Here is a 72,089-nt window from a genome sequence, read left to right as displayed (position 1 = left end):
TGGAAAATATTTCGAGTAGATTTCCCCACCATGTTATAGTTCTGGGTGGAGATTTTAATTTACCGGATATAGACTGGGAGACTCAGACGTTCATAACGGGTGGCAGGGACAAAGAATCCAGTGAAATTTTTTTAAGTGCTTTATCTGAAAACTACCTTGAGCAGTTAAACAGAGAACCGACTCGTGGCGATAACATATTAGACCTTCTGGTGACAAACAGACCCGAACTATTTGAAAAAGTTAACGCAGAACAGGGAATCAGTGATCATAAAGCGGTTACGGCATCGATGATTTCAGCCGTAAATAGGAATATTAAAAAGGGTAGGAAGATTTTTCTGTTTAGAAAAAGTGACAAAAAGCAGATTTCAGAGTACCTGTTGGCTCAACACAAAAGTTTTGTCTCAAGTACTGATAGTGTTGAGGATCAGTGGACAAAGTTCAAAACCATCGTACAATATGCGTTAGATGAGTATGGGCCAAGCAAGATCGTAAGAGATGGAAAAGAGCCACCGTGGTTCAACAACCGAGTTAGAAAACTGCTGCGGAAGCAAAGGGAACTTCACAGCAAACATAAACATAGCCAAAGCCTTGCAGACAAACAAAAATTACGCGAAGCGAAATGTAGTGTGAAGAGAGCTATGCGAGAGGCGTTCAATGAATTCGAAAGTAAAATTCTATGTACTGACTTGGCAGAAAATCCTAAGAAATTTTGGTCTTATGTCAAAGCGGTAGGTGGATCAAAACAAAATGTCCAGACACTCTGTGACCAAAATGGTACTGAAACAGAGGATGACAGACTAAAGGCCGAGATACTAAATGTCTTTTTCCAAAGTTGTTTCACAGAGGAAGATTGCACTGTAATTCCTTCTCTAGATTGTCGCACAGATGACAAAATGGAAGATATCGAAATAGACGACAGAGGGATAGAGAAACAATTAAAATCGCTCAAAAGAGGAAAGGCCTCTGGACCTGATGGGATACCAGTTCAATTTTACACAGAGTACGCGAAGGAACTTGCCCCCCTTCTTGCAGCGGTGTACCGTAGGTCTCTAGAAGAGCGTAGCGTTCCAAAGGATTGGAAAAGGGCACAGGTCATCCCCGTTTTCAAGAAGGGACGTCGAACAGATGTGCAGAACTATAGACCTATATCTCTAATGTCGATTAGTTGTAGAATTTTGGAACACGTATTGTGTTCGAGTATAATGACTTTTCTGGAGACTAGAAATCTACTCTGTAGGAATCAGCATGGGTTTCGAAAAAGACGGTCATGTGAAACCCAGCTCGCGCTATTCGTCCACGAGACTCAGAGGGCCATAGACACGGGTTCACAGGTAGATGCCGTGTTTCTTGACTTCCGCAAGGCGTTCGATACAGTTCCCCACAGTCGTTTATTGAACAAAGTAAGAGCATATGGACTATCAGACCAATTGTTTGATTGGATTGAGGAGTTCCTAGATAACAGGACGCAGCATGTTATTCTCAATGGAGAGAAGTCTTCCGAAGTAAGAGTAATTTCAGGTGTGCCGCAGGGGAGTGTCATAGGACCGTTGCTATTCACAATATACATAAATGACCTGGTGGATGACATCGGAAGTTCACTGAGGCTTTTTGCAGATGATGCTGTGGTGTATCGAGAGGTTGTAACAATGGAAAATTGTACTGAAATGCAGGAGGATCTGCAGCGAATTGACGCATGGTGCAGGGAATGGCAACTGAATCTCAATGTAGACAAGTGTAATGTGCTGCGAATACACAGAAAATAGATCCTTTATCATTTAGCTACAAAATAGCAGGTCAGCAACTGGAAGCAGTTAATACCATAAATTATCTGGGAGTACGCATTAGGAGTGATTTAAAATGGAATGATCATATAATGTTGATTGTCGGTAAAGCAGATGCCAGACTGAGATTCATTGGAAGAATCCTAAGGAAATGCAATCCGAAAACAAAGGAAGTAGGTTACAGTACGCTTGTTCGCCCACTGCTTGAATACTGCTCAGCAGTGTGGGATCCGTACCAGATAGGGTTGATACAAGACATAGAGAAGATCCAACGGAGAGCAGCGCGCTTCGTTACAGGATCATTTAGTAATCGCGAAAGCGTTACGGAGATGATAGATAAACTCCAGTGGAAGACTCTGCAGGAGAGACGCTCAGTAGCTCGGTACGGGCTTCTGTCAAAGTTTCGAGAACATACCTTCACCGAAGAGTCAAGCAGTATATTGCTCCCTCCTACGTATATCTCGCGAAGAGACCATGAGGATAAAATCAGAGAGATTAGAGCCCACAGTTTCATACGGACAATCCTTCTTTCCACGAACAACACGAGACTGGAATAGAAGGGAGAACCGATAGAGGTACTGAAGGTACCCTCCGCCACACACCGTCAGGTGGCTTGCGGAGTATGGATGTAGATGTAGATGCAGATGTAGATTCAATGCTTTCGTTATTTTCTTGAAAGCCAACATTTTAAGAATCGTAACCGTAGTAATATAAAGTTTATAGTTTAAACAGCATACAACCAAAAGTGTGGATTAATTCTGCCGTTCTGTTCGGGTTTCTATGACCAGAAATGGTTATAAATTTCGTTCCTTATTATTTAAATATCAAAATAACTTTATGAAATTTCGTGACTTTCTCTGAAAATGCAAGGGCAGTATATGTTTAAAAATGTGTTAATATACTTTAAGTAATCTGTCATAACCCATAAGAGTTGCATATGTACTGTTCGGGTCAATGTCATTAATATGGTTATTCTAGAGTCAAATACTTTCTTGCTGTCTCATATTTCGTAGTAGTAATGACTTTCATTGTTCATAGTTACTCTCAACATTCAACAAGTCAATATACTGCGATTACAATAATGGACTTGTTATTACGACTTGTCAACTGGTTGGATTATCTATTGTTTCTGCTTAGTTTGGGTTCTCTATCGTTCGTGATGAGTCTGAATTGTGAAATCACGGTGATTACATGCTCAACAGACGATGGATCTCTTTCCGAGTTTGAAGATGATGTCGGTAATGCGTCTGAAAGCGAGAGTTCTGGCGACACTGACGACAATTCACAGCCTGTTCAAAATAGTGTACAGACTTCTATTTCTAAAACGGAAACAGAATGGCAGTTGGAGCCACCAACACAACACGGCCGCCTACCTGCTTCGAACGTCATCAGGAGTACCCCAGGTGTGCAAGAACCAGAATAAGTGACATAGAACGTTCATTCGAAGTACTGTAGGGGTGTTCTGCAGCACTCCTAAATGAAATAATAGAAATGTCAAATATTGAGGGGCAACGACTTTATGGTAAACAATGGACAAACATTGATTATTCTCTTTTTCATGTATACTTAAGACACATTCCTAGCTGGTGTATATTGCTCATATGGGGAAACTACGAAAAGTTTAGGGAATAAGGATAATGGGCGGAAAGCATTTCGAGCAACCATGTCCCAAGAAACATTCTGTAAAAATTGCGCTTCTTGCGATTTGATAGGAATATAAGAGAAGAACGATGACTTACTGATGAACTCAGCGCAAATCGCAGTATCTAAAAGAAGTGGTTAAAAGTCCTTCCAAATCTGTATAATCCAGGGGAAAATGTGACCGTCGACGAGCAACTGGTGAAATTTAGAGGCCGCTGGCCATTCAAGTAGTATATCCCAAGCAAACCGGCAAATTTTGGGATCAAGATATGGACTCTTTTTGACAGACAATCTTCATATGTACTAAAATCTCAAATTTATTCTGAAAAGGAGGGTGGCTCGCCACCAGAAAAAAATCAGAAAATGAGAGTAGTGGCTGATCTTACCTCTGATTTGCGAGATCAGAATGTACCATGTGACAATTTTTTTTACATCATACAATTTGGGACAGTTGTTCCTGAAAAGGAAACTGGCAATGTAAGGAACCATACGTAAAAATAAGCCAAAGACTCCACGAATATGATCAACGAGGAGGTTCATAGCTATTAATTTTACTTCACATACGAACAGTGGTCAGTTCCACTCCTAAGAGAAATAATAATGTTGTAATAACGAGCACTCTCCGCCAAGGTGGGAGAATGAGTGACAGGACTGATAAGGAGCCAAAAAAGATTTTAGATTATAATCCAACCGAAGGGGCTGTAGACACATTCGATCACCTAACAGGTATGTACACATGCAAACAGAAAACCAATAGATGGTCCATGATAATTTCTACAATATTCTTCATGTTGCTGCTTATAATGAATATGTCTTGTGGACTTCGATTGAGCCTAACTGCAACGAAAGAAAATTGACAAAAAGAAGAATATTTTTGGAGGAACTAGGAAAGTCACTGGTTGCAGGGCACATAGGATCAACGAAATATTTACCAAGAACAGAAGATTCTTTGAGAAGGGTCAGCAGCATATGAGACACTGAAAGTGTAGCAGGTGTGGTTAAATCAGTAACAACAAGAAACTCTACTAAACGTCAAGCTGTAAGTTCTGTCCTTCTCGCACTGACAATAAAGCAAACATGTTGTGTGGAAAGTCTAATAAACATTTATGGGAAACATATGTCACCGACTTGTGTCCAGACCACAGTGAGTAAGAAGGGAAGAAAGAGATATGGGCAGACAGATGGTTGTTGAGAATGACTTTTTCGTGAAAATGTCTGTTGTTCGAAATATACCCTTCATGAATATTACAATAATAAATTTTCTTTAGTGAAGTTTTGTGTATTATTATTAATATTATTACTTTTATTATTATCACTATGATCATTAACGATATACTACGATATAAGAACAATGTCGGTGAATTAAAACTGTACGAAAAATACATGTGACTAGAATTTTTTTTCAGCATTTTATATTTCTGGTCATGTTGAACTGAACAGTACATTTGTTTAGTAAAAGGGAACAGAAAAGCAACGTTAAGTAGGTTAACCTGAATTAAACAATGACTTGTTTCGGATTTCTTATAAATCTATCATCACGATGTTACAGATCTCCTTGCTATCTTTCTGAGGCCTCGTTTTGTATTCGTTATTTGTTTGATGCACTAGAATAGAGAGGAAGGTTTTTGTTCACAATTTGATAAAATTTACGAGTTTTAGTTCTTTTGACATCTATCACAACATACGTGAATTAGATTTTAAAATTAGTATTATGAGAAATGTGGTGAAAACTTACGTGGTGTATAATTCCTTGTAGCACAATTGCCCTATGTTCCTGTTACAAATTTTAAACTTTACACTTTTTTGGACTAGCACTATTGAGCACTGCTCAGTTAATTGGAAAACGGCTTAAACCACACCATACTATGTTTAATGGCTGCACATTCGCCAACATTTACAAAGCTTGACGCAGCTTCACATGATTAACACAAACAATTCTGTCAATGCCGTTATAGTGGTGCTCTGTCGGGCAAAAGCAGCATCCATCTCAACACCGGGACACAGCACGACTTTCCCATACCAAGAACGAAAAAATGATTCAAATGGCTCTGAGCATTATGGGACTTAACATCTGAGGTCACCAGTCCCCTAGAACTTAGAACTACGGGAGCCGTGCATGGCTCGTGTTCCCGCCATCATGTATTTTACACCCTGTTTTTAACGTACTTCCACCTCACTACGTTAATTTAAATTACTTCTGTCACTGAGATGGTGCTTTGCCCAACCGTGAGCGGTATTATCAGCGCGTATCGATATATCCCCTGTCGGAGTATCTTTGCTCGACTGCTATTACTTCCCGGTCGTTGTCTGTCGGAAACCAGTTCGTCTTCGGAGTTCGGATCGCGAGCTGGTCGCAGTTCGGATAGCGAGTTCGGGTCTGGAGCGCAGTCCGTACCTGCTAGTCAGGCAGTTGCAATGCGGCACTAGTGCGGTCGGGTTGGAGCAGCAGTGAGGTCTGAGTGGACATGGCTCGCCCGACCGTTGCCGCGACGCATCACTTGAGTCGGGCCACGATGTTGGTGGATAGTCGGTCGGTCGCCCTACCGGACGAAGCGTTTTGGCTCGCCGATCGTTCATGAGTCAGCTGTGTGTGTATGCATCGACTCCCGATTTGTCTTCGTGCTTGCTTAATGACTTGGGTATCGTTCAGGTCTTCGTGCAAGTGTTTGTCAGGTTGTGTGTGTAGTTGTCGTTATTTCCTCTGACAAGTTATTTTAAAAGTTGTCGGCCTGCTGCCTCTGAGAGGTCGGTCGTCTCAAAGGATGACACGTAGCTGGTTCTCCGCTCGCCTCTGGGCCCCATCAGTTACCATCTCGCGGAACTTGGGCCGGTCCTTTCCCTGTGCAGTGATGTTGTTTAGCCAGTGGGCGTGTTTCGTCTGCATGTTTGGGTCCGATCAAGTATTTCCACCGTCTTGTGCCTGGAAGTGAGTCGGAGACGCACCAGCAGTGCAGTCACGACAGAGCAGCATTCGCGACGGACCAACAGGCGGTCGGTCGGTTTGGTGCAGACCAGGGAGGACATCTCCGTGTGGGGCAGTCGCCTGGGTCTGCTGCCGGGCCCTGCGCAGTGTCGCAGGGCGTGTGGAACTGTCCGATCGCTACGAGCTTCGTGATTCACCGCTCCACGACGTCGAAGTTGAGTGTAGTTTGACTGCTAACACATACTCCATTGTGGATTATCACATTTGCCACCTTTCCGGTTTGCGTTCTCATGTACTGATTGACGGGAAGCAAGTCGTTGTATCGGTCGGTCCGTGGCTGTCCCCTGGTTGGGCTGGCTCTGAGCACTATGGGACTCAACTGCTGAGGTCATTAGTCCCCTAGAACTTAGAACTAGTTAAACCTAACTAACCTAAGGACATCACAAACATCCATGCCCGAGGCAGGATTCGAACCTGCGACCGTAGCGGTCTTGCGGTTCCAGACTGCAGCGCCTTTAACCGCACGGCCACTTCGGCCGGCCCCCCTGGTTGGGTTCCGACGGATCAAATATAGTTAGGCTCACCACCTGTCTCGCCTAAGTGAACGAGGGCAGACGGACCTCCCTGAAGGCGTTCTGAGTGCCACCGGTGTTTAATTATCTGTTGTCAGCTATTTTAAATGTTAAGCCTTCTCCTTTTAAAGATTATGGTAACATATTTTAAAATTTGGGATTTTAATTGTGGCCCTCAGCCATTTGTGTTGCACCTTACATATGTTGCTTTTTGGGGTTTTCAATTATTTTATTGCTATCCTAATTGAATTTTCGATTTTTAAAGTTCTTGATGGCCTTCTGCCTATAAAAGTCTACGGTAATATATGCTGAAATTTTGGAAATTAATCGTGGCCCACAGCCATTTGTATTGCACTTTGCGTATGTTGTTTTCTGAATTATTTTATTGCTATCTAATTGTTTTTTATCTTGTTAAGATTTCTTGTTGGAGGCCTTCAGCCGTGAAAGAGTTGCTAAATTACAATAAATGACTGTTAGAAGCAGAAACTGACTTCAACCCTTGGCCCTTTCCACAATCCTATTACCTGTTCTACCCAGGAGGTTCAGTGGGCGTTTCACTACTTAAACCTAACTAACCTAAGGATATCACACACATCCATGCCCGAGGCAGGATTCTAACCTGTGACCGTAGCGGTCGCGTTGTTCCAGAATGAAGCGCCTGGAACAGCTCGATCACACCGGCCGGCCCAAGTACGAACAAGTGAACTAAACAACGGAGTGCGTCTTTCAAACGGGAAGGACAACGTGTCTCAACACCAGAGCAAACTGAACCACCAAAGGCTTACGTTAGTCACAGTGACCGAACAAAGAGCTTGCTAAACAGACCGTATCAATAGATCGGAAATGTTCAGAGCAAGTCCTCGCAGACTACAGAAAAGGTAAGCATTGCTCTTCACGAAGAGGGAAAATATACTGCCAGGAAATGAAAATGTTGAGTAATCAGGCGCCTCTCAACGTTTTAAAACAAATATATGACCACTTGCTTAACAGCTTTCTTGTCCGCCTTTGGAAGGAAATACGTCACTGATTCCGACAGTTTGTTGGTAGATTTCGGGAGATATGTAGCACTACATGTCTACGCATAGATCACGCAATACGCGTAAATAACGTGCCGCTGATTTGCGCACGCGGTGACGGCTGTCAGATGTGCGCCACAGGATCTACATCAGGTGAATTTGGTCGCAGAGACATCAAAGTGAGTTGACTATAATGCCCCTCAAACCACTGTAGATCGGTTCTCGCTCCGAGACGCGGACAGTTATTCTGCTGAAAGATGACATCATCATACCGAAAGACACCAAAAAAAAAAAAAAAAAAAAAAGCCAGCCGCGGTGGTCTAGCGGTTCTGGCGCTGCAGTCCGGAACCGCAGGACTGCTACGGTCGCAGGTTCGAACCCTGCCTCTGGCATGGGTGTGTGATGTCCTTAGGTTAGTTAGGTTTAAGTAGTTCTAAGTTCTAGGGGACTTATGACGGAAGCTGTTAGTCCCATAGTGCTCAGAGCCATTTGAACCATTTTTGAACAAAAAAAAAAGGCTCACATGGCTATGAGCACTATGGGACTTAACTACTGAGGTCATCAGTCCCCTAGAACTTAGAACTACTTAAACCTAACTAACGTAAGGATACCACACACATCCATGCCCGGGAAGGATTCGAACCTACGACCGTAGCGGTCACGCGATTCCAGACTGTAGAGCCTATAACCGCTCGGCCACCCTGGCCGGCAATCGCATCTGTCAGCGTGTCTTCAATTACTACCATAGGTCCCATGCAAGCGCTGGTGGTTGTCTCCCATAGCATAATATTGCTCCCAAAAGCCTGCGTGGGTGGCGCGCTGCACGTTGCGAGCCACGTTCATCTCCATGACGGAGTTCGTGGAGACGACAATCGATCTAGTGTAGCAAAGATGTGATTCTCCCGAAGAGCCGATGGCGGGGATGCCGCAGATCACTGTCTGTCCTACTTTACAGAGGGGACAGGTCTCCGAACCCCAGGTTCTGTGAAGAGTCATGGACGTCCAACCATTAAAGCCTAGTAGTAGTTTCAATGTCCTCCTATCACGACACTAACATAGGAACATCCTGCCAACTTCGCCGTTTTCGAGATACTGGTTCGCCGACCCTTTGCCAAAGTTGCTTGCCTCGATGGATTTCCCCCTTTTCTGCCCATATCTTCGCTAGGATGAGCTGCTCCGCTTACATACTTTTGTTAACGCGTCACGTGCGCACGACGCCACCAGACGCCATCCGGCATCATGGTGGGCAGTGGTGGTAATGTTTTGGCTTATCAGTGTAAGTTTGCCTTGCTGCGTATGAACTTGCAAGCTCTTCCTACTGCAGGTAACGTGAGATCTTAATCATGATTCATTTTATGGTCTGGTGAAGAGAAGAAGGTACCGGAATAGTTCGTTCTTAGTAGGTGTGCCAATGAAGAACGGCGAACCCTGCATTCCGACGCCGGGCACATGGAGAGAGGCTATGGCGCAGTAGCCCAGACGCCGCGGCGGGGCATCTCTCGCGCCTCTTGCTTCACTTGTTCCTTGCGTCAGCGGCGCCGCCTTGAGCCGCTGTGTACTCAGCCGCTGTAATCCTCAGCCCGGCCTTCCTGCTTGGGCGTACCCGGCAAGTGTCCGAGTTTACCGAGAGGCCCGTGTAAACAGCGGCGCCGGGGCGTGCTCTCGGGTGTTTGCAGGTCGGCCGCGGCGAGCAGTAAACACGGAAGACGCCGCAACGCGCTATGCGTGCTTCCGAGGGGCGCCGGAGGGACGGCAGGCAGCGGCGCGCGCGCGCGGTAAACTCGCCGCCGACTCCGCCCGCGTCTGCTCATCTCGCAAAAAGCCGCCACCCCTCTAATCAAATGGAGCCGCCGCCGATGGATGTTATATCGCGCGCCGCGAGCGTATATATGCCTTGTCAGAAGTGGCGGAGCTGTGCGCCCTAGGAGCGGTTACTCTGCGTCTGAGTGGCACGTCTGAACTCCCGCGTCTTCTGCACGAGGTCCACTTAGCAGTGTCTGCAGTCAGTTACATTCGCTACTATTGGCGAAGTGAAAGTGTTTCCTAACGGTACTGCTTGCTGTAAAGCCTCAGGTATTTTCTTACCAGTCGTGACTTCACTTCTTTCGCAAAGTGTCTCGTTTGTTGTGATGACCGTGTGTAATAGTAGCTATAAGGAGAAAAGGATACCAAAACTAATATGTAGCTTAATGCTTTCGAAATGGGAAGATCATACACTACTGGGCATTAAAATTGTACACCACGATGATGACGTGCTACAGACGCGAAATTTAATCGACAGGAAGAAGAAGCTGTGATATGCAAATGATTAGCTTTTCAGAGCAATAACACAAGTTTTGGCGCCGGTGGAGACACCTACAAGGTGCTGACATGAGGAAAGTTTCCAACCGATTTCTCAACACAAATAGTGTTGACTGGCGTTGCTTGGTGAAACGTTGTTGTGATGCCTCGTGTAAGGAGGATAAATGCGTACCATCACGTTTGCGACTTTGATAAAGATCGGATTGTAGCCTATCGCGATTGCGGTTTATCGTATCGCGACATTGCTGCCTGCGTTGGTCGAGATACAATGACTGTTAGCAGAATATGGAATTGGTGGGTTCAGGTGGGTAATACAGAACGCCGTACTGGATCCCAACGGCCTCGTATCACTACCAGTCGAGATGACAGGCATCTTATCGGCATGACTGTAACGGATCGTGCAGCCACGTATCGATCCCCGAGTCAATAGATGGGGACGTTTGCAAGACAACAACCATCTGCACGAACAGTTCGACGACGTTTGCAGCAGCATGGACTATCAGCTCGGAGACCATTGCTGCGTTTACCCTTGACGCTGCATCACAGACGGAGGCGCCTGCGATGGTGTACTCAACGACGAACCTGGGTGCACGAAGGGCAAAACTTCATCTTTTCGGATGAATCACGGTTCTGTTTACAGCATCATGATGGTCGCATCCGTGTTTGGCGACATCGCGGAGAACGCACATGGAATCGTGTACTCGTCATCGCCATACTGGCGTATCACCCGGCGTGATGGTATGGGATGCCACTAGTTACATGTCTCGGTCACCTCTTGTTCGCATTGACGGCACTTTGAACAGTGGATGTTATATTTCAAATGTGTTACGAACCGTGGCTCTTACCCTTCATTCGATCCCTGCGAAACCCTACATATCAGCAGGATAATGCACGACCGCAAGTTGCAGGTCCTGTACAGGCCTTTCTGGATACAGAAAATGTTCGACTGCTGCCCTGGCTACCATATTCTCCGGATCTCTCACCAATTGAAAACGTCTGGTTAATGGTTGGCTGAACAACTGCCTCGTCACAATACGCCAGCCACTACTCTTGATCAACTGTGGCATCGTGTTGAAGCTGCATGGACAGCTGTACCTGTACACGCCATGCAAGCTCTGTTTGACTCAATGCCTAGGCGTATCAACGCCGTTATTACGGCCAGAGGTGGTTGTTATGGGCACTGATTTCTCAGGAGCTACTGCACCCAAATTGCGTGAAAATGTAATCACAAGTCAGTTATAGTATATTATATTTGTCCAATGAATACCCGTTACCATCTGCATTTCTTCTTGGTGTAGCAATTTTAATGGCCAGTAGTGTAGTTCGGAAGTACAATTTTGTTGTAAGTCTTAGGTGGACAGCTATTTAATATAGATGGAGATTTATTACGCCCCCTCACGATGGCAGTTCATTTGGTGATGGAATTATTAGACTATACTGAGGTGACAAAAGTCATGGGATAGCAATGTGCAAGTTACAAATGGCGGTAGCATCTCGTATACAAAATATAACATCGGCGAAGGTGTTATTTGTAGTTAGGTGAATGACGTGGAAAGGTTTCCGTCTTGACTATGGCCACACGACGTGCATTAATAGACTCTGAATTCAATATTCCGAGATACAGTGACAAGAGTGTGCCGAGGATACAAGATTTCAGGCACTACTTCTCAGCACTGAAAATGCAGTGTCTGACTGCCTTCACTTAACGACCCAGAGGAGGGACGTTCGCATGGAGTGTCAATGCTTACAGACAAGCAAAACGGTGTGAAATATCCACAGAAATCAGTATGGGATGTTAGACAAACGTTTCCGTTAGGACAGTGCGGCGAAATCTGGTGTTAATGGGCTATGGCAACAGACGACCGACGCGAGTGCCTTTGCTGAAAGGATGACATCGTCTGCAGCGCCTCTCCTGGGATCGTGACTATAGTGATTGGACCCCAGACCACTAGAAGAATGAGACCAGATTTCATTTCATAAGAGCTGATGACAGGGTTGTAGTGTGGACAAATTGTGAACAAGGCGCTGTGCGAGCTGGTGGTGGATCCATGGGATGGATTTGTACCTGGTTATATTTTGCTACTTGGAGACATTTGGCAGCCATTCATGGACTTCGTATTCCTAAACAACGATGGAGTTTTTACGGATGACAACGTGTCATGTCACAAGACCGCTACTGTTCGCATTTGGTTTGAAGAACATTTTGGACAACTCGAGCGAATGACCTGGTTACCCAGATCGCCCGACATGAATCCCACTGAACGTTTATGGGACACAGTCGAGTGGTCATTTCGTACAACATTTTCGTAGTTATGGACGGCTACAGAGGCAGCACGGCTAAGAATTTCCGCACAGACCTCCAACGATTTGCTGAGCCACGTCGACTTGACTGTGCAAAAGGAGGTCCAACACTATTAGAAGGTACCTCTTGATTTTGGCACCTCAGCGTATTCCGAGTACATTTATTAGGTAAAAGATGAACTTGGACGAAGCATCTGAAGTCAGTAGAAAAAGAAGAAAGATCAAGTGTGGCAGCAGGAGGCCTTTAGTTACATATTGTTGTCTGTCGAGGCGCACTGCTAGACATAGTGTTCATATTACTTAGAAAATTTATTCTTAAGCATGAAATGCCTTTACACGACGTGGAAAGGCCGAACAGGGACCCGCCGAACGCCATCCTCAGCCAGAGGCGTCACCTGCTTGCGGTATGGACGACTGTGGGTTCAGCCTGCCTCTCTCCCTGTCTGTCGGCTTTTACTGACTTTGGTGCACAATTTCTGACTCAAGTAGCTCCTCAGTTGGCATCAAGAGACTGAGTTGATCCCGTTCTAGTCCTTACACTAAAGGAAAATCCCTAGCAGAGCTTGGAACTGAAGGCGGGTCCTCTGCATGATAACTGTGTTAACCGCACAGCTGTGGAGGTGAACCTTGCAGCAGATAATTAGACAGCGAAGAAAATAGCACTAAGGCTTCTCCCGTGCGGGGTAACTTACCTGGGTGATAGTCGACACTTTCAGACAAATGATAAACTGACAGGGGGACGTTCAGTGCGTTTCAGTAAAAGACGACCAAACACCTTAGCAACTTTTCAGCAGGAAATAAGTGCCTTCTAACGCCAGTGTCTGTCCAGTTAGAAGACACGCAAGTCCTGAGAACTTTTGTTTCTAAAACTATTCCGGTAAAATTCTTAGTTTGGTCGTTGTCTACAATCTTCATGTCGTGTTGCATACTAATTATTTTTTACTTATTCACACTTATTCTTTGAACATTATTGGTGACTTTGCAGTTGGCACCACTGAGGGGGCTCTGTTTTTCGTAGGCGTGCCGTTGGTGCATCATTCAGCGAGTTGCTTCCTCCCGCACTGGCAAGCAACTGAGTTCCTCTTGCACAGATGTACCAGAACCTTGACTTCTAGTAGATTTCTAAATCATTATAGACAAGACGCTTGTTAAAGAATACATTGTTTATACCTATCAATTGTTTCATATACAGTGAGAATTCTGTGAAATTTAGATCTTGGGGCATAACACGTCTGATATTCACCGAATTAGTTAATAAAAAGACGGCAATTCACCCACACAACCCATTGCCTCCCTGAAACTAATAACAACACTGCATAGTGACACGTAACCTCCAGGTCGGAAACTGTCCCCCCCACCCAGGCAAGCAGGACGTACGCAACGTGTCGTGTAATACTGTATACACGCTGCTCTCCACGATTCTACGTGAAGCAGTTGTGAGCCAAGTAATCATCAACCTAAGCGAGTTGCTCTAAGATACACGGGAAAATTACGATTTTTTGTATCCCTTCCCTTTGTAAATTAAAGTTGTTTATATACGACATAGCTTATGCAACTCGCGTTTAATTACTATTAACTTCAACAACAGTGCATTCAACGGTGTGTCACTCAGCTAACAAACGGCGAAGACTAGAGTTTCTTAATCTTTTGGTTTAATACCGGAATTTCGAATCAGCCATTTAAAAATGTAATAGTGAAAAATGGACAAGGAAAGGTCAGTATTAGCAGAAGAGTTATGCGTGATTTCTTAGATTATCATCCACAGAAGTAACTGTCTTCACTTCCAGAATAATCAGATATATGAAATGAAAAGACCAGCAAGAGATGAGACAAGCATTATAGACCAAGCGTACTTCTTAGCGAGTTCGAAACATACAGCGATCGATACTCGGGTGATTACAGAAATAAATATACCACAAACAAAAAACACGAACTGGAATTCTTATCTATCGTGACAGTAAGACAAGGCCGAAGCGATCGCCGCGCCAAACGAAAGGCATTATATTGTGAACAGCGTTATAAGCAAATAAATCCAAGTTATATGTAAATTGGAGGTGATCATTGCTATCAGTTGCAGAGGGACATTATGGGAAATCAGCAGGGATTAGCGAAAATGTGAACCTGACCGGGATTCGAACCCGGTATATCCCGATTTCCAGACAGGTGCGTTAACCACTGCGCCACTCAGCACTAAGCCTTACCCCACCTGCAAGCACTCTCTCCGCACGCCTCACTGCCGATCCACGTTCCCACTGAGCGCCACCTGTCCATCTACAGACCCGTTCGCTACTCTGAGACTCCCCCTCGAGGTCGGCCGTGTTGTCCATCTGCACTGAAGAAGGTGGATCCACTGCCCAGCTAGGCGTATCACTTATATGAATATGTGGTGTCCGTTCTTCTGGACATATCCGAAAGAACAGACACCACGCATTCACATAATTCGTATAATTAAATCCATGTTACGAAGTAATTGCCGAAGCCACGTTATATCCCCCTGCACACGGCTCTGCAATAATAAATATGGGTTTAGCAGAATCGCAGACAATCATTACTACAAACACCAATGATATTGCAGTTTTTAAAGAGTTTAGACTCCCAATTTCCTGGAGGGTTCCTCTCTTGTCTCCCCACTCCCACCACCATCTGTCGAATTCTATTCGCTGGCAGTTACTGAACAAGACTCCCGCAGGGAGAATGATATCCATTTGCAGAGAAGCGCGTGCGGCAATGTCATACCCTAAATACGTTTCAGCTTTCGCTAGATGTCAGCGACTCTGTGTGTCGAGCCCTGATATTTGATTCGCAGGTTGCCCTTCTGTCAGATTCCTCGTCCTACAAGTTTCCTCAAGTGGTACGAGGCGAAGAAAACCTCCAGCATATTAGTTAAGACGTCATTCAAGAACATAAGCGAGATAAAGGACGGAGTACTAATTTTTGTACAGTCGGCTAGAGGTATTCTCTGAATCATGAGTTACTTTATTGTCCTGCCTGGTTTCCCACTGCTACATATATGAGTAAAAAGATTTTGGCAAGTTGAAAAAATTTTTGACAGCAAAAATAATTCCCAATAAAATCGAGGTTGAGGCTCGCCAGGTATTTTATCTGGAGTGTAACATTATACAGCTGTGAGTCGCGGGAAATAAGAATAAAGATAGGAAATGCTTGGATGGTTTTGAAAAGTAGCAGTGGAGAAAATGCAAAACTCTGAAAGGATTGACAGATCAGCGAATGAAGATGTGCTAAGAATATGAGGGGATCGTTAAGTAATATAAATTATGAGAATGAGGAAAACATGTTGACTGCGGCTCATACTAGCCAGAAATTGCCTACAATGAGCAGTCGAAAAAGAAAGAAGTATGACGTAGACACAGAGAGGAACAATAAGACTTGAAATTGTAAGGGATCCATGGTCCCACCAACATAGATGCTAGTATCCGACACCCAGGTCGATAACAAACAGGAATCGATTGTCGAGCGCTGCAGGAAGCAGTGAGACGAGTGTTGAGTGAGTACTGGAGAGACAGGCAAGAATGGTGGTCGAGTGAGTAGTAAACTGTAAATTCACCGGAGTGTGACAAGTGAGCGCATCCCCCTGATCGTAGTGGGGTGTCCCCTCATCGATACCGATTCGCGAGTGATATGAAACCAAAAGTGACAAGTGCCGAGTTACGTGTCACGCGTCAACCGCGTCGGCCACCAACAACCATGGATTACAGTGAGGATTGTTGTGAATGTTAACCATCATCATTGTGTGTGATAAAGTACTTAAAATCAGCAACCAATAAAAGATATAGCCCTAATTAAACGTTTAAGGCGAAGGAAGCAACTGTCTCAGATTTTGTGTGTTAGTGGAAATACATATCAGTTTGTACATCGAAAACTTTATGGTCTTTAATAATAGACAAACTTTCAATCATTAATTATTTCGTCTGAGAACAGCCGCACTCGGTTGAAATACCCCCGAAACCGTAGCAGAAAAACCGATAGCCTTTTATCCATTAAGCACAGGGTCATATAATCATAATAATTAACTTTTAGCGGCTTCGGTAAATCACACAAACCCAATAAAGGAATTTAAACGGGGTGTTTCAAAATGATGGATGAAATTATAAAGGACGAACTTAGCAGCTGATGAAAGGAGGACAGAGGAAATTAGAGAGCACCCTGGCAGTATTCAGCATAAGAAGGATATTTTAGAGAAAATGCCACACAGTCGAAACTCGCTTTGGTGTCTACAAACTCCTCTAACAAAGGGCATCACACTCATTCAGACGCGCCAATTTCGCCAGCGTTGTCTGGCTTCTAGGAAACCGGTCGAGTGCGTGAACCTCTCTTTGGAACAGCGACCATTTCGGCAGCGAGCTCTTTGACGGTAACAGAGCATGATGAAACATTGGCACGGTGAACAAACCGTTCCTCTGACCACAGACGACGATGAGTCGCCGCGTTGGCCAAGGCGAACTGTGCACGAGAGATTCGTGGAAACTGATTGTAACGTTTCATTATGGAATACCAGGAAGGTCCACAGCTTTCCACGTGGTGGGATCCCTTAAAGTGAAATGGTGAAAAATGACTTTGCAGGCAAATATTAGAACTTTCGGTGCCATCTCGGTAAAGTTTCCTATCTAAGACAAGTACTGCGAAATATGGGAGTAGTTCGACAGCAGACGTTGTAGCTATATTTATTCTGTAATTCAATGAATGGCTTCTAAGTCCTGGGGAAACACTGAATGATAAATATAAAAAAAAAAAAACATTCCCTTTACAGTGAGAAGAATGTTTTGTTAAACTGCCATAATTAATATGACCATTTCCTCATAACAGGTGTGAAATAATAAAAAAGCAAAACAGAACTAAAAACTTATGAACAAATCTATCTACAAATATCTACGATCAATCAGGGTCGTTAATGCACATCAGGTTTTCAGAACTTGGAAAGTATATGGAATAATCAGCTAACCATTACGTATCATACTTAAGATCAGTTATTTCGTAAAATAATCGTTTAGTGTAGCTAAAAATACCTATTTGCAATCCAATGGTTACCTTGTCTCAAGCTATACTCTCATCGCATACTGCCGATTATATTGCGCTTGTAAAGATCGATGTAGACCTGTGGTAAAAATACTAGACTCTTAATAAATATAACAAAATCATGCTAGACTGTTGTAAGTCAGATTATTCATTGTTTCCATTCAATGAATCAAGTGCTTATACGGCAAATAGAAATATCTTGCATATTCTTATATACATTTCTACACTGATACTGGTGGGTTAGTACAAAAACGCTTCTTTCAATGTTCGAGGCAAGCTATTTTATTTTACTGACAAATGTGTAGACTATTTGATTACAATTGTACTGTACGTTACCGAACTGTCTTAAGCGATGGTGGCTGGTTTATGAAGTTATTTCGACAGACTACTCTCATATCCAACACTTATATTTATTGGATTAACACACACTGCTGAGTCACGACTAAACGTCGATTACCTGTCTTTCGCACACGTTGGCCTTCCAATTGAGCCCCCAGAGTAATCATGCAAAAACCGTGTCAAACGGACATTGTATCACGATTAATTAGTTATAACTTTCCGAATACCATCAGACCACTTATCACTCGGCCCAGAGTAAAATAATTATATCCAAGTTGCTATGTTACTATGAGATTTATAAATCGCATCGACAACAGGAAAGAACAATTTTCATGTGTTACTTCCTTGTTCCAGTAGCATCAAAGACATTTTTAACTTTCGGTTAGAGTGGAAAAACTATGACCGACATTCCACTGAAGCAATACTTTTTAAAGTATCGCTGAAATATGAGGCCCTAAAATGTCCTTCAGTCCTTTTTCAGGATAGGAATCATACAGACAACCTGTTGCAAATAATTGTTAGATATATTCACCCAGGTTTCGACTCATCTAAGGATGCCTTCCTCAGAATGAAATTTTGAGAAACTGTAAAATAACATTGCAAGAAGGTAATGGTCAGAGTTAAGAGCAGGTATGCTCAAGTCAAAAAGACCGCATCTGCTCTTAATTCTAATGTATGATCAAGTCAAAAAGAGCACATTTGCTCTTAACTCTGACCATTGCCTTCTTGCAGCGTAATTTGACGTTTCTCAAACTTTCATTCTGATGAAGGCATCCTTAGAGCTGTCTAAAGCTAACTCAATGTGCCAAACAGTTGTTTGCAAACGGCTGGCTACGTAATTCCTATGTTGCAACGTATACACGGTTGCTGAGAATCAGCCATGTTTAAAACTGTCAATCCTTTTTGTTCACAACACGCATCTTGGTATAGTGACTCTTTTCAGATTTAAATGTTTAAGAACTGGACGATCCGAAGTGGATCTGGATACTTTATTTGGATTCTTCAGAAATAAATCCTGCAAAGGATGAAACCATTTCGTCTTTCAAGTAGCCTGCTTTATTCTTGAGTGTCTATTGTTCCGGTACAACTAGCTACTTTCGGCTGTTTTTAAATTTTCACGTGTGACGCGTATGATTGGTTTCTATAGCTAACCAAACCATCTTCGATTTTTGAGAAATACGCCTTTGTGAAACGAGTCCTTTGCACAGACGATGAGGTGTCTGATGAGGGAATCCCAGTAGGTGGAGGCTGGTGGGGAGATCTTGTATTTTCCATAGTTCATGCTCCTGTATGAAGACAGCGGGAAGCAATGGAAGATTATTTGGCTAACCTAGTCTGGTAGGAAGCCTATATTCATCGCTTCTGTCTTCAGAGAGCGATATATTGCTGTGGTCAGACACTTGTCTTGCCTCCCGTAATTAGATTTTCTGTGACTTCCTAAAATCACTTAAGGCAAATTCCGGATTTGCTCTTTGAAAGGGTACGGCTGACTTCCTTCCTTATCCTTCCCTTAAACATGCACCGAGCTTTTGCTTCTTCTCTAACATCCCCCCTCCTCCCTTCCCAGTCGACAGTTAAATAAACACAAATTCCGCTTCCAACAACTATTTTTAACAGTGCGACACGTCTAGCCAATGTATGACATACCACCCTGATACAGGATCTTGTATGTTCTTGATCTAATGAGACTCAGGTCGTCTTTTTCTAACATACCATTGTACCTGCAACGATGTCATAGCACCTCCCTCTTGTGTCAGCGCTCTTCTAGCGAATCGGTGTATGAGCCACTACATCTCCTAAAAGTCGTACCTTAAGATGACGAGAAACTGCCTCGTTGAAATATCGTGCAGTTTTCACAGCAGCATCCGACGCAACGTTCGAGAATCTCCCAAGTAGCTATTAAGTCGGGAAAGTCTCAAAGACCACAACTGTAGAACCTATAAGGTATCAGATTAAAATTCCTAGGGTAAGATCACAAAAATATCTTTAACTGGTAACTGGTTTCAGCACATTGAGGAGCTATCTTCAAGTAGGTGAACAACAACAAAGTACAATTAATAACTGAACCTCCGTCATACGACACATGACAATATAAATTTATTATTTTCTTCAATGTGTGTCGGACACCAGGCATTACACAGCGTCATACTCTGTTGAGCTGAATCGCTCTTATTAACTTGACGGATCATAAACGTATGTAATGGAAAATATATCGCGACATAAATAAATAAATAAAAAGCGGTATCACGTTATGAGCTTACCTTAAGTAAAAAAGTAGTCATTGGTTACAAAACAAAATCGATAGGTTCACCATTTAACATACATAGATCCAGTGTTGATACTGCTACACTTGTGTGTTAATATAAAGCGACTGAGAGCGGTACCAGGTGTATAGTCAACATGTAGTTGTAAGCAAGATGTATCACTGACAACGCTAGTTACAAGAACATGAAGTATCTGTACTGCGGGTGTCAGAGAACTTGCCAATAAGTAGTGTTTTTTATCTTTATTTCATACCCCACGCCCCATATGGGTGGGTTGGGGGGGGGGGGGGAGGGGGTCTGTCAGCTGTACAAACTCCGCTCTTCAGCAAAGAGTGTCCATAAAAAGATAACAAAGGTGATAAATAAAATATGAGGATGGTTTATGTTTTAAGTTAAAAAGATTAATGAAAGGCAGCTAAAGGGACGAAGAATGTATACAATTGGCCGGTCGGGGTGGCCGAGCGGTTCTAGGTGCTACAGTCTGAAACCGCGCGACCACTACGGTCGCAAGTTCGAATCCTGCCTCTGGCATGGATGTGTGTGATGTCCTATGGTTAGTTAGGTTTAAGTAGTTCTAAGTTCTAGGGGACTGATGACCTCAGAAGTTAAGTCCCATAGTGCTCAGAGCCATTTGAACCATTTTTTGAATGTATACAATTTAAAAACAACAGTTGCGATGAGGTAAAATTCTTCTATGAAAAAACAAGGTTCACTGCATTTTCACTTAACACCTGAAGGACATGCACTGGGTGAAAAAGAATCTGGGAGAAGAGAATATGTTCCATAGAAGTTCGGAGGGTGTGGGTAAGGAGATAGTGGTTTGTTAGGTGGGGAAACTTTGGAGGTAACAGGTAATAAGGTCAAGTATATAATGGGAATAGTGACAGTGGGAAGCACAGAGGGCGAGGAGGAGTAACAGTATGTGGGGAGGGTAGTGACACGAGAAGAAAGGGATAGTGGTTAGTGTAGAGGGAAAAATGAGAAAAGATCTCTGGTGTGGAGTGGGATAGGTGGGGAAGGATTAGAGTTGGTAGGAGGAATAAATATCGGAGCAGATCTGATTTTCTGGGCTAGGTAGTTGGTTTAGGTTGCGTTGAGATGGGATATAGAGTGTTTGTAGGTGTACATATACCAAACATTGCCTGTTCGTTAAGTAATAAAAAACAAGGAAAACAGTTCAAAACCACAGTTGAAACAGTACAATATTTTAAGACAGAGACAAGTATGACAATATCAATGATCAAGAAACTTATCCACGGTATTGAATACTACAGCGAAGGTCTAGGTGCCAAATACAGCTAGCGTTACATGTGGCTATGATAAAAGCCCGTAAAGAAAGGATAAAACCTAAAGTCTTACAACTGAGCTATCAGATGTTACATTAATGGTGGTTACGAAAATCTAAATTCAAGAATACAGTCATAGTACCTTGTGTCTTATTGTTTTCTGTAGGATGAAGCACCAGCTGATGATGCAAACGATAACAAGCCAGGCTATAAGTTAACTGATGACCAAAAGCTAGTTAAGCAATCTTTTTTCATTCCGACATAATCGTCGTAAGGAGTGTGACTAAATACAAGTTGAATGTTTGTTTGAGACTGCAATAATGAATCCATAGTCACAGTAAACAAAACAAAAATTATTTTAGAAAAAGGGTTACGTTACTGGTTTCAGCGAACTATGTCGTCATTTTCAAATATAAAACATCAGTTGTAGGATATATAAAGGAAATTATGACGATATATCTCGTCATTGTTGAAACCAGTAACGTAATACCTCTTCATAAAGGAAAAATTTCTATGTACTGTGACTATTGTAGTGTCAATTAAACATTTAAATTAAGCAATCGTTTTGTTTATTTGTAATCGAAGATCGTTAGTCAATCGCATATGTAGATATTGTCAAATAATAACAAAATGAAAAGTAAAGTCTGAAAAGTGCGGAACAAGATGAGCGGTAAACCGGTTCGACCTACGGTGCGTACAGCTGTGACGCACTTTCCTTTCAGCCTCTCAGATGGTAGGTCAGACGGAGCGGTCTATCAGAAACGCGTGCTGAGTCGTTCTACACTGACGGCCTGTGGCAGGCGCAACGCGGCAGCCCCGCCACACGGCAGCGCCGCGTGCGGCCCGTGCGTCTGCTGGCGCCGTTTCTAATAAAGCCGTTCAGACGAGACGTCTGTGGCAGGACGTATTGTGGCGCTGTGGCGCACGTTTACGACTCGTCCTCCTGCGCACGCGCTGTGTTTACTGGCGTCCTTCTTCTGTGATGGCATCGTAAAGTAGCTTTCGTTAGTGGACGTCTGCCAACTGCTTTATCGAGTTAGAGCGTCTCGTCCTGAGCACCTTTGTGAGTTCCTTGAGGAATATCGTAACAGCAGAAAGAGCTCACACACATAAATACTAGAAAGGTTTCTCTACAAACAACCAGCTACCAAGTCGTTCGTCCTAACCCAACATTGTGGCCATACAGACAGTGAAACCTGTCCACTGTTTTAGCATTCTCCAACTCGTTCAGCATCTCGCATTATGGACGTTTATGATTAACTGTACCTTAACAAACTGACATTTGAAAGTGATAGAGGAGATGTATGCCTGTACAGTGTTAGTTATCCATCTTCCTTGCAAAAAATTAAGCACATAAGTCAGCATAAAGAGAATAAATACTGTGCATCTTCACATTTTCGCGGCGCAAATACTTATACATAAAATTTCGGGCGTGCAGCCGCGTAAATTTGACTTCTTCTTCTAATATTTCCGCTGAATACCATCCAGCCATCTTCAGAGTGAGCCAAGGTAACTGACGCTCCAGTTTATTTTTCTTTATTGTGATTTTCTTCCCCTGCCCCATATGGGCAGGGAAAGGCTGTTAGTGGCACAATCCACCACTCTTCAGCCAAGTGACAAGACAACTAATGCAAGAACAAAATGTTGCATATAAGGCGATAAAGAAAGGAGGACATAAAACAGAGTAAGGGGAGATAATGGGGGTAAAAATACACTGACATGGAGACGATTATGGGGGGACAATTAAAGAAGTCGACATAAATTTAAAAAACACAGTTGGCGATTCTTAAAACAAAAAGAAGACACTGAATAGCAGCACACTTTAAACCCACTTGGAGCACACACGACGAAGACGAAAACTGCCGAGGGAGAGGGCAGAGAGGATGGAAAAGGAGGGGAGAGCAAGGGGAAGCAGGGGAGGCTGCGGGATGAAGGGAATAGGAGCTGCTAGATAACCGAACCGATGGTAGGGAATAGGAGCGTCGGTGGGAACACCAAGAGGCAGGAGACTGGTAGGGCTGGAGAGGAAGAGGGAAGAGAGGGCAGGAGGGAGTGCAGAGACACTGAAAGGGAGTACAAGAGAGAGAGGAAGAGTAGAAGGGGGAAGCCGCTGAAGAGAAGGGATGGGGAGGAGAGGGAGCCCTGAGGAGGAGGCAGGAGGAAGATGGGGTTAGAGTTGGTAGGAAGGGTAGATGTCAGGGCGAAGCTCATCATCCGGGAGCGGTAGATGGTGGAAGTTGCTTTGGGAAAGGAAGCAGAGGATGGGGAGATGGAGAGAGAGTGGGAAGCAACGGCAAAGGCGCGGCAGCGGGCTGGGGGTCGAGAGGAAGGGAGACACCAGGGGGTGAGGGGGATCAATGCAGTGGATGATATGTAGTGTGCAGATGTGTTCAAGGAAAACGAGAAGGTGGGGGAAGGAGATGTGGTTTTAGCGGATGCGCGTGGGGGACGGGAGGTGGATGCGGAAGGCGAGGCGCAGCGCATGGCTTTCGAGGATTTGGAGGGATTTATAGAACCTGGGAGGGGCGGAAATCCAAACCACGCTGGCGTGACAAAGGATGAGGCGGATCAAGGATTTGTAGGTGAAAGATGGTGGTACGATGCAGACCCCCATGTCCGGCTGGACAGGAGTTTCAGGAGGCGGAGTCTGTTGTGAGCTTTGTGTTGAATGGTAAGGAGATGGGGAGTCCAGGTGAGGTGGCGGTCGAGGGTGAGGCCAAGGTATTTGAGGGTAGGAGTGAGGTGGATAGGACAGTCATAGATGGTGAGGTAGAAATCATGGAGGCGGAACGCTCCAACACTTGATCCATCATTTTAAAGCCGTGGACAGCACCACTGTGCATGCGGCCACAGATACGCAAGGCGCTAGAGACATTAACCGACGGTGAAGACGTATGGCATATTTATGGAAATAGATATATGCTGCGCAGTCAATCCACACGGTGATATCGATGTATCACTGCGAGCTGCACCGTCGCGACGTCTTTGTGATTTAATTCAGAAATTGCCGGATTCCAAGATTTGTCCAAGCTGAAGCCTCTATCTCTATTAATTAAATTCGTCGCCAAGCGAATTTCAATTGCTTGCTGCACTCCTGAGTCCCAGAAGGATGACGTCATGGCTAAAAATTTCGAAGTTGTCGTGCGCCATAGAGTGCCCAGTGTGAATACAGTGCTCGGCCACCGCAGGTTTATTAGGTTGTAGGAGCCGGACGTACCTGAGGTGGTCTGTGCATCTCTCCTGGATAGTACGTGTCGTCTGTCCGATGTATAAGGGCTGCACTCACAGGGGATGTTGTAAACCCCAGGCTTCCGAAGCACCAAATCATCCTGAACGGAACCCAGGAGTATCAAATTTATGCGACTGCACGCCCGAAATTTTAGGGATCAGAATGAAACCTGTTTACAAAGAATTGAGAAAACTACATGCAAGTTGTAATCTCGTTCTGAGTTGAATAGTTGAGTGAGACCTTCTAAAACGTGTCTGATGAAATTAAACTCACAGTAATTTAACGGCACTTGCAGCACGAGAGGGCGCAAAGCTATTCGTTTCACGTGATGAACTACATAGGCAAAGAGGCACGTTTTAGAAATTTAATTTCTGAAACTGACTCTACGGCATCTACTAGATATCTGCTGTTTTAGATCTATAGGTAACCGTAATATTCTTCTCGGGTGCGCAGCCGGGTCATAACGTTATCTTGACACAATATTTCCGCGGTCCAACTGGCCGCCATCTCCAGGTAAGAGTGCTGGTACAAGATCTCGCCGGAACTGACTTCTCAGCGCAAGCGGCGGCCCCTATATAGGCCGTAGAAGGCCCAAAACGCGTGCGCGAGAAGGTGCCGTAACTGCCTTCTAGCGCAAGTAAACATACTGCGCCCCCAGTGGTGGAAACAGGCGAAATCGAGATATCGCTATCAAAAATTAAAAATTATTCCGACGATCGAAACACTGACCGTTGTTTTATATGTCTGATAACAACGGGTTCCAAGTCTTACTTAAAAGATAACCCTTGTCTCTATTAATAAGATTATCAGATAAACCAATCTCTATGGATACTTTTAAAACACAGTCCCAATAGCGAGATGCAGGGGCAACCATTTGTGTCTCGTCATACAACATTCTATGTCCCTCGGTGAGACAGTGCTCCGCCACTGCAGATTTCTCAGGCTGAAGCAACCGTGTGTCCCGCTGGTGCTCAACACATCGGTCCTGAATGGTCCGGTTTGTCTAACTAATATAAGACTTCCCACAGTGGCAAGGGATCTTGTACACACCGGGCTTCCTCAAACCCAAATCATCCTTAACAGAGCCAAGAAGCGCTCTAATCATGGCTGGCGGACGAAAAATACTTTTTATATGGTATCTTCTTAGAACTCTTCCTATCTTCGAGGAAATGCTCCCAGCAAAGACAGAAAAGCCACCGATTTGCAGGTATCTTCTGGTGGTTCAGGTGAAGATCCAAGCTGGAAAGCACGACGAATCTGTTTACCTGTGTAACAAAAAATGGTTCAAATGGCTCTGAGCACTATGGGACTTAACTACTGTAGTCATCAGTCCCCTAGAACTTAGAACTACTTAAACCTAACTAACCTAAGGACATCACACACATCCATGTCCGAGGCAGGATTCGAACCTGCGACCGTAGCGGTCACGCGTTTCCAGACTGTAGCGCCTATAACCGCACGGCCACTCCGGCCGGCATCTGTGTAGCCATTCTGCTCAAACACAAACTTAAGATGGCCCAATTCTTATGTCAAGCTTTCTCCATCTGAAATGGCATAAGCTCTTCTCGCCGACGTCCGCAGGGCCCCCGTACGCTGGAACAATGCATGACAGCTAGAAGCATGCAGGTAACGGTCCGTGTGCGTAGGCTTTCATAAACACTGTGTCCCAGTGTCCCATCATCCTTTCTGCACGCCAGAACATCCAGAAACTGAAGCTTTCCATCACTTTCCACCTCCATGGTAAGCTTGATGCTAGGATACAGGGAATTAAAATGATCTAGGAGGCCGTCAGGAGCTTCTCTCCCATGAGGGTACACCAATGGCGCATCATCGACGTACCTCCAGAAACAGGTTGGTTCTATAGACGCCGTCTTCAGTGCCATGTCCTCAAAATCCTCCATAAAAAGATTGGCGACTATTGGGGACAATGGGCTCCCCATAGCCAATCCGTCAGTCTGCTCAAAATATTTGTCATTGAATAAAAAGTACTTCGACGTCAGCACATGTCGAAAAAGCTTGGTTGTTTCCTCATCCAGTTTCTCACCAATTAATTGCAAGGATTCTTCCAGAGGAACCCGGGTAAAAAGCGACACGACATCAAAACTCACAAGCAAATCCCAGGGACAGGGAACAATTTTTAATTTTTGATAGCGATATCTCGATTTCGCCTTTTTCCACCACTGGCGGCGCAGTATGTTTACTCGCGCTAGGGGCAGTACGTTACCTTCTCGCGCACGCGTTGTGGGCCTTCTGCGGCCTATATAGGGGCCGCCGCTTGTGCTGAGAAGCAAGTTCCCGCGAGATCGTGTACCAGCGCTCTCACCTGCAGATGGCGACCAGTTGGATCGCGGAAATATTGTGTCAAGATGACGTTAAGATCCGGTTGCACACCCGAGAAGAATATTATCAATTATTACTCCGGGAAAGCCTTCGTAATCATATAGGTAACCAAGCTGGACTAAGTTAATTAAAATCTCAGCTGAATGTACACTCCTGGAAATTGAAATAAGAACACCGTGAATTCATTGTCCCAGGAAGGGGAAACTTTATTGACACATTCCTGGGGTCAGATACATCACATGATCACACTGACAGAACCACAGGCACATAGACACAGGCAACAGAGCCTGCACAATGTCGGCACTAGTACAGTGTATATCCACCTTTCGCAGCAATGCAGGCTGCTATTCTCCCATGGAGACGATCGTAGAGATGCTGGATGTAGTCCTGTGGAACGGCTTGCCATGCCATTTCCACCTGGCGCCTCAGTTGGACCAGCGTTCGTGCTGGACGTGCAGACCGCGTGAGACGACGCTTCATCCAGTCCCAAACATGCTCAATGGGGGACAGATCCGGAGATCTTGCTGGCCAGGGTAGTTGACTTACACCTTCTACAGCACGTTGGGTGGCACGGGATACATGCGGACGTGCATTGTCCTGTTGGAACAGCAAGTTCCCTTGCCGGTCTAGGAATGGTAGAACGATGGGTTCGATGACGGTTTGGATGTACAGTGCACTATTCAGTGTCCCCTCGACGATCACCAGTGGTGTACGGCCAGTGTAGGAGATCGCTCCCCACACCATGATGCCGGGTGTTGGCCCTGTGTGCCTCGGTCGTATGCAGTCCTGATTGTGGCGCTCACCTGCACGGCGCCAAACACGCATACGACCATCATTGGCAGCAAGGCAGAAGCGACTCTCATCGCTGAAGACGACACGTCTCCATTCGTCCCTCCATTCACGCCTGTCGCGACACCACTGGAGGCGGGCTGCACGATGTTGGGGCGTGAGCGGAAGACGGCCTAACGGTGTGCGGGACCGTAGCCCAGCTTCATGGAGACGGTTGCGAATGGTCCTCGCCGATACCCCAGGAGCAACAGTGTCCCTAATTTGTTGGGAAGTGTCGGTGCGGTCCCCTACGGCACTGCGTAGGATCCTACGGTCTTGGCGTGCATCCGTGCGTCGCTGCGGTCCGGTCCCAGGTCGACGGGCACGTGCACCTTCCGCCGACCACTGGCGACAACATCGATGTACTGTGAGACCTCACGCCCCACGTGTTGAGCAATTCGGCGGTACGTCCACCCGGCCTCCCGCATGCCCACTATACGCCCTCGCTCAAAGTCCGTCAAATGCACATACGGTTCACGTCCACGCTGTCGCGGCATGCTACCAGTGTTAAAGACTGTGATGGAGCTCCGTATGCCACGCAAACTGGCTGACACTGACGGCGGCGGTGCACAAATGCTGCGCAGCTAGCGCCATTCGACGGCCAACACCGCGGTTCCTGGTGTGTCCGCTGTGCCGTGCGTGTGATCATTGCTTGTACAGCCCTCTCGCAGTGTCCGGAGCAAGTATGGTGGGTCTGACACACCGGTGTCAATGTGTTCTTTTTTCTATTTCCAGGAGTGTATTTATGTAAGTACGTAAACTAAAACAGTATATAAAGGATGTCTCTCCTATTAGTCATGAGGCGTGTTTTCTTTGATGATTTGTCACATATTAACAATTTCGTTTTTGCAATTTGTAGCTGTAGTCGTCCCAAAGAAGTATTGCTCACCACTTTTTTCTTGTAGGCCCACTGCCAACGAAAAGCGTCGAATTCTTTCCACTTCCAAACAAAATTATTTTTAAAACGGAATAGTATGCATCCATTCGATAGTGCAGTGCCGGACTGCTCTAGAGCGATATTCGTTTTTTCGACATGTTTCGACAGGGACAGTAAAACTCGAACAATAATCGTACTTCAGCAGCGACTGAGTAGCTCTGAGGTTGCTTACACACTGCAGCGTGTAAACTAAATAACGCCAGTGACTAACGGGCACGGCAACTGTACAAAAATAGAAAATGGACTACATTAGTTATGTAGCGACTTTTAACCGCTACGGGTTTGGGTGGCAATATTAAAAGTGATACTCCGCAATGCTTGTGGCATTTTCAGTGAGTATAGGTACGCGTCCGGCTTACTATACAGGAATAAATTCATAGCGTAGAAGACATAATTAGCCCTGTTATGAGTGAGTGTGAAGGCGTGACATGAGCGACATGCGGAATCTGTATACTGTATTTATGTTTTAAATATTTCTAAAGAGGCTAAATAGTATTTTATATTACAGACAGATTTCATTTCTTTTCTCTGTAAAATAGAAGGCCAGGATAAATAAATAACCAATATGAGGTAAACAATTAGTCATATTGCAAATCAGTGTTCAACATCTAGGATAAATAAGCACCTGGTGACACCGGATAATCAGCTAGTCAGTTTATAAATTTTAATGTCTGAGGAAATAAACATACTAACAACGTCTGTAAGATTAATATTGCATCACACACTGGGACAAACTCATTGCTTTATACAACAATATCTGTACCAACGTAAGTAAGCAGAGTGTCACGGCGATGACAAAAAATAAAAAGTTTTAAGGGTTTCCAGAGGCATCAAGTGATTAAAATGCAATTTTACCCATCTGACACTTCTGGAAACCCGGATAATTTTTATTCAATAACTGTGCTACGTTAAGTACGTTTCGCCAGCTTGATGTTGCAGTGCTGTTATGTACATCTTTCCCTTTTACTCATCCCATGAACCTAAATTCTTCTGCTTCTTCTTCTTATTATTATTATTATTATTACTATTATTAGTGATTTATTGTTTGTCAAGTTGTGTATGATATTTGACGCTATATACAATTTCAGAACAACAATCAGATTGGGAACAGAAGAGTACAGAATCAAATATGAAATAAGTACGTGAATACAAGGAATAGCGCTTGTTGTCACGTCATTACTGATCCTGCTGTGGATTAACTTCTCCAGAGTATAGTTTTCATTTTTTAAAATTTGAAGTACCGCCAGAAACAGCCATCATGGCTAAGTTACTACGCCATGGGAAAAATATTAAAATGGATAGCTGAAGTAGTGTGAGTGTGATGTAGTATATGAAAGTAACTGTTCAAAAATGTTCAATGTGTGAAATCTTATGGGACTAAATTATCCTAGGGACAAACACACAGATCCATGCCCGAGGGAGGACTCGAACCTCCGCCGGGACCAGCCGCACAGTCCATCACTGCAGCGCCTTAGACTGTGAAAGTAACTATTCTTATGGATGTAGCTATATATGTTTTATTTACGATAAGTGTTTTTCATAGTGCTTATACTCCTTTAAAAAATAGCTGTCTGTTGCTGTATTTATTTATTGTTACAGTGAGTGCATGGTTTTTTATTCTAGAAAGTATTTGTTTTCCCATACTGTTCACCAATCCCATCACAGAATAAGAAATACATTAACATTAAAGGATAGGAGAGCGTGGGATCCACCATTAACATATAGTACAGTATATTTCTGAAATCCGTTGATGATGTGACTAAGCGTTGAAACTATGCTGTAAGTTAAGAATAACTTTCCTAGAGAAAGCATTAAATCTCGATTTTTTTGTTTTTGGAACATCTATCTCGCACGTTCGATACCACAAGAGGACGTCTATAGTACATGACGGTGTAAATATCGAGCATTTCGCGGAAGTTACATTTCTGGAAGTAGCTGTATCTCTGTGTTAGAAATAAAACTTTCTCACCGCCCACCAGTTCCTCAGTAAAGGTGATTTATAGAGTAGGGAAGTAATTTTACATTATAAATTTTGTAATTTAGGATTACAGCAAGTTAAATCACATAAAATAATAATTACTTACCAAATACAGTATGTCTAAATTTTACGGAACCCTAACGAAACTGTTTTTAAAACACCTAGCGTCTACCACAAAACCTGGAACACGGGGGGGATGGGTAGGGGGTCGGGGTAGCGAAGGAGTCGCGACAGAAAGAGCATTCATTGCCAAATCCGAAGTCAGCATGACAGTCAAGTGAAGGTCTGAGAAAAAGGTCAGGAAAATGAAGAACAGCAAAGATGATCTGTTGACTACAACTCTTGATGTACACTGATCTTACGTGAAAGAAAAACAGAGACAAACTTGTGTACGACAAAAAAGTAGCTGTTGTTCAATACTTCTTCTGCTTGCTTCTCGCACTGACACTGGTGTCATCATTTCTCATGAGTTTCTTCCGTGTGCCGGCCGAAGTGGCCGGGCGGTTATAGACACTAGTCAGGAACCGCGCGACCGCTACTGTCGCAGGTTCGAATCCTGCCTCCGGCATGGATGTGTGTGATGTCCTTAGGTTAGTTAGGTTTAAGTAGTTCTAAGTTCTAGGGGACTGATGACCTCAGATGTTAAGTCCCATAGTGCTCAGAGCCATTTTTGTTACTGATTCATTTGTTAGGGTCATTGGCGATGAGATAGCGCTCAGGAAACGTGCCTTTGCGCCCTCTGTTTTAATTCTAGGTGCAGTAGCTGTGCCAGCTATAGATCTGAACCGTGTTCGCAACATTTATTCTAGGGTACAACCGCTCCCCACCGAAGACTATACGCACTGCTGTTGAACAGCTTGAACCATTTGAACATGGTCGCACCGTGAGCTCGCAAGAAGATGGATGAACATATCGACGGACTGCTGCAGATGTTGGGCACCATGCATGGGTAGTGCCTCGCTGCTTTCAAAAGCGGCTGTGGACCATTCCCAAACCTGTAGACCAGGTTGTAGACGTTTGCGTAGTATAAACGCACGTCACGATCGATGCGCTGTGCGAGCAGCGGTTATCGACTGAATATCGCCCAGGGACGAAATCTGGAAACGTGTTGCACCGGCTTTGTCATCAAGGGACGAAATCTGAGCATATGTAGCACCTGTTGTTCATCAGGAACATGCTGAGCCATCAAGATTAATATCATGAGTATCTCTGGAGAGACTACCTCTGACATCACTACACCACTACGCATAGCTGCTCCTGTGAAAGACTTGACTACAGACTGGAATGACTGTGTCGTCTGCAGTGTTGAGAGTGGGTTCTGTCCGTATGCGAATGACAACGTCGACCTGGTTAGCTGCCTACTCCAGAGTGCATTCACCCACGACAACACAGGTTTATGATGGGGAAGGGCCATCAGTTTCAATTCTCGCTCACATTTGGACTTCCTGAGGGGTAAAGTAGCCAGGGCCCGCTACACTGCGCAGTTTGTTATCCAGCGCTGCTACCGTTTCGTCGACAGGAAAGTGATGTGCTTTTTCAGCGAAACATTGCACGTCTACATACGGCTGCTGCAAAGAAGCGTGCTCTTTGTCGTGTACAGCAACTGCCGTGGCCAGAAGATCACCAGTCCCTGGCCAGTTTTACACCTATGGCACATGATGAAGCGGAAACTTACTTGTTCTCCACGGCCCACAAGAACCATTACTGATTTGCAACAAAAGGTACAAGATGCCTGGGAGTATCTATCGCACGACGCCATTTCTCACCTTTAAAATCGTTTGCCTGTGTGATTACACCACTGCATTGCCTACAGAGGGGGTGTACTGTGTACTGCTTCAGAACCTCATACCGTGACATGTATGTTTCATTTTCTCTGAATTTGTTATCATGTACTACAAAGAATGCCTGTCAACTCACTCGTCAGTAAAATTATTACGTCCTTCAGGGTGTTGCATTTATCCGGCAGTATAGCAAAATGTATATGTCACGAAACTCAACTGGTTTACCACGTCTTGGAATATTAAAAACATGAATTAAGTAGATCACATTTCCTGAGTTATCCGTGAAGCAAATGGAAGCCAATACTTTACTGGTGGGTTGCTGATAAGATTTTTTCTCTTGCGAAAGAGGGCGATTGTAGATCAGACCGGTAGATTGCTGAAGTGTTTGGGGGTACATGGCTTACCTGACTGAAGCGACCTTCTGACATGAGCGCTTAAAAATCTCAACGGCCAGGCTCCCGAAGAGGGCCGCCTTATATCTCTCGCACACCTGTACAGATAACCAAAGGGAAACTATCGGGCACTATGAATGTTCTTCATCGTCATACGAAGAGACTTTGAAGATAGACAGTTCATACAAAAGTGTACAAGCAATTGTTTATTTCACGCTCAGTCCGTAAGTGCAACGGGAATGAATCTCAATATACAGGGTGTTTCAAAAATGACCGGTATATTTGAAACGGCAATACAAACTAAACGAGCAGCGATAGAAATGCACCGTTTGTTGCAACATGCTTGGGACAACAGTACATTTCCAGGCAGACAAACTTTCGAAATTACAGTAGTTACAATTTTCAACAACAGATGGCGCTGCGGTCTGGGAAACTCTATAGTACGATATTTTCCACATATCCACCATGCGTAGCAATAATATGGCGTAGTCTCTGAATGAAATTACCCGAAACCTTTGACAACGTGTCTGGCGGAATGGCTTCACATGCAGATGAGATGTACTGCTTCAGCTGTTCAATTGTTTCTGGATTCTGGCGGTACACCTGGTCTTTCAAGTGTCCCCACAGAAAGAAGTCACAGGGGTTCATGTCTGGCGAATAGGGAGGCCAATCCACGCCGCCTCCTGTATGTTTCGGATAGCCCAAAGCAATCACACGATCATCGAAATATTCATTCAGGAAATTAGAAATTAAAGACGTCGGCCGTGCGATGTGGCCGGGCACCATCTTGCATAAACTACGAGGTGTTCGCAGTGTCGTCTAAGGCAGTTTGTACCGCCACAAATTCACGAAGAATGTCCAGATAGCGTGATGCAGTAATCGTTTCGGATCTGAAAAATGGGCCAATGATTCCTTTGGAAGAAATGGCGGCCCAGACCAGTACTTTTTGAGGATGCAGGGACGATGGGACTGCAACATGGGGCTTTTCGTCCCTTATATGCGCCAGTTCTGTTTATTGACGAAGCCGTCCAGGTAAAAATAAGCTTCGTCAGTAAACCAAATGCTGCCCACATGCATATCGCCGTCATCAATCCTGTGCACTATATCGTTAGCGAATGTCTCTCGTGGAGCAATGGTAGCGGCGCTGAGGGGTTGCCGCGTTTGAATTTTGTATGGATAGAGGTGTAAACTCTGGCGCATGAGACGATACGTGGACGTTGGCGTCATTTGGACCGCAGCTGCAACACGGCGAACGGAAACCCGAGGCCGCTGTTGGATCACCTGCTGCACTAGCTGCGCGTTGCCCTCTGTGGTTGCCGTACGCGGTCGCCCTACCTTTCAAGCACGTTCATCCGTCACGTCCCCAGTCCGTTGAAATTTTTCAAACAGATCCTTTATTGTATCGCTTTTCGGTCCTTTGGTTACATTAAACCTCCACTGAAAACTTCGTCTTGTTGCAACAACACTGTGTTCTAGGCGGTGGAATTCCAACACCAGAAAAATCCTGTTCTAAGGAATAAACCATGTTGTCTACAGCACACTTGCACGTTGTGAACAGCACACGCTTACAGCAGAAAGACGACGTACAGAATGGCGCACCCACTGACTGCGTTGTCTTCTATATCTTTCACATCACTTGCAGCGCCATCTGTTGTTGAAAATTGTAACTACTGTAATATCGAAAGTTCGTCCGCCTGAAAATGTACTGTTGTCCCAAGCATATTGCAACAAACGGAGTATTTCTATCGCTGCTCGTTTAGTTTTTATTGCCGTTTCAAATATACCGGTCATTTTTGAAACACCCTGTATGATACAATTATAAATATGTATGGCCGCATACTTTGTAGTGATTCACGGACTATAGATGTGTATTTAAAATGCGGATCGGCTGGTATCTTTCTCAGCGGAATGCGTCATATTTTAATTACGAGGAGAGCTTTCTTATTCTACCCCGTCTCGTTCGATGTAAGAGAAACCCATAGTTCCAAGAGAATAGTGTTGTAGTGTCGTCAAAAAGTACATTAGTGGTGTTAATACTACAGATTGTAACACTAACAACTGTTTTGCCTTTACATAAGGGAGAGACACGCAGCGTCAAACGTGTTGTATGACATACACTGTGCAGTCACACCCGTGAGACTACGTTTCAAAAGCCTGAGTAACCGTATGTTGCAGCGCGGACCGCTGCGAGACGCACAGGAAGAGCGTGAATGAGGTTCCAGGTGGTACCAATGGGGATTTGGAGCCATGCCGACTCCAGTGCCGTGGAAATATTCGTAAGGTTTCTCCGTTTAGGACCCAGGGCGCAAATAGCACCATCGAGCTGGTCCCACAGATTTTTCCGATTGGGTTTAAATCCGGGGAGTTTGGTGGCCAAGTGAGTACGGTGAAGTCATACCGGTGCTCTTCGAACTAGAAACGTACATGGCGAGTTGTGTTGTATTCTCCTGCTGGTAGATGACATCGTGCAGAGGAGAAATAAACGCCATGTAAGGGGTGCAGATGCTTCCCGAGGATAGTTGTGTACTTCTGTTGAGCCGTTGTGCCCAGACAATAAAACTCGTTCATTGCTTGCTTTCAGACATTTTACGCCCTACACGCCTGCGGCCATCTATCCGATGGAGCATAAAATGTTATTAATCCGAAAAGACCACCGACGTCCCTTAGTGTACACATCTATGAGGTCGTCCTTTCCCTTACCCCAGTCATCTGTGACTCATGGTGCTCCACAGTTGTTTCGTCGCTGGTTTTGCGTATTGCCTTTCTGCCATGCGTGGTATACTTTAACATGGCAGCAAGCGAACAGTTTACACACTTTGCTGTTTCGGGAATGCTTCCATCCTTGACCCGAAAGCCAACGATTGTGCCCTGTTGGACTTAAGATAAATTGCTCCGTTTCTGCATTAAGGCAACACTGATTTCCACGACCCCCGGTCACGCTTTGTATACCCTCCATTATTAGTGGTATCACCAGCTGTCTGTAAGTGATTATTGCAAGCTGACGTGGCACTTAGGCTGTAGTCAAATTAATGTGAGTAGACGCTATAGTTGACTCATATCTACCAACTCAAAAATTTTACGGGGTCCCGGCTTCGATTCCCGGCAGGGTCAGGGATTTTCACATGCCTCGAGATGACTGGGTGTTTGTGTTGTCCTCATCATTCCTGAAAGTCGCGAGTTTGGACTGAGCAAAGGTTGGGAATTTGTACGGGCGCTGATAACCGCACAATTGAGCGCCCCACAAACCAAACATCATCATCATCATCATCATCAAAAATTTTGATCGTGGCTGTTCTACCCAAATGTGATTTCATAAAGTGTGATATTGTTGTTGGTTGCTCAAAATTAGTTCAGAGCTGATACTTCCGCAGGAACAGGTGGAGCACTGAGACCAGCGTTGGCACACCCTCCACAGAACACACACATCATCTTACCCTTCGTTCGAGTGTCTCAGTCTCACAAAGACGGTATTGGTAGCCTATTCTTCACGGAGTACTGCACTGTGGAGAGGTAGCATGTGGGTCGGTGAGGCCTGGCACGAAGTCGGCATTCCAAAGTATCCCCAAGGATGGTCAGAACTCTGTGGAGACCTGTCCATTACAGGGATATTATTGTCGTGTAACCACTCCGCCACAGGCCGTGCTTATGAACAGGTGCTCGCTCAAGGTAAAAGATGCAATCGCCATCCCCGAATTGCTCTTCGACAGTGGGAGGCAAGGAGGTGCTTAAAACATCAATGTCGGCCTGTGCTGTGATACTGACACGCAAAACAACAAGGGCTGCAAGTCCCCTTCATGAAAAACACGACCTCACCATAACACCATCGACTCCGAATTTTACTGTTGACACCACACACGCTGGCACATGACGTTCACCGGGCATTCGCCATGTCCACACCCTGCCATCGGATCGCCACTTTGTGTAGCGTGATTCCTCACTAGACATAACCTTTATCCACTGTTCAATCGTCCAGTGTTTTCGCTCCTTACATAAAGTGAGGCGTCGTTTGGTATTTACCGGCGTGATGTATGGCTTATGAACAGCCGCTCGACCATGAAATACAAGTTTTCTCACCTCCCGCCTAACTGTCATAGTACTTGCAGTGGCTCCTGATGCAGTTTGGAATTCCTGTGTGATGGTCTGGATAGATGTCTGCCTGTTACACATTACGACCCTCCTCGACAGTCGGTGGTCTCTGTCAGTCAACAGACGAGGTCGGCCTGTACGCTTTCGTGCTGTCCGTGTTCCTTCACGTTTCCACTTCACTATCACATCGGAAACAGCGAATCTAGAGGTTTTTAGGAGTGTGGTAAATCTTACGTACAGACATATGACACAAGTGACACCCAATCACCTGTCCACGTTCAAAGTCCGTCAGTTCCGGGGTACGCCCCACTCCTGCTCTCTCACGATCTCTAATGACTACTGGGGTCGCTGATATGGAGTTCCTGACAATAGATGGCAGAACAATGTACCTAATATGAAAAACGTATGTTTTTCGGGGTGTCCGGATACTTTTGATCACATGGTGTATTGTGCTAGGCGCTTCAGTCTGGAACCGCGTGACCGCTACGGTCGCAGGCTCGAATCCTGCCTCGGGCATGGATGTGTGTGATGTCCTTAGGTTAGTTACGTTTAAGTAGTTCTAAGTTCTAGGGGACTGATGACCACAGATATTAAGTCCCATAGTGCTCAGAGCCATTCTTTTGTGTTGTGCTATGGGTAAAATGTGACGCAAGAACATGCGCTCGAACGTGACAAGCTCATCAGTCAAACGTTCGGTCTCACAGAAGGAAACACAGCGCTAGGTTTATAATTTACCCGTTATAACGTTTCCTGGTCAAACTTCCTGCTTATTTGTAACACAACAAGAAACTGGACCTCTTAAATGAAGTGAGGAAACTTACCTAATCGGTTTAGACGAAAGAAGGGTAATATTACAAAATATACAACCTCGGTTTTGCTTCGATTGTACAGCCGCTTAAAAAAGAGCAGTCATCTTCGCCCGTGCGTCTAACCTGTGATGGCAAAGGAAAAACTGTACTGCGATCACTCTCGTTGCTATGACTGATGACTGAAATGATATAGTAATTGCTGTTCGTCATTTCGTTGTACATTTTTTATGATCCACTGTGTAAGCTTGATGTGTTTTCGGAAGCAACTTTCCCAGCATCTTCGTTGCTGACTGCCTCGACTGCTTATTACTGCTGGAAACTTACATTTTTAGTTGGTTCCATGGCAAAACTATTGGACTGAAATGGCAGTGATAATGTGTCAACCTGGTGAATGAATGCTCTTGTGTTTTGTCAGCTCGTCGAATTCGTATATGGGGATGTGTGCTTTATGGAGAGATGCCAGATTAATAAGCTACGCCCTTCTAAATTGATAATTTACTTCGTTTAGACAGAGGAATCATTTCTTCTTTTCGCTTCGCCACAGTAGGTTTTTCGCGAATAACAAGATTGTTAATGATTACAGCCATTTTCCTCAGTTGCTAACTTGAATTATGTATTATCACGAAAGATGTAAGATTTTTTACCTTCATGATAAAACATTAAACAACAGAACGGTTGGGAACTTTACACTAAATAATTGGTTCAAATGGCTCTGAGCACTATGGGAGTTAACATCTATGGTCATCAGTCCCCTAGAACTTAGAACTACTGAAACCTAACTAACCTAAGGACAGCACACAACACCCAGCCATCACGAGGCAGAGAAAATCCCTGACCCCGCCGGGAATCGAACCCGGGAACCCGGGCGTGGGAAGCGAGAACGCTACCGCACGGCCACGAGATGCGGGCACACTAAATAATTGTTAATGGCGTAGGTACATAACGCGCAAACGATTTCTCTCGAAAGACCTCGTAAAGCAGCCCCCTAGCTGAAAGGGCAACTTCGAACATTTCCACTGAATGACACTTGATGAACTTGTTTCAGATCTTTTTCAGTTTCGCAAAACAAACAATAGTAATAATGAGCAAAATATTAACCCCACAACTGCGGGAAATGAAAACAAACAAAAATCTGAGCGCGGAACGAATGACCCACAGGACTGCAAACTGCATGAAACTGCAGCGTAGCGGCAGTGACGCAGAGGTCGGGACAAAAGCTACGACAAGCGCGAGCGGTCGCCGGCGCTGCAGGTCAGGTGTGAACGGCTGAATCCGTTCTGCGCCTTTTTCGTCAGCCTGATCGCACTACATCCATCGTAGCTGTAAGTCCTAAAGTAATATTTTATAAAGAATAGATACCAACGCTATTCTCTGTCATATCACAGTGCAATAAACAAAATTAAATGTTAATGGAATTTCTAGCATAGTGGAGACCGGGCGTAGCGTGGCTAAACCCCGCAGCTCGACATTGATAAGTAATTTATGGCTATCACCAGTCCGTGTTGCGTTAGGCATTCGCTTATTTAGCGCTTCTCTACGAGCTAAAAATTCAGGCACGAATCGAATTACTCTTTTCACACGATAAAGAATGTCGCCAGAAAGAGGGAATAGTGTTCTGCGTTAGAGAAATAAATTTAAAAAAATACATAAACCATTAGTAAGCTTACGTACTCGTGTCTGGGTGTGACTATCCACACCTAAATTTTCTGATAATAAACATCTTAAATTTAGTTTGACCAAGAAATTTCAATAAAATTATAACAAGGACCATACTTCTCAGACGAGATCACTCACACAGCACCATCAAATACAATCATATATACGAGCAAATGACTCAGAACCCGTCTGAAAATATCTCTCACTACAGTGAACGAAAACTAAAGCCTTAGAATTCTAGTTTATCTTCACCAGAATAATCTATTACACACCTTACAATACCAATGCATTGATGACGAACCACTAAGTAAGAATTGCCTTTGAATACCACATAGCAGTTTTACTATAAGATGATGAAGGGTAACTGTGTGCAGGCGGTTAAACGTAGGGAATTGTTTTTTCAGCTGTTTCCAACAGTGAAAAACAGTGAGACTATCTAAAGTCGTAGTGTGCTGTGTGAAGGTGTAATCGTATAACTGCTTTGTCTATATCATTGTTGTAGGGAAAATGGTAAGAAATAATTTTTCACTATCTAGACTTATTTTAACATGGAGTTAGATAGAGTCTCAAACTCTTCATAATAAATTAATGTGACTAATTTTTATGCCACGGAGAGAACCATTTTTGTTAACTAGGATGTTGCTATTTGCTAACTAGTAGTGCTACAACGTGTTTCATGTTTGAGAGCAAACGAAAGATGTAGAAAATGACTCAGACTGGAAAGCATTAATTCATTTGGTTGAGGTTGTTAAATCTGTTTAAGTTTACATTTAATGATCAGTATATTTTTATTTTTTATTGGTATTAATTATATTGCACATATCATGAGAAGATATGTTTCACTGCAGGAAAACATTAATGCTGTGGAAGATCAAAGCCACTAGAAGAAGACGACGTTAGTGTATGACGTGGATCGATGGCATCACAGAAGTAATGTGTTACAACGTGGAAAGCCTAAGGATAAAGTGCAGGACAGAAGAAATTGGTGTGCTTTGGTTCACGGGGTCACGGAGAGACGAAACGTACTAAACGAGCAGAGAGAGAGAGAGAGAGATTCTTTCAATTGGGGTAGCGTGGCTAATTCCATGGGAAGACACTCTAGTCAGTGAGGAAATGAAAGCACAGGTTGTCAAACATATTAAATATCTGAGGCTGGATTCTACGGAATGACCCGTAAGACACTCATGAAAGCGGCACATGAATTTGCTGAGCAGAAAAGGTTGCAGCATCGCTTCAACATTGAACAGAAGGTTGCAGGAAAAACTGGGTGTTTTGTTTTCTTCAAGATCCTTGTCTCTTTTTTACGTAGGCCAGAGGGGAGCATCTTAGGATGATCTATAAGGGTTGAAACGTCCCCTTAGAAAAATGTTTGAAAGACTGTGCTGATAAACCTTTTACATTCTTTGATTTTCAAACAGCTGAGCAAAACTGAACGTACTCAGACATTCTCTAAAGTGACACACAATATTTTTAGCGCAACGCAATCTGACTTTCAGTAATCCCTACAAAAGAATTGCCTTGACTAACAAATTCTTACCTCACAAAAATCTTCGTTACTCGAACTACTGGAATACAGCGAGCGCCAATACTGCCAGCTAAATAAAAGATTCTAACTACTGAAGGCACTAACTACTGATAGGCATAGTTAGCAAATGAAAGATTTTGATAGAGAACAAACAATGTCTTTACCTTAATAGTGTTCAAAAGTCATTATATATATATATATATATATATATATATATATATATATATATATATATAGCAGTTCATGGCATCCAGTCTTACAAATTTACTGTCTCTGATGGACACACGTCCAGATCATCCGCTCTCTAAACTCCGCCATCTCTCTCCCCACATCCACCACTGCTGGCAGCTCACCTCCAACTGCGCAACGCTAGGCGCTGTTAACATCCAGCTGCCCAACACTACGATAGGAAACAACAATGCAAACCAGCCACAGACTGCACACAGCACAACCAGTGATTTTCATACAAAGCGCTACGTGGCGTTACCAATAAAAAAAACCTAAACGGCCTACTTACAGGGTGAATGAGATACAGGTAGTAAGGTATTTCCAGAATCTGAAAAAAGTCTACAGAAGTACACACTCCCTCTTCACAAACTTTACAACATGGGTGAGACGAGCGTGTCTGCTTCCAGATGAGACAGTTGGGAACAAACTTAAGTGTTTGCTATGTTCTTTCAGTTACTAACGAACAGAAATGTACGTAAATTTAGTCTCATGAACATCATTTAATAACATGATATTTCAGACGATCCATCAACACCAGGATCAAAGAGCATAAGCGACATTGCAGGCTGGGGCAGGTGGAGAAATCGGCCGTGGCAGAGCACGCACTGAATGAGACCGACCACGTAATAAAATTCGCCGACACGGAAGTTCTGGCTGTAGAGAAACACTATCACACGCGCTTGTTCAGAGAAGCTGTAGAAATACAAAAACACGCGAACAGTTTCAACAAGAAAGAGGAAAGCCTTAAGGTAAACGGATCCTGGCTTCCCGTACTGCAGCGAACGACCGTCGCAGGTAGCAAGGGGGAGAACCGCACCGGAAATGACCGCGGAGAAGCCCTCGGACGTTGGCGCGCCAGGTACATATAGTCTGCGCCCGCGAGCTCGGCTCCAGTTCACCACCGGCAATGGAGGGTGAAGCTTTGACAAGGCCAGCCACTCGTGCTGGCGAAACGTCAGAAAAATCGTTATATGAACGTCGGCCGAAGAACCCGAGACAGAAGCCAATAGTCAGTTTTGTCAATTATCAGTTGGTTTAAAATAAGACCAGATCAGCTTAAATAGACGTACAAAGACGAAAATGTTTTTAAATAAAATTTAGTAATAAAACTTAAATTCCAGTAAATCACTGAATGCCAGCAGGTGTTCTGTTTTGGTCTCAGTACAGTTCATGAGCTCACGCTACCTCAAAGCTCCTGCAGCGGAATTCACCACACTCCACAGGGACCATTCTTTTAGCAAAATCAAAATCTCAATATTTATACGGCTGTCACAGTTTTAATCTGGCAAGGAGTTTCATTTCAGCCCACACTCCGCTGCTCAGTGAAAATTTCGCTCTGTTTTTTAAGTGCTACCCAATTGTTGCAGTTGCTCAGTCGCACAATAAGAAGAACGCCGTGTGCGTTTCTGGTGGCGTTAACTGCTCGTGCCGCTCGCTTGGTCCTCTGGCATTCGGGAGGACGACGGTTCAATCCCGCGTCCGGCCATCCTGATTTAGGTTTTCCGTGATTTCCCTAAATCACTTCAGGCAAATGCCGGGATGGTTCCTCTGAAAGGGCACGGCCGACTTCCTTCCCCATCCTTCCCTCACCCGAGCTTGCGCTCCGTCTCTAATGACCTCGTTGTCGACGGGACGTTAAACACTAATCTCCTCCTCTTGGTCCTCTGCTGCCCCTGAACACCGACGCCGGTGGGCTTCCGGCTAACCAGCAGGACGTGTGGTGTGCGCTGCGGTGCAGGCAGGAGTCCGCCCGCACGCCGCACGAGTTATGAACACTCGCGCGGTTTACTGCCGGCCTCGTGCGGTTCATTTCCATCGCGGCGGCGGTCGTGATTTAGAGGTCTCTGCACTTTATTCAGAGTACGTCATCCGACGGTAATTTAATATCGTTTAAGGTTAATTGGTGGGGAATAAAACTGCAGCACCACTTCCTGACTCGCAATCCGCGGAAGTGGCGGAATTTGTAACACGAATTGCGGGCCATATTTTCCAGATTGTGATGTAATTAACCTGACACACACTGAGGGCGCCGCGTGCGCGGCACTGCCTCTGCGAGCGCTCTGAATGTCGCATCGCTGGTACGCGGCATACCTTGCGTCCCGACTGTAGTTGCGTCGTGGGACAGAAGGCACTCTGGATGGAAAACTTAGCATCGCAGACCGAAACCCAGCGTAGACGCTGGAAATGGTAACATTAATTTCGAGATTTGGAGCTTTATTGTATCACAGTTTCTCCAGAAAACTGTGAAAGAAGCTTCATTATAATCCTTCATTTGACAAAGTATTGTGTCCAGCATAACAATGAATTTCATGTAACTATATGCTCTTTAGCAACAGTAATCAATAAAACTGCTCAGTTTATTACGTAGTTCTAAGTTCGCCATGAGTTGTGGGCTAGTAAATACACTGAAGCAAGAAAAATCGTAACACCAAGAAGGAGCTGTACGACATAAACAAAAGATGGTAGCCGTCTTTCTACATCTGCCAGATGATGCCTGTTCCAATTTCGCGCCAGTCGCGTAAGAGTTGCGCTACTAGGGCCTCTATGAGGATGCAGTCAGATCTGCTTTAAATAATTTGTACACGCTGTAACGACGTGAACGTTAGCTACCTTTGGGATTGGACATGGTGAGCTGACGTTGTCAAGAATGCATTTAGTGCGACAAAGATGCCACTATAAGCAGTTCACTGACTTTGAACAAGGTCGTGTAGTAGGGCTGTGACAAGCTGGATTTTCGTCCTGCGATGCTGCGGAATGACTTGGCGGGGACGTGGCCACGGTATATGTTTGCTGGCAGCGGTGATCACGAGAATGCTATGCAATCAGTCGGTCACTATGTGACCATCTTTAGTGCTAAAAATACGTAAGAACCATCAGACATGAGGATCGTAACACAAACGGTAAAACATATAAAAATATACAGATTCTCGTAGATAGCAAATTAATCGAATCTTGTAGGCCTGTATCATAATAGCACATTTTCTATTAGGTGTAAAATGAACTGTGATGATTACTTTCAACAGATATCTTACTGTTACTGCATATTTTTTTAAATTTACAGAAGAGGCTATCTTGCAGCCTTAGCAGTTGCCGATCCAACGTAGAGTTGTAACTTACTCAGCCAACTACCTAAGCTCAGTATAATAAAAAAGAGCATCATAGTGCCCTCTAAATTCCAAAGCATACAACACTCGGACATCATATACGACAAATACCATTAACAGAAAAACAAAGCTTACATAAAAGTAAACTTTAAAATCAAATTACGATTTTTTACCGTCAGAAGTCATAGCAAAACTTTAAAGCACACAGTACAGGCATAATAAAAAAAATACAGCGGATTACGCCCTCTCACGTAAAGTACAAGATAAATTTTTTATACGAATATACCTAGCGTCAAAGCACATAGTAATTTCTTAAAACAAGTGAAGAAAAGTTAACATCAAAAACAATCTCTTTACATTCCCAAAACATCGATTAAAATTAAAAATTTTAATTGTCTGTAATTGTCCTCTGTTATCATACTCGAAGACCTGATCAACCTAAAGATTGGCATTATCAGCGAAAATGCTTAATGGGCATTTACAATATATAATAACAAGACATTAACAAAAATACAATAATCTTCCACATGGTGTGCTGGACCTCTAATAGTATTATATTTCCTGTGAACAAATGACATTAAATTTCAATAGTGACAAAGCGGGCGACTGTGGTAACTTCAATGAATAAAGAGGCATACGCCAAATATACATTACAAATAAGACTCAAAAATAAAACTAAAATCCGCCATTTGCTTTTAGGAAATCTGTTAAGTACCTCATTGCAGAAAACAGCTGAAGAAGAGGCTTGCCTAAATGCGCTCCAAGTTTATGCTCATATCGTGAAAAAGCGTGTTGCGTTATATAAGATCATCATACCAGTTGATTTTCATTTCCTCTATCCTTTCCCTTGGCGCCCTCTCCCCCCCCCCCAACTTCCATCCTGTTTTCTCCCCGCCTACCCTCTCCCTAGCTCCCTTCTCCCCCTTCCTGAGTCCTATTGTATTCCCTTCCTCTGCCTTTCCCCACTCCCTGTCACATCTGCCCAGCACCTCCCCCCCCCCTCTTATGGGTCCTCGTCCTCCATCGGCTCCTTTCCCCCCTTCGTTTTTCCTCTCCTTCCCCATCTTTTATTTTTTTCCCTATCATCTGTCCAGATTCCCTCCACCTGCCCTCGGCTGTGGTGTGTCATACTTGCCAACTTTTTAGTGCAGTTTTCAGGTGCATGTTCAGTGTTGTTTGTCTTTCCAAAGTGCTGCAAACAGAAATTATGTTGTCGCTGGGTGTGAATTTTATGTCTCTTGCGAACAGAAACTAAACTGTCGCCGTATTTTTTATAATTGTCTGTCTATTCTTTTACCTGTCAGCCAGCCAGTGTGGCCGTGCGGTTCTAGGCGCTTCAGTCTGGAACCGCGTGACCGCTACGGTCGCAGGTTCGAATCCTGCCTCGGGCATGGATGTGTGTGATGTCCTTAGATTAGTTAGAGTTGAGTAGTTCTAAGTTCTAGGGGACTGATGACCACAGATGTTAAGTCCCATAGTGCTCAGAGCCATTTGAACCATTTTTTTTAACCCATCTGCTTCATATGTGTTTTATTAGCATCATCATCCCTTTGTTTCTATGTTTTAAGTTCCACGTTTTTTTCCGCCATATTACCATTTAAGTCTCAGATTTTATCGTCTGCTTTTATTGTTTATTACCTTCATCCTTTTAAAACAAATTCTGTAGGCTGAGGAGCGGCATACTGAGTTGCTGCCAGCCTGTCCCCTTCGGGTGGAATCGAAACTCAATAAAGAAAAAAAAATATAAAGGTGATTTTTCACCAAATTCTGTAAGTCCCTCCAGATCCTCGAGCGCCATGCATTCCGCTTCGCCTTCCTTATAAGCCACCCTCCCCCCTCCGCAGACATTTCATTGTATCTGAAAAATGTGATTTATTGTATCAATCTACTTCAACAGTGATCCATAGAACTGTACAGTTATTTTGAACACTTATCTAAAACATTTTAAGCAATTTCGGTGGAAAAGTATACAAATTTACATAGTCGTGTTTGCTATAATAGAGCCTGGTTGAAGAATGCATCCCCCCACGCGGATCCTCTACGACCTCATTCCTTTCGTCCGTCTACTCCTATTCCTCGAACATATCTGCATAATCTATACCTCCCGCCACCTTGATCCCCCTCACTCCCTGGTTGCTCGTCTCCTCTCCAATCCCCACCCTCTGCCACGCCTTTACTGTTGTGTCCCCCCTACCCTCCATCGCTGCACCCTTCATCTCCTTTACCAAAGTGGCTTCCATCAACTCCCCCTGCCGGATGACGCCCTCTCTCCCTCCATTTATCCTTCCTATCAACTCTGATCCTCACCCCCCTCTGTCCTTTCCCCAGCCTCCCTCTTCCTCCCCCTTCAATCCTGTTTTCTGCCCACCTGACCTAACCTCTCTCTGCGTCCCGTCTCCCCCCTGAGTCCATTTGTATACCTCTCCTCTGCCTTTTCCCATCCCCTGTTGCGTCTGCTCAGCACCCCCTCCCCCCACTCTCTCTTATGGGTCCTGGTCCTGCATCAGCTGTTTTCCCCCCTCCCCTACTTCGTTTTTCCTTTCCTTCCATCCCTTTCCTTTCCTATCATCTGTCCAGATTTCCCCCATCTGCCCTTGGCTGTGGTATGTCATACTTGTGCCAATTCTTTTTTGTGCAGTGTTCAGGTGAAAGTTCAGTGTTGTTCGTCTTTCCAAAATGTTGTGAACAGAAAGCATGTTGTCGCTGGGTGTGAATTTCATATCTCTTGCGAACAGAAACCAGACTACCGCCGTGTTTTTTTAATTGTCTGTTTATTATTTTACCTCTCTGATTCACATGTATTTTATTAGCATCATCATCCCTTTGTTTTATGTTTTAAGTTCCACGATTTTCCGCCATTTTACCATTTAAGTCACCAATTTTATCGACTGCTTTTATTATTTATTATCTTCCTCTTCTTAAAACAAATTCCGTACGCTGAAGAGCGGCATATTGTGCTGCTGCCAGCCCACCCCCTTTGAGGGGAATCGAAACTCAATAAAGAAGAAGAAAAAAAAGATAATTTTCATCTCCGGTGGTAGCTAGTGTCAGGAAGTCTTTTCTGAAAGTATTTGAATGGAGTGTAGCCATGTATGGAAGTAAAATGTGGACGATAAATAGTTTAGACAAGAAGCGAACAGAAGCTTACGAAATGTTGTGGTACAGAAGAATGCTTAAGTTTAGATGGGTAGATCACATAACTAATGAGGAGGTATTCAATAGAACTGGGGAGGAGTTTGTGGCACAACTTGACTAGAAGTAGGGCTTATTCTGAGGCATCAAGGGATCACCAATTTAGTATTGGAGGGCAGCGTGGAGGGTAAAAATCGTGGAGGGAGACCAAGAGAGGAATGCACTAAACAGATTCAGAAGGATGTAGGTTGCAGTAGGTAATCAGAGATGAAGGAGCTTGCACAGGATAGAGTAGCATCAAAGCAGTCTCTGGACTGAAGACCACAACAACAACAGCCTTGACATTTATCGAAGCATTAGGTGTTGCAGAAGCAGCAGCAGCAGCAGCAGCAGCCGACCAGCGAGCCAGCCAGCGATCCAGCCAGCCAGCGATCCAGCAGCGGCAGCCGTCCCAGCGGCCCAGGCGTCCCAGAAGCCCAGCTGTCCCAGCTGTCCCAGCAGCCCAGCAGCCCCTGCGGTTACCTCCGCCGGCGGCAGAGGAGTGGGGCTTCAGCCCCAGTCAGTGTCTTCATTCGTCTTCGTCCGTCTTTCTCTGTCTTCGTCCGTCTTCGCGAGTTCGTTTTCTTCTTTCGTTTTGTCCAGTCCTGTCCTGTTCTCTTCCTTCTTTTCCCTTCTAATCATGACTAGACCCACTTCTACCTCACCGTCCGCCGCCACCAACATGATAATGTGGTGCGCCCAGTCACCCACTCTCATTCCATCCCCCCCCCACTTCTCACCCTCCCCTCTCCTGCACCCTCACCCTGCTGCCACCATCCCTGCGGCCCCCACCAATGTAGTGGCCCGGAGTGCCATGGCCCACGTCAAACTGTCTCCATCACCATCACCAACACCATTGCCTTCGTCGTCGCCTTCACCATCGTCAACACCAGCACTAGCACCCACACTGGGACCTGCCTCCTCCCGCCATCTCTCGGTTGCTCCTGTCCCCCATGTCCCTTCTCACCCTTCAGTTAAGCATCCCAGCAGCAACTATCCACTCCCAAAAAATCCCAGCCTCTTTCTCCTCCCACGCCTGTGGATGCCATGGATGTCTCCCTGCCTGTCCCTTCTGCCACCTCCTCTTCCTCCTCTCCCACTTCCTACAAATACCTCCTGTCCTGTCCTGATCCCTTACTCCTCGAGGCCCGGAACCTCACCCTGATTCTCCTGTAGCCCCATCTCCCTCCTCATTCCCTGCCGCGACTCCATTATTATCACCTCCCCTAGCCCCACCCTTCACTTCAACATTCTCTCCAGAATCCCCATTATCTGTTTTGGCCCCAATGCCTCCCTTATCCCTGCTCCTTCCCCGTTCCCTTCCCACCAACACATCGGCCACCACTGCCAGATCCCTGTTCGGCTCCAACCCCTCCTTCCTGACCCCACATAACACAAAATGGTTCAAATGGCTCTGAGCACTGTGGGACTCAACTTCGGATGTCATTAGTCCCCTAGAACTTACAACTAGTTAAACCTAACTAACCTAAGGACATCACAAACATCCATGCCCGAGGCAGGATTCGAACTTGCGACCGTAGCGGTCTTGCGGTTCTAGACTGCAGCGCCTTTAACCGCACGGCCACTTCGGCCAGCCCCCACAGAACACCTGATCCTCAAATTCTTCCCGTGCCTTACCATTACCTGCACGACCATCTATGTCTGCCCTAACGCCCCTATTCCTTTTGACATCCTTTCTCACATTGACCGCACCTTCTCCTCCTATGTGTTTGATACCGACCTCAAAATCCATAGTCATTCTGCTTCCCAGTTACGGTGGTGGCATCAGTTCCTCTCCTCCGTCCAAGGCGACCTTGTTCCCATTCCCCAGTGCACCTGCCCAGAATCCAATACCACTCCACAAGTCGTCGTCTACTCCCCTAAACTCCTTAGCTGCATAGTGGTGGATGTCCTTGACCCTATTGTTAGTGACCATTTCCCTGTCCTCCTCACTAAGACAGTTGTTGCCCCTATCCTGATACTCACATCGACCCTCCCCGAAATAAGTCCTTGATTAATTCCGTGTCAACTGGAATGCCTACCAGGATACCCTCTCTACCCAGGTCGATAGCCACCCCCTACCACCCTGATGATGTTACCCATACTGCCTCCCTTCTCCAGCAGACCTTCTCTGAGGCTGTGGAGGCCCATGTCCCTATCGTCGCCATCCACCTGCACTGTCCCACTTTACCCCCACAGGCGGTCCTCCTCCTCTGTGAATCCCGCCAACTCTACCATGCCTTCCTTCACATGCATGACCTGGACACACTACGACGGCACTGGCAACTACGACGACACATCAGAAACTTGCTCGCAGCTAAGAAACTCTGGGACTGGCGACAGACATGTACCCGTCTTAATGCTACACTTCCTATCAACTCGTGCAAGTACTGGTCTGCCTTATGCTGCTTACCGGAACTAACCCCCCACCCCCCTACTACCCTGTCCTTCATGACGAGCAACCCTTCCCAGACGACCTTAGTAAGGCCAATCACTTTGCCTCCTACCTTTCTGATATCTTTACCCTCCCTGACGATACCCAGTTCGATTACTAACTCTTCCAGATGTCCTCGATCTAACTGACACCTCTGTTCCTCCACTCGTTCCTGGCTTCCAGTACTTGGACAACATTACACACAATGAACTCAATGCCCCCATCACCAGTCAGGATATCATCACTACACTCCACACGAAACGCAACACCACTCCTGGTCATGATCGTGTTACCTATCGCCACCTGTGTGAAGCTCCCACCTCCTTCCTCTCCATATAATGTGGTTTTGTCCACTGGCTCCTACTCCAACTCTTGGAAAACCGCCCTATCCTTGTGTACCTCAAACCTGACAAACCGCCATCCACTGCCTCCTGCTACTGTCCCATCAGCCCTACCTTGTTCTTCATCAGCAAGGTCCTGGAATCCATCCTTACCTGATGCATCCACCAGCATCTCTGCCAGCACTGCCTCCTTCCTGCTACCCAGTGTGGCTTTCGACCATCCTTCTCAGCCGATGACCTTCACCTTACTTATCTCCTCTCTGAACAGTTCCCATTAGTCTGCCATCTTCCTCTCCCTTGATCTTGAGCGTGCTTGTGACTGTGTATAGCACTCCAGTCTCCTCTTCAAGCTCTGAACCTTTGCCCTTCCTATCAACTATGCCTGTCTAATCGGGTCCTTTCTTTCCCAATGTCCTTCTTATGTCACCATTCATAACACGGATTCCTACACCTTCTACCCCTCCGCTGGTGTGCCCCAAGGTTCTGTACTCTCTCCTCTTTAACTTCTGTATATGGCGAACATGCCGCTGCCTCCAGCCGCCCCTGCCCCATCCACCAACACCTTCTCCAATCCCATCTTGACTGGTTCACCACTTGGTACAACCAGTGATTCCTCAAGGTCAATCCTTCCAAGACCCAGGCGATCATTGTAGGCTAAACCAGACCTTCCTTCTGTCTCCTCGACTTCTATATCACCATTTATGGCGATCCTATCACCCTCACCCCCACCCTCAAGTACCTTGGCGTCACCCTTGACCGTTGACTCTCCTGGACCCCCATCTCCGGACAATCAAAGCCAAGGCATGCTCCCACCTCCATCTCCTCAAGCTCCTTTCTGGCTGCACAAGGGGTCTGGACCCCTCCATCATCCTCCAAACCTATAAATCCCTCATCCGCCCTATCCTCTGCTACGCCCACCCTTTGTGGATCTCTGCCCCTCCTACCTTTTACAAATACCTTCAAATACTGGAACACTATGTTCTCTGCCTCACCTATCACATCCGTCTCCCCTCCCCCATGCAGATCCTGTATGATCTCATTCCATTCCCGCACCTCCTCCTTTTCCTTGAATGGATACAGATCCTCTACACCTCGCGTAAACATGATCCCCCTCACTTGCTTGTCTCTCCTATCCTCTCCCATCCCCATCCGCTGCCACACCTGTATTCCCACATCCCACCTGCTCTCCATCTCTCCACTCTCCATACCCTCGCCGAAGGTGGCTTCCACCAACTCCCCCCCCTGATGATGCCCTCATCCCCTCGATCTACCCCTCCTACTGACTTTGATCCTCTCCTTCCACACCCTGTGTTTTTTCCTTAGGGCACCCTCTCTCCCTTTTCTCCCTCCTTCCTTTCTCCCCCCGGGCTCCCTCTCCCCCTACCTCCTTTCCTCCCCCTCCCATCTCTTTTGCCACTGGCGTCTACACCCTTCCCTCTCCCTCCTCCCCCACATTTTCCTATTTTTGGCAGGTCCCTGGACTCGTACACGTCAAGTGAACATTCGCTCGCCGGAGATCATCGCCATCGGTTCTTTGTGTGTGCCTTCATGTTAGTGCTTTAGTGTTTCACCACCCACGCTCCATCGTTCACATGTATTATTTCAGTCATCAGTGCTCGTGTACAAGTGCTGAACGAGTTTTATTTTACTACACCTGTGAACAGCTCCATGTTTTTTACTCATGTGTCTACTGTTTTTCGTACATCATTATGTTTTGCTTTTCTATGTCCTCCTTGTTGCTATTTGTATTATCTGTGGCCGAAGAGCGGCGTAATATTGCCGCTGCCGGCCTACCTTTGTATAAGGTGTTAAAATAACAATAGAAAAAGCTAATTTTCCCCCGCCTACCCTCTCTTTGCCTCACTTGTCTCCCCCAAGTCCTTTTGCTCTACCCTCCTCTGCCTTTCCCCCTCCTTCTCGCGTCCCTTTTCTATGTTCCCTCCCTCCATCGGCTCCCAACGAACAGCCACCATACGGTTTCTAGTTGTGTTTTTATCTCATGCGAACAGAAACCAGTCTATCACCATGTTTTTTTTTTTTTAAATTGTGCATGTCTCCTTCCTGTGTGTCTTCATCCACATCGTCAACGCCGTTTTTGTATTTTAAGTTCCTCAGTTTTCCGCCATTTTACTGTTATTAACAAAGTCACCATTTTATCGCCTTTTTATATTGTATGTTCTCTCACCATTGTTTTGTTTAACTTTCTCTCGGCAGTAGAGCAGCGTATCAAGCTGCTGTCAGCCCGCGTCCCTCCAAGTGTGGTGAATCGAAAATCAATAAAGAAAAAAAAGCTAATTTTCCGTATCGTTGTTGTTCCTATGGGCGCTCTTCCTACCATGCGCTGCGCAGCTGTGAAAGTGCTCCCATTAATGGGCAGTTTTGGCATCTGCTCGTTAAGCACCATGAAGTTTCGGGATTTAAAATTGGAGAAAATATCCATTTTCTCAAAAAGATCCAGCTATCTGCCTTTTTCTCGCCTGTGCAGCAATTTAAGCTGCGATGTCAAGTAAGGAGGAGCATGGCACGTGTCAATCAGATGTACCGCAAAGTTGGATTTAGCGACAATAACCATTCTATACAGCGCAGTAGCTTACGATATTTTACTTCGAGTTTTCTATCTGTCTGCCCCACATAAATAGCCTTACAATCAGCACATACTAATCTGTAAACACCTGATTCTTGCAAGAGATTAAATTTATATATGATATTATTTAACAATTTATGGAGCACATCTTCAGTGAAAATGAGACGCCCACACCTAATTTTTTGAAAATAGTAGCAAATCCAGTACTAGAAATGGCATAGTGAAGTAAAGTAACGAATTTTTTTCTGTCCGTTATTATTCCTATTTGGGTCATATTCATGCTCATTGGTTTCTGTCTTTTTCTTGCAATTATTTCTCGCATAATCATCAGGGTAGTTATTCACCCGAGATATGTACAATAAACTTCCAAATTTAGTTTTGAAATCGGATTCTGATAATGGTAATGTAAGCATTCCATTGAAAGCGAAATTGGAAGACGCCTTTTTTGCTTATCTGAATGGTTATAATTACAATCTAAGACTGACTCAGTACACGTATTCTTCCTAAATATTCCAAAGGCGTGGCTACTAGTTACATTTCTTAAAGTTAGGGCTAGAATATTAATAGTGTCCTCCGTCCTTATCTCAATGGTAAACTCAATTTTCTCATGCAAGTTGTTAGTGACTATTTCATAAATTAAAGTGTCCGCCCCAGGTAGCTGAGTGGTCAGAGCGACACACCGTCAATCCTAAGGGCCCGGGTTCGATTCCCGGCTGGGTCGGAGATTTTCTCTGCTGAGGGACTGGGTGTTGTGTTGTCCTAATCATTATCATTTCATCCCCATTGACGTACCAGTCGCCGAGGTGGCGTCAAATCGAAAGTCTTGCACCAGGCGAGCGGTCTACCCGACGGGAGGCCCTCGTCACACGCCATTATTATTATCAATTACAGTAGTGTCTCCTTTGATTATTAAATGTGCATCGTCAACATATCTGTAGTAATAAACTATTGCTAGCTAGTTCAGAGAAGTCATAGAAAAATTTCTCTTCAATGTAGTTAATGAAATAGTTATCCAGAAAACCTGAGATTATGCTCTCCATACATAATCCATAATTATGAACATATGTTTTATCTTCAAACCTCAAAAATTGTATTTTATGCAGAAAGAAAGTAAGTCTGTAAATTCTGCATTTTCGGCCTCGGATAAAATTCCTTGTCTTTGAAGGTTGCCAGTGACAATGTCAATAGTCTGGTTCACAGGGACATTAGTGCATAGGTTTACAATATACAGTGAAACAAACGTTATATCGTCTGTTATCTCTACATCCTTAATCAATTATGTTGTCTCTATTCTACTTTTTACGGAAAACTGTCGATTAAATTTATAATATTTGTTAAGAAATCGCTGGAATTTCCCAGAAAACTTGCATAAGGTACCTTCCTTCCCATCTACGATCGGCTCTATCGGATTTAATTCCCTATGAACCTTAATTTGTGCCCTCAATTTTGGTCCACTAGGGTTCATTACTATAAGAAGCTGTGGCTCTTTAGGTGAGAGAATTTCATTATATGACTTTCCTTTTTGTGTTCACGGTTTTTTGAATGTCATTCGTGGGATCCCAGTCGTCACTGTAAATCCTGTTTTCTTGAAAAAACTTTTAAGTTTTCCCGATATATTCATTTTTCAAAACTACTATAGCTGTATACTCTTTACCAGCTTTCGTGATAAGAGTTCCGTTATCATCCAGCTTGTTATTGATAAATTACGCTTATTTTATCTCATTTACTGATTTGTCCCTTGTCTTAATAGATTTTTGCCTAACCCCCTTATCAGCTGCCACTGCCATTTTATTTTGCTCAATTTTAGTAACTTCGACCGTGTCTAAAGCAAATTTAACATAAGCCAACGTATTTTTTATGTCTGTTTTCTTAATTTTTTATCAATATTAAACTTGAGCCCTTTCTGTAGCAATGCTTCTTCTTGTTCGACAAACATAATTTCAATTAAATTTAAAACCCTAGGATAAAAATTAAAACTTGGTTTATACACCTCAAAAGTCTCCTTGTTATGCTTTTGTCTTGTGCCCTCTACCACTTTCTCCACAAAATTCTGTGCACACATTAACAGTAAATCAAACACTTAAGAAGACACTAGATTAGTGAGTTCAAAATATGCATACAAAAACTCTGCACTGATTTTTTTTCCTTTTTTTAAAAAATAGAACTCCTTAATTTCATTTCGCAATAACACCACTTCCACATTTCTTCTCAGCTAGCCTTCCTGAATTCATCCTATTATTAAAGAGTACCTGTACATACCTGGGAACAATTTCTTTATTAAAATTAATACGTTGAAGACACTTTGATTGGCCGAGCGGTTAGAGGCGCCATGTCACGGATTGCGAGGCCGCTCCCGCCGGAGGTTCGGGTCCTCCCTTGGGAATAGGTGTGTGTGTTGTTCTTAGCATATGTTAATTTAAGTAGTGTGTAACTGTAGGGACCGATTACCTCAGCAGTTTGGTCCCTTAGGAATTCACACACAGTTGAACATAATAAGTTGAATCATAACTGCTAGTCAGACTCCCAAGTTCTTAAACTTGAAGTACACTGCACATGCCCAGCTAGGCAGAATCTTCGTGATGTCTGATTCCATTGGGAACCGTGTGCACCGCGACCGTATTATTGTCAACATATTTTGGATAAATGGCAGCATCGTTCCTAATTATTGAAATCCTTAATTTTGCGAATCAATCGGTCACTATGTGATCATCTGCATTACTAAAAATATATAAGAACCACTAGACATGTTCTGTAATGATTACTTCCAACTGATATCTTCACTATTACTGCATACAATAATTTTCAAAATTTACACAAGAGGCTATCTTGCAACCATAGCAGTTGCCGATCCGACGTATAGTGAGCTTGTATATTACACAGCCAACTAGAGAAGCTCAAAATGGCAAAAACACGCATCATAGTGCCCTCTACATTTCAAACCGTACAACACGCCAACATCAAATACAACACTTACCATTAACAGAAAAACAAAGCTTACATAAAAATAACCTTTAAAATCACATGACGGTTTTATACTGTCGGACGTTAAAGCAAAACTTTAAAGGACGCGTTTCAGGCATAATAAGAAATACGATAAATTACGTAAAGCGGAAGATAAAATTTTTATAGGAATATACATAACGTCCGTCAACCTTTGTGCGCCACACGAACCACGTTACAATCAGAAGACCGTAATCTGCAAACCTCTTCTTGGAAAAAATTAAAGTTATATATAATATTAATTAACAATTTATAGAGCCTATATTCAGTTGTAATTATGAAACCCACACCTAATTTTTGAAAATCACAGTAATTCTAGTACAAAAATTCCCATAGTAAGATAAAATAACGAATTTTTTTTCTGTCCATTACTTGTTGTAACTGGCACACATTCTTGTTCGTTGGTCTTTGTCTTTTTGGACCTACACCTGAGGTTATCGTCTGGGCTGCGATTTCTTATGACACCAGGAGCAGTCTCGTGGTTATTCCACACACCGTGACTGCAAATTTTTCCGTCAATCTGGTGATTCGATCTGTCTTGCTGCCATTCGTGAACCGCATTCAAGGCGGTGTTTTCCAACAGGATAACATCAGACGACAACTCTTGCGTCATCCACAACCAGCATTCAAATGGTTCAAACGGCTCGGAGCACTATGCGACTTAACTTCTGAGGTCATCAGTCGTCTAGAACTTAGAACTAATTAAACCTAACTAACGTAAGGACATCACACACATCCATGCCCGAGACAGGATTTGAACCTGCCACTGTAGCGGTCGCTTGGCTTCAGACTGTAGCGCCTAGAACCGCTCGGCCACTCCGGCGGGCCAACCAGCATTAACAGTCCCTTTACTAACCGACCAAATGCAACAAGCATGGAACTCCTACCCACATACAGACAGCCATAACCTGTACAATAGAACGCATACACGTTTAAACGCTTGCATTCGACATTCCGGCTGTTACACCGGTTATTAATGTACCAGCATTTCACATTTGCAATGAGTTGTCTCAGCGTACACTAACCTGTGATATTACAATGTTGATCAGTTAAGTATTTTATCCAGACAGATATATTCCCGAAATGTTATTACTCCATATTAATTATTTATTTGGTGTTGCGATTTTTTCGTCTGTGTATTTATACCTAGGATTTTGAAACACAAAGTCTGTACTGAAAAAGTTTGAAAAATCTGCAGGAAACTACCAGTGCCAACTTCTGTTAGTAAACATACGCTTTCACGAGGAGAACGTTTCCCAAGGGACTAGGGTTTACCACAGTCTTCAGACCTTGCATATAAATTCATATTTGCAGCTCCTTTAGTGTCAGAGTCAGTTCCACGACTTTTCTGAAATGGTTCTTCAAAAACAGTCAAACAGTCTACTTCTCGACTGTGTCTGTTGCATCTGTAGTCAACGTTTCACTCACTGCTCCACTTGGCACTGTGTTACTCAGACTACCATCAGTTACTGTAGCGGTGTTTGAAAGTGCAGGAATAGTCTCTACGTCAGCTGCATCAGAATGTCCTCCGAATTGTGAATCTTGTGTTTCCTCCTCTGTAACGTCTGCCCATCAGTTCATTACACAATTAACTAGTAATTAACCTAGCCCTCGGACTATGCCATTTCCATGACTCCTTTCTCATACATCTAGAAAATACACTCCTGGAAATGGAAAAAAGAACACATTGACACCGGTGTGTCAGACCCACCATACCTGCTCCGGACACTGCGAGAGAGCTGTACAAGCAATGATCACACGCACGGCACAGCGGACACACTAGGAACCGCGGTGTTGGCCGTCGAATGGCGCTAGCTGCGCAGCATTTGTGCACCGCCGCCGTCAGTGTCAGCCAGTTTGCCGTGGCATACGGAGCTCCATCGCAGTCTTTAACACTGGTAGCATGCCGCGACAGCGTGGACGTGAACCGTATGTGCAGTTGACGGACTTTGAGCGAGGGCGTATAGTGGGCATGCGGGAGGCCGGGTGGACGTACCGCCGAATTGCTCAACACGTGGGGCGTGAGGTCTCCACAGTACATCGATGTTGTCGCCAGTGGTCGGCGGAAGGTGCACGTGCCCGTCGACCTGGGACCGGACCGCAGCGACGTACGGATGCACGCCAAGACCGTAGGATCCTACGCAGTGCCGTAGGGGACCGCACCGCCACTTCCCAGCAAATTAGGGACACTGTTGCTCCTGGGGTATCGGCGAGGACCATTCGCAACCGTCTCCATGAAGCTGGGCTACGGTCCCGCACACCGTTAGGCCGTCTTCCGCTCACGCCCCAACATCGTGCAGCCCGCCTCCAGTGGTGTCGCGACAGGCGTGAATGGAGGGACGAATGGAGACGTGTCGTCTTCAGCGATGAGAGTCGCTTCTGCCTTGGTGCCAATGATGGTCGTATGCGTGTTTGGCGCCGTGCAGGTGAGCGCCACAATCAGGACTGCATACGACCGAGGCACACAGGGCCAACACCCGGCATCATGGTGTGGGGAGCGATCTCCTACACTGGCCGTACGCCACTGGTGATCGTCGAGGGGACACTGAATAGTGCACGGTACATCCAAACCGTCATCGAACCCATCGTTCTACCATTCCTAGACCGGCAAGGGAACTTGCTGTTCCAACAGGACAATGCACGTCCGCATGTATCCCGTGCCACCCAACGTGCTCTAGAAGGTGTAAGTCAACTACCCTGGCCAGCAAGATCTCCGGATCTGTCCCCCATTGAGCATGTTTGGGACTGGATGAAGCGTCGTCTCACGCGGTCTGCACGTCCAGCACGAACGCTGGTCCAACTGAGGCGCCAGGTGGAAATGGCATGGCAAGCCGTTCCACAGGACTACATCCAGCATGTCTACGATCGTCTCCATGAGAGAATAGCTGCCTGCATTGCTGCGAAAGGTGGATATACACTGTACTAGTGCCGACATTGTGCATGCTCTGTTGCCTGTGTCTATGTGCCTGTGGTTCTGTCAGTGTGATCATGTGATGTATCTGACCCCAGGAATGTGTCAATAAAGTTTCCCCTTCCTGGGACAATGAATTCACGGTGTTCTTATTTCAATTTCCAGGAGTGTATTTGTCACTTTATAAACCGAATCCAACGGCCTTGCCGCAGTGGCATCACCGGTTCCAGTCAGATCACCGAAGTTAAGCGCAGTCGGGCTTGGCTAACAATGGGATGGGTTACCGTCATGTCTGCCACGCTCTGTTGGCAAGCGGGGTGCACGCAGCCCTTGTGAGATCAAGTGAGGAGCTCCTTGACTGAGAAGTAGCAGCCTCGGTCACGAAAACTGACAACAGGCTGGAGAGCCAACACAGCGTGGCAGACATGACGGTAACCCATCCAAGTGTTAGCCAAGCCCGACAGCGCTTAACTTCGGTGATCTGACTGGAGCCGGTGATGCCACAGCGGCAAGACCGTTGGCTTCGGTTTATAAAGTGACAAATAATACGAGTATTCCAGTGACGCCTGCAGGCTGAGCATGACACAGCGGTCGGCCAGTATCCTTAGGATCTTCCGAGGCCTGTTCGGATGGAACATATAAATTGAGTGTTGCACAGGGATAATGGTGTCCAGTTCCTTCATAGCACACCAAAATTTTGAAACTTGATGAAGCATATAGGCTCCTTCCTATTTTCACTACCTGCAACACTTAATTTTAACTAACGCTGCAAGGTGCAATGTAAGTGAATATTATTATAACACGAGGGGCGTTCCATAAGTTAGGAAATTTTTTCTCGTTCAATACCGGTTGAAAAAAATACCGAATTTATTGCGTGATATCTTGGAATGTTCTCGCTTGAGCCCCCATAGTTTTCTAAAGCTCCGATAGGTGGCGGCGCTATCCCAGCCTCCAGAATAGCTTTTGTAACCGAGATCGATTCCTACCAGAGAGTTGTCGTTGAGTTTCTTTTTGCGGAAAACCAGAGAATTGCAGATATACATAGGTGCTTGCAGGATGTCATGGAGACCTAGCAGTGAACAAAAGCACGGTGAGTCGTTGGTCGAGGCGTCTGTCGTCAACGCAACAAGGTCGCGCAAACCTGCCAGATCTCCCGCGGGCCGGCCCGAGGCACACTGCTGACAATCCTGCCTGTGTTCGTCGTCACAAAATTGCAAACGTAAGTCTACTTCTCTACGATAAAGCAAGGCTCCACACAGGTCTACGCACCCGAGAGAACCTCACAAAACGTCATTGGATAATTCTTCCTCATCCACCCCACAGCCTGGATCTTGCACCTTACAACTTCCACCTGTCTGGCTCAGAGCAGGACGCTCTCCACGGGAAGCAGTACATGGGCGACAGGGATGTTATTGGTGAGGCAAGACGTTGGCTCCGACTTCAACTTGTGGAGTCTTGCCATGTGTGCATACAGACCCTCCGTGTAAGTTGGCGTAAGGTCGTCGCACTGAACGGAGATTACGTAATAAAAAGAAACACCTGCAGCCGTCGTTTAGATGGCGTGTTATTATATTGCTACCAATTTCGGTGACTCAGTACACTATCTTCAGGTCTTAGGTGACTCTAAGGGCGAGGACTCCGATCGTATACACGATTACATCAGTAGCCGACATATATGAATGTGTTCTGTAGAATACTGTAACAGCGATATTGCATCTGTGTCACTGTTACAGTATTCTACAGAAGCGAGTTCGTAGATGTTGGTCACATATGGAATACTGTATACGATCGGAGTTCATCCCCTCAGCGTCAGCTAAGGCCTGAAGAAGGTGTACTGAGTCAACGAAACTGGTTGCAATATAGTAGAATAACATGAGAACGACGGCTGCAGGTGTAAGTGGAAGGCCGGTATCCTACGGATCATCGATCACAAGGATGGACATACAAGAACGAATATTATGCTGAGAAACAACGTTTGGAGTCTAAAGAATGGGGAGTAACATGATGTCTTAGAAGCCCAAATAAAACTAACCTGCTTTCAGAAAAAATATGTTGCATAACTTATCTTCCTCGCCCATTTTAGTTAGAGACGGCACTCCCGTACTTAACTTTGATAAATTAGAATCGGGGCGAGGTATTGGAATAAATATAGCAAGACTTACAATTCTTAGTTTATATACACCTTCTGGCAGCACTAATAGATCTGTAACGGGCACATAACTACATGCTAAAATGTGGAAAATGTGAATGCATGACAGCCGCTATAGACGTGAGGCAATAGGACACATATGGATCATTACTTGTCTGTGATACGTAATTTAATCGACTTTTGGGTAACACTTTTCAATAAATAGAACCTGATGCCTTTTGGTCTCAGTGTCAGATGATGAGGAAATCTCACACCTCATGTACAGGCGGTAGAAAGCGGGAAATCACTTGTTATACTAAATGAGTTGAGAGTCAAGGAACCGAATGGACTCATGGATAAGTATCACGCCGTAGATTTTGTGGACGACTATCCTTTTCCCCTTGGTGTGGAGAAATTCCCATAAAGACGGGTGAAGCACTGACTGCTCACACCCGAACCTCCAGACATCACACACTCAGATCGGAACCATATGTTGTGTATCGACAGAGTATCATTCGAAACACCGGTTTAATTCGAGCTGTGTACTGTCTGGTAGTATAAAATGCTGAACGGTAATTAAGAGTTACACCAGAACTACGGAACATAAAAAAGTGTATCTGTGAGTGACAGATTTGGATACCCCGCATAGGTGAGTTGGTAGAACGTCAGGTAGTTGTACCAATACTATCTCTGCTTAGCTACGTAGACAGAGATAATAATTTGGTTCTCTCTCAGTAGTAATTTAAAAACATAAATGCATTACAGACAGTTCAACTTCAAGAGATGTGTCCACTGTCCGTCATAGCCTTTCGACAAGCAATTGATACAAAAGTTTCGTTTGTCTGGGAGAGGAATAGCGGCCTTTGCGGCCGTCCTGAGCGGACACGTTGTGGTGCTTCAAACGCGGTGCTGTTGTGTTTGGATGTCGCAAATTTTTATTCATTCTGTACGTTGCAGTGTTGTGAAAAATTATGATGATTGTAATAAAGTCTTTTAGTTTCCTTGGTTTCGCCAGCTATTAATAAGTGACATGGCTATCATGTTTCCCAGGAATCTTACTCTAAGATCTGGATTTGACGAAGCAACCCTTAATATTCACAAATTCATGACTGGATCGCTGATGTTATTGGCATTTCTTCGGATTAGGCGCATACTGCTTATTACGGTTTGATGCAATAGTGCTTTTATGAAGCAGCTTTCCCTGTTGGTGTTGGAATGGATTTTACAGAAATTTGAAAGGAAAACTGAATTTCACCATTGTGACAATTCTGTGAGTACAGTTACCATTTCAAATGCTGGTGTTGATTATAAACAGGTTAGAGTGTTTAATTTTCCCTCTGAGGTAGAAAACTGCTACTTAAATGACGTATTATCTAAGTATGGAGACACGAAGCAAATTCGTATTGAACGATGGTCAAGCCATCCCACATTGCAGGGCCTTAGTGGTGTTTTTACTGTCGATAAATATGTGAAACAAAATACTCGACTCACTTGAGAGGTCTTGTTACTGATTTAAGACTAAAAGCTGAGTGGGAAATGAAGTACCTAACAATGGTGAACTTCACTCATATTACTGCGAATTTCTGTAGTAGGACTGTCGGAAGTTACGTACCGGAAAATTAGGAGACGAAGCGTTGGAAACAGAAACTGTTCCCATTAGTTTCTCCGATCACAGTGGGTAAATTTAGTACCACAACCTACCCAAAGAGTAAGAAGCCAATGGAATCTAAATGTATCGTTATTATCAGAAGAAGACTTGGACGATGATGTAACCAGCGCAAATGTGTCTCCGTTCACTGAACAACCTTCCAAGTGTACTAGAATGGTGGACCCGATGGGCGAAACCGAAGCTAAGGAAACTCTTAATATCTTTTAAGTATAGATAACACCAGGGAAGGGTAACAGACTGTAGAGTTGTACTACAGTATGCTAAGAGCCCTCTAGGATCAGACAGATGCAGTTCCTACAAGATTAAAGGACATAAAGCAAATAAAAGCAAAGTTCATTAGTTTGGAACGTGAGGAACTGAGGTGACTTAAGATAAAATCCAAAGCAAAGTCTATCATTGAAGACGAGACTGCTTTATTATACCATCTTGTCAGACACGCCAAGAATAGAAGAATGATTTTCATGTATGGACTTCAAATCAATTATGATACCATTATCAACAGGCAGAAAGAAACAATTAAAGAAATGTCCACGTACTATGAACACATGTACGCATGAAACAACACATGAAAACAAACGAAGAAGAACGTGATGAGCTCTTTGGTACACATCTTTCCCGAATATCGCGAGATGACGATGACAACATCACCAAGGAAGATGTATTGGAAATTATGCTCAGCTCTCCCACTAGGAAGTCTCCAGGACCTGACTCGCAGCCCATTGAATTCTATAAGCGTTTTGGCTCCTAATAGGAAGCAAGTTCACATAAATTGTCAATGAAGTCTTACGTGCAAAGCCAGTGCCTGCAGTGTTCAAAGAATGCAAAATTGTGTTGATCCCGAAAAACAGCGTCTGAAAAAAAAAACCGTAAACGATCTTGCTAGTACATTCGGATTATAAAATTATAGCTCTCACAATTAATAAGTGCTCTATACCATGCACCGCTTACATTGTAGGTCAACAGCTGACCTGTGACTTTAGAAGAACGACATTACAAAATGCGGCTTTTTCCGCCAAGTCTTTGCGCTACCAAAGACAAATAACATGAAATGTGGACTGATTTTCATAGACTTTCATAAAGCATGTGATCAAACTAACCACGAACACCTGATAGAGACGATGCGCCGAATTGACTTCCTGCCAAAAACCATCGACATCTTCAACAAAATGGCTGTGGGTGTTACTGCACAAATCTTCGTTAACTGTCAACTGACAAAACAAATTGAAATATAGTGGAGTGTTACCTAAGGAAGCCCCTTATCAATACTTCTCTTCGTTATATCGCTGGAACCTTTCCTTAGACAGTTGCAACATAGACTTACAGGCATCACCGCTCAACGAAAGATGGTAGTGGTAGGTGCCTACACGGACGATGTAGGCGTAATCATCAGAGACCAGGAAGAAGTGTTACAACTAGAGATGGTATTTGCAAAATATTGTCCCTCATCAGGTGAGAGGGTAAATGAAAACAACAGTAAATTTCGGAATATAAAGGGGCTTGCCAACTTACGCACTGAGTGGGCGAACTACGTTAGTGATGAACACAAGGCTCTTGGGGCAGCATTGACAACTTCCCTGTCAAAAAGCAGAGCAATAAATTAGCGGGAGGTGGCAAGGAAAATCAAGGGAAGTTTGAAAATTGTCGACGTAGCAAGGACCAGTTCCACAGAATACAATCAAGACATACGTTCTTTCCAAGGCCTACTACATAGCATAGGTTCTCCCCATCCCAAAATTGGTGGCGAAGACGATCATGTCTACCTTAGCAAAGTTCTTACTGATAGAGGAACTGTTTCGAGTGCCGGTGAAGACAGCAGTGTTGGATCCAAGAAATGGAGGAATGGTACTACCCGACATCAAGTCTAAAGTGATGGCGTTGTATGTCGAACGAACATTGAGCATAATGTGTAACAATTCAAGATGCATTACAGCAAAGCTATATGAATTATCAGGCCAGAAAGTGTAGAACCGCCGATCAATATACAAAATATAAGTTTTAAAATAAAATATATTAGATTTTATCTTGAACGGATCTACCTCAGCAAAAAGCTTTTAACATCCAAAAACATTGTAGCAAAGGTGGTTTTCACAGAAAGAAGGGAACATGAAAGATAAAATAACATGGAAACTAAATATGCTGAAATAGCATGGAATGTAGCCTGGAAAAACGTCAGTAGAGACGTTCCTTCGTCTGACGTGAGAACAGCATGGTAGAAGGTAGTCAATGGCATCGTCACCACCAATGAGCCTCTGTTTGCCATCGTTTTAAGTGACACTAACCTCTGCAGTAAAAGTAAATATACTGATAATGTGCCTGATCGGTACACGTGTGGAGATCGGATTATCAACTGGACGTGGCCCAGGGAGAAAATCACTCAAATAACAAGAACTTCCGCAAACAATGTACCAACTAATATTTCCTTCAGACGAGAAGGAAGTTATTAGCCTCAGGCGAAAAATAACGCAGTGGTTTGGTTAATTGACAAATATACAAGCTAAATTTTTAACAATATTGGAAATCATGTACATATTGAATACAAAATATATGTGGAAACTGAATTCAGATAAAACACAAAAGTATCCGAAGCACAATAAGAAATCTGAGAATATTCTCCGAACTGTTTTCAACAGAATGGGTAGAGGTTAGGGACACATGGATTCCTCGTGGAGAAAGTATGGGTTGAGCCACGAAGCACAGCAGTGGCGCGGAGAGGCGCCACTACTTCTGTGGTGCGTTACCGACCTCTAGTCCGCCCCGGTAGCTGAGTGGTCAGCGTGACAGACTGTCAATCCTAAGGGCCCGGGTTCGATTCCCGGCTGGGTCGCAGATTTTCTCCGCTCAGGGACTGGGTGTTGTGTTGTCCTAATCATCATCATTTCATCCCCATCGACGCGCAGGTCGCCGAAGTGGCGTCAAATCGAAAGACCTGCACCAGGCGAACGGTCTACCTGACGGGAGGCCCTAGCCACACGACCGACCTCTACAAGCCATACGTGAAAAATAAATCAGTAATACAGCAGAGACATGAATATGACGGCGAACGTCTAGTGTTAGAAGGCTGAAACTGATAAAAATAACAAGGCAGTGAAGGATTTCGTCATGTTGCTGTCGGGACTGCTCTTCTGCCCACATAATTTATCCTGGAGGAGACTTAGGAACATACATCAAGGACTTACCGAATGATTAAGTTGGGTCTTGGAACTGATCAGGAGGAACCTCTGGCAGCAGAAGAAGAAAATGTGCACGCTGAACTGCCACCAGTTGAAGGTGACAATGAAGATGCTAAATGTGTGCTTCTGTGAAAGACTGAGTATCATACCTCATTCTGTGAATGCTGTAATTGATGAAGGTACTTAACTGTCAACTTATTTATGTCATTTCATCGTAAGATAGCCATTTTTGTTACTGTTTTTGTGAAGCCAAAAAAAAGTCACGCGTTCGAGCCCCATTTATGACAATTTTTTAATCGTATACGGGTGAAACTGTTCTATGAAAGAACATTTTCCTGACACGTAAAAGAACTTTTCGGAGTTTGTAGCAACGTTCTTATGGCCGTTTACTTTCGCTTCCTTAGTTGAAAGCAGCAAACCTATAGAGTACATTTGTGGTGTTCTGTCGGGAATGTGCGAACCACTGGTACGACCACTTCAGGCTCTACCAGCTGACAGCCGCGACAACTGTGTAACAGTTACTCACAGGTAAGAATTTCATGTACTCTGTAGTTCTAGTGTTGCCTTTAATTGTAGTTTACGCATTTCTATTGGACGACAGCGTTTAGCACGAACTAAATCGTTGGTTGATACTCTACCTACATACAGCGTTTGGTACCGATGTGAGTGTCTGACATCTGGAGGTTTGGGAGTCAGTGCAACGAGAAACTGAGATATTACAGCATTAAAGATCTCACGGTGACTCAAGTATCAGTAGCCATGATGGAATGTGCTCTAGTAAAATATAACGGTTTAGTCCCTCATTGTGAACTAGGATGGGGAGGGATAGAACATTCGTTTCACTTAAAAAAACAAAAGTAATTTGAGAATTGATACTTTAAATGTCAGAATCCTCCTAAAGAGCGGAAAATTAATAAAAAATTGATAGGAAATGGGTATAATGAAAATACATACAACAGAACTTTCTGAGTGAAGATGATAAGGTAAGAGGGAATCCTGAAATGGAAAGTACAAAGTTAGATATACAGTCACAAATCAGGGGTAACCGGGAAGAGAAGTCACTATAATTACAGAAAGGAAGTTGAACATTGAGTTAAAGGATACTGAGCCGTGGGTAGCTCGTGTTCGTGTCATATCTCATTGGACATCCTGTTTTTACTGTGCTACCACCTCGTTATGTTAATTTCAATTACAGGTGTCACTGAGCTCCCACCTTCCCTGCCCGTGAGCGGCAGCAGCGGCGCTTATCGATATGAGCTCTGGCGTATTATCTTTGCTGACTGCTATTACTTCCAGGTTGTCGTGTGTCTGGAGATCGTTCGGATCTGCCAGTGAGTTGGGAGGCGCTATCTCTGCAGTTTTGGACCTGGCAATGTTTGACTGAGGACGCGGCAGAAATTCAGTCTTGGCGCGGCTGCAGTGAGGTCCGGACAGCCATGGTTCGCCCGACGGCTGCCGATACGTATCACTTGAGTGTGGACCACGTTGACTGGTCGTCGGTCGGTCGTCTTGTCGGACGACGTGTATGTAGGCCGGCGATGGCTTATGGGTTGCCTGCGTGTGCCGACTCGTGATTCGTCCTTGTTATTGCACAGTCGCTGCCGTTAGTACGAGGTGCATTCAAGTTCTAAGGCCTCCAATTTTTTTTCTCCGGACTTGAAAGAGATAGAAACATGTGCATTGCTTTAAAATGAGGCCGCGTTCATTCTCAATACGTCCCAGAGATGGCAGCACCCGTACAGCAGATGGAATTTTACCGCCAGCGGCGACAACGAGAACTGTTTTAAATACTTAAAATGGCGACGTTTTCCTTACTTGAACAGCATGCAATCATTCGTTTTCTGAATTTGCGTGGTGTGAAACCAATTGAAATTCATCGACAGTTGAAGGAAACATGTGGTGATGCAGTTATGGATGTGTCGAAAGTGCGTTCGTGGGTGCGACAGTTTAATGAAGGCAGAACGTCGTGTGACAACAAACCGAAACAACCTCGGGCTCGCACGAGCCGGTCTGACGACACGATCGAGAAAGTGGAGAGAATTGTTTTGGGGGATCGCCGAATGACTGTCGAACAGATCGCCTCCAGAGTTGGCATTTCTGTGGGTTCTGTGCACACAATCCTGCACGACGACCTGAAAATGCGAAAGGTGTCATCCAGGTGGGTGCCACGAATGCTGACGGACGACCACACGGCTGCCCGTGTGGCACGTTGCCGAGCAATGTTGACACGCAACGACAGCACGAATGGGCCTTTCTTTTCGTCGGTTGTGACAATGGATGAGACGTGGATGCCATTATTCAATCCAGAAACAAAGCGCCAGTCAGCTCAATGGAAGCACACAGATTCACCGCCACCAAAAAAATTTCGGGTAACCGCCAGTGCTGAAAAAATGATGGTGTCCATGTTCTGGGACAGCGAGGGCGTAATACTTACCCATTGCGTTCCAAAGGGCACTACGGTAACAGGTGCATCCTACGAAAATGTTTTGAAGAACAACTTCCTTCCTGCACTGTAACAAGAACGTCCGGGAAGGGCTGCGCGTGTGCTGTTTCACCGAGACAACGCACCTGCACATCGCGCTAACGTTACGCAACAGTTTCTTCGTGATAACAAAACTTTGAAGTGATTCCTCATGCTCCCTACTCACCTGACCTGGCTCCTAATGACTTTTGGTTTTTTCCAACAATGAAAGACACTCTCCGTGGCCGCACATTCACCAGCCGTGCTGCTATTGCCTCAGCGATTTTCCAGTGGTCAAAACAGACTCCTAAGGAAGCCTTCGCCGCTGCCAAGGAATCATAGCGTCAGCGTTGTGAAAAACGTGTACGTCTGCAGGGCGATTACGTCGAGAAGTAACGCCAGTTTCATCGATTTTGGGTGAGTAGTTAATTAGAAAAAAAATCGGAGACCTTAGAACTTGAATGCACCTCGTATTGTCTAGTTCTTCGTGTAAGTGTTCGTGAAACTGTGTGTAGCTTGTGATGTCGACGGCTCAGTTATTTTAGTGCTGTCTCCGTGCTGATGTGTGGGAGTCGGTCGGTTGGCGTGGAGCAGCGAGGAAATCTCCGCCTGGCGTAGTTTAGCCAGGCCTGCTGGCAGTCTCTACGCAGTGTCGGAGTGTGTGGGGCTGTTCCCATTGCTACGAGGTCCGTGACTCACCGACCCTGAGCACGACAGTTGAGACTGGATATAATTTACCAGCAAGTCAAGACAGTTCACATCGTGCCGTGTAGTTCTCGTTGTTGGCTGTTGGGACATTCCCGCGAGCAACAACGTGTGTGTTCGAGTTGACGAAGGTTTAGCCACCGTCCAGTGAGTCTAACTGTATTTGGTTATTTGCAATTGAAGTGCACCAGCGGAATTTTCTGCCTTGTGGCCGTTAATGTTCCGGTTACGTACCCTGGCCGTTGACGTAAATTTAGGCAGTGTCCTTTCCTCACCGTTTTGTCACTGTCCACCACAGTGTGTAGTTCGACAGCTTACTGTATGCTCGGTTGTGTGCGTCCATGCCTTTTACGTTTGCATTGAACTCTCGGTTGTGTGCTGGTCGAATGGAGTGCAAGTTACCTTGTCGGTGAGTCCGTTGACTGTCTGTTGGTTGGACTGTCGTCGGATCGAGAATGGTTGGGCCGACTGCCTGTCTCACCTAAGTGAACGTTAGTATTTCAATTGCTAGCCGACCCCCGAAACTTTTGAGTGCCGTTAGCTGCACTGCCTTTTCTTATTTTCTGTTGTGTGTATTTGTATGGCTCATAGCCTATGGTTTTGAATTAAAGTTGAATTGCTTTTGGGGGTGTTTTAAGTCATGGGCCTTCAGCCACTTTAAAATTAGAGTTCCTTGATTTTCAAGTGTTAGGTTGTTTTGGCCATTAGCCTGATTAAAATATTGTTTAAAGATAAAGCCTTAGGCCTTCTGCCTAAGAAAAACTGTTATAGTTGTGTTTTAAGTCATGGGGCCTTCAGCCGTTTTTTTTCTTTTTTTTTTTTAATTAAGGATATTTCTCTTTCGAGCATTATACTGTCAGGGGCCTTCAGCCTTATTGAAGATAAGGCCTTCTGCCTTGTGTTTTTTTTATTTAATTTTACCTTGAGTTTTAATCATCGGTCTTCAGCCGTCTTTAAATTAAGGTTGTTGCTTTTCAAGTGTTAGATTTTTGGGCCTTATTATAGCCGAATTATAGAACATACTTAACGTGAGGCCTTTTGCCTTCCAAATATTCCTTTTTGAGTCTGAATTTTGAGTTAATGGCTTTTAGCCTTTTTTTAAATTTAAAATGGTTGTGACCTTAAGGCATAAGATAGTGTGGCGTATTCAGCCGATAACTAATTTCAAGAGTTTGTACTGTAATGTTTGGTCAAATAAATAAAGTTATATGTGTTCGAGTGTAACTGACAGGTGCTCATTTTTGCCCCTTTCCACAATTCCATCTACCTGTCCTGTCCTGCGGGTTTGGTAGGGCGTTTGACATGCATGCAGTTTAATGGAACAACGGTGCTAATCAAACGTGAAATTAAACGAGAGCACAGTGTCTTAACACAAGTGTATATGCTATCTTTCGATGAGGGTGGTGAAGAAATAGCATAAATATGTGGCAGGTTAACTGATCCAATAACAGAAATAAAAGCGGCATAAACTGCAGTATTGAAATATCGGTTTTGACGTCGAATTTACGGCAACACGATTTATCCCAGTACCTGATACAGGCAGTGACCACAACTTGATTATACTAGAGCGCAGTTTAAAGTTTAAAAAGCTACAAACCAAATCTTCAGTTAAGTGAAATATAGAAATGATAAAAAAAGAAGAAGTAATTTCCCTGTTCAAATCCGAAACAAAGACACTAATAAACCAAGCATTAAAGAGATTGAACGATCAGTGGGGAACGATAAACTAATCTCCAACTTCATCTAGCTTTCCCTACGTATAACAATTTCACTTTCAATGCTTTCTATTAGCGCTTGGAGTTTAAGATCTTTCCCAGAACAGCTATAACAATTTACAACTAAAATGTCGATTGTTACTACTTACCCTCGTCCTGTGTGTTCCCTTCACACTTTTAAACTGATGCCCTTTCTGTAGCTAAGTGATTGTCCCTATGGTTTCCATTAATTTTAGAGACACGTAACTTTTGCATGTGGTTTTTTATCAATGACAAACCTCTTTTTACAGTACCACGAAGTCGGTGCTATACAAATTGATATTTATAATAAACAAACGCAATAATTTCTAGAGGCTACCACAAATACTGGTTGTGGCTTGCTTTTGCGTCACAAATACAGTCTACGGGACAATCAATGCAAAATACCACGCCCTGCGTCACTACAGGACGAGTACATAAAAAGTAATGAAATTTTAGATCAGCGTTATTACTACATTAGCATGGTACGTTTCAGAGTTTAATTTTCCTTCGATATGTGCACTGATTGTCTCCTCTTGTATAGCACAACCTGTTAGCCAACATTATCTAGAGCACTGAAAAATATCGTTCTTTAGTACGATAACTAATGGAAGAAAACGCTGATGACAAATCCTGGTCCTCCAGGTTCGGGGTTGTGCGATGAGTCAGCTCCCTGTCCATAGACTAAGGCAGACAGCTAACATACCAAGTAATATGTCTCGGTTTTCGGATGGTTTTCAATGGGATTCGACAACGGAAACGGGAAATGGGCTCTGCATTTTTATATCTGGAATGTAAAGAGCATTCGTAATAAACAACAAGAGATCCTAATGGATATAAGACAGTAAAACATTTATGTTGCTGTACTTTCCGGAACAAAAAAAAAAAAGGTACTGGCTGTGTATATCTGCTGGAGTTCACACATTTGTTTTGTGGACTTAACGAAAGCGTAGGGCGAGAGCCGGAGTACCCATCAGTCTAAACAGACGGTGGTCAAAATATGTAACCTTGCGGAAATCAGTTAATGAAAGGCTGATAAAGGTTGGTCCGCGAGATAGGACCATGAATATAGTGATAGTGGGAATGTATGCCCATACTCAAGACACGCCGTTGAAGGTAAAAAAAGATTTTGAACAGATGTTGATAGAGACTATATAAGCCGTCCCAAGTGGTCATGAGCCGATACCGGCAGGAGATGTTAATAGCGGTGTAGGAAAAGAGAAAAATCGTAAAGCTATTGGATGATAAGGGGAGGATGTTAGAAATGAGAATGGAAAGAGACTGATGGATTTATTGAAGCAGTATGTATTACGAACAGAAAATACATTCTTTGCTCACAAGGATATACACAGATTTAAAATGTATAACCATAAAAGAGGGTTGAAATCAGTTACTGATTACCTAATCTTGAGACAAAAGGCCACTTTAAAA

This window comes from Schistocerca cancellata, chromosome 8, assembly GCF_023864275.1.
Source record: "Schistocerca cancellata isolate TAMUIC-IGC-003103 chromosome 8, iqSchCanc2.1, whole genome shotgun sequence".
Lineage (NCBI taxonomy): Eukaryota > Metazoa > Arthropoda > Insecta > Orthoptera > Acrididae > Schistocerca > Schistocerca cancellata.
The sequence above is the reverse complement of the archived record's forward strand: the minus strand, read 5'-3'. Positions refer to the sequence as shown.